This window comes from Diadema setosum, chromosome 10 (assembly GCF_964275005.1).
Source record: "Diadema setosum chromosome 10, eeDiaSeto1, whole genome shotgun sequence".
Lineage (NCBI taxonomy): Eukaryota > Metazoa > Echinodermata > Echinoidea > Diadematoida > Diadematidae > Diadema > Diadema setosum.
In genome coordinates, this window is record NC_092694.1 from 7201967 (window position 1) to 7262914 (window position 60948).

Below are 60948 nucleotides of genomic sequence, written 5' to 3' on the forward strand. Positions count from 1 at the left end.
TCGCAACCTGGGTGTAATGCTAGATTGTAATATGACTATGTCTCATCAAGTTTCTAGCATTTGTAGATCTGTAAGATACCAACTTCGTAATATCGGCTTCATTAGAAAATATTTGAACCGCTCTTCTACCGAAAAATTAGTCCATGCCTTGATATCTTGTAGGCTCGATTTTGGAAACTCTGTCTTATTTAACTTACCACAAACTCAGCTCTCCATGCTACAGAGGCTTCAAAATGCGGCAGCACGCATCATCACACTATCCAAGAAGCACACACACATCACCCCTATTTTGAGATCACTTCATTGGTTACCAGTCAAAGATTGCATTATTTTTAAGATTTTACTTTTGACTTTTCATTGCATTCAGGGCGCTGCTCCTCAGTATAACATTGACTTACTCCATAATTACATCCCTGCTAGATCTTTACGCTCATCCAACTCCGGTTCTCTGATAATTCCAAGATTCACTACAATATGGGGCACACGTGCCTTTGGCCATGCTGCTCCCACCTTATGGAATAACTTACCTTCAGCCGTAAGAAATTGTTCTTCATCAGACTCCTTTAAAAGCAGTCTAAAAACTCACTTGTTTAAAGCCTCAATTTGACTACTTATTACATGTACTTGATATTTGTATGTCCTTTATCTCCTTCACTTTCTCTTCCTTCCGCGCCTAGAGCACTCTGCAGAGTGGATTTGGCGCTATATAAATCATATCAATTATTATTATCATTATTATTATCATTCTTTCGGCTTCAAACTCATTAAACAAGAGAGGAAAATGGTATTTCAAAGTATTACTTTGAAATGCCATTTTAATACTAATGCCGCTTTGATACTGATTGATATTTTATCTTAATAAAAATGCCCATCAATATTAGAGCGAGTGGGATTTGTACAGATCTGGCACTGTCGTTGTAGTGGTGATTGCCAGAATTGCCGCTGAGGAAGTAGTAAATTGTATCATGGGACTGCGTCATTTGCTATCTTCCATGTGATTGTGCTATTTTTCAATTCCAACAATATAACAGAATGATAGGATCTCTTGATTTTATGTCGATTTTTCTTGAAATCTGAATTAGATAACAGTTTTTGAGATTCACTTATTCCAAAATGAAAACAAAACCAAGAATATAATCATATATATATATATATATATATAATTATATATATAAAATCAGCTAGCTATCGATGTACGAGCTACCGGTAAGCCCATGAATCACTGTACTTTTATTGAGCTGTTACTATGAGAATACGTAAGAATAACTGCACTAGCTAATTCAACGTGATATGTTGCAAAATATGTTCGATTATTTGTCAATGAATCAATTTGAAGTGATTAGTGTTTATAGTAAACAACAGATAAACAACTTTGTTTTGAGGTCATATAAAACTGCAAATTATGAATCGAAAACCAAAATAATGATCATTCTGCATTGTGTTTGATTTCTAATTCCGTCTGTCGAAGAGAGTAATTTCTTTAATTTCCGCATTGCTGTTATATTGGCAAAATCATAATAAAGTAAACAACTTCAGCAGTTACAAATACAAATAAGTGGATTTATCAACCAAGTTATTTTGTTTTGTTTTTTTCTCTCTTTGATGCTCCCTCATCATAGCAAGCCATGACAAACTTAAGGGTAGAGATTTAGTATGAGAATTTATCGAAATGAAACTTTGGCACTACGCGAATTTGTGATTTTACAAAATTTGTCGTATTTTGATCGAGAAGGAAATAGTCAAGCAATAAGCATAACCAATCTGCCCAAACAGTCATCAAACCTCTTATCATTGCCTTTTTATATTCGGACTAGGATCCCTTATACACATACACATACACACAAAACACAACTCAACATTCTACACATGCAGTTACTGTAATATGATTAGGGCGGTACTAACAATATACGCTATATGTGTGGCGCTCCGACAAAATGAGTCATAAGTCGCACGGGGAGTTTTCCCGTAATGAGCCGAAAATGAAGGAGAAGCACTGCTCGGGTCGAAATTTTTTTATGACGGATTTTGATTCCTTGATGTTTTATCTGTTTGTACAGAAAATTTCAGCGTGTAAAAATGAGTACAAGTGTCCCAAATCACAGTTTTTCTGAGACAATTTTTTTCGGTTACATTTTTTTCGAACGCTCGCCTTTGCGTTGCGTTTCGCACCTATTGTTCTTGCCCGATCGAGACTCCGCCTCCGTTGCTAGGGTGTATGCTAATGAGGCATTGCTCTTGACCCTATTAAAGACAAAACAAAGCATGGTGCGCGCGGCGGCGTCGGCGGCCAAGCGGCGAGGGCTTTAGAATTACGCAATAATAGTGAGGTGACCAAGGCTATCGATTGCATGACCAGCGAGTTTCGTTTGATACATGCACTCCATTTCATGAAGTGGTGACTGATGTGAAGCGCAAATCGCGCTGACAAAAAAAAAAAAATAATAATTCCAACGAACGATCACGCAAAGTGTATGATACTTTATCTATGAGCTAATACAATGATCACATATCGAACTTGAAACCTCTTTATGCGTGTGTGTACGTTTACAACGGTCATTAATAGGCCTCATTAATTAATTCATTCAAATGATCATAACTTTCTTTCCCTGGTATGTGACTTGCTGTTTAAAGTTCACCTCTGGAGATGTAGTAAGGCCTAAGTTGTCAATCATTCTCGTTTTTATAAAGTCGACAATGCGTGTGATAATTCGCCAAATGTATGTAATGCGTACTATTATTTCCCTGGTTAATAAAACTTATTGCCCTATTTCTTATGATGGTTTGGGCCGTGACGGCATGGAGAGAAATCGGAAGACAAACATTATTAATGCCCAAATAGCTCGTGTTCCCTTAGGAGGATGTTTTGACTCTTGTCATCTGTGTATTTTTTAGAAGTATACATAGGACCTATTTGAGAAAGGGACAGCAAGCTGTGTCGCTACTCAAAAGTGTGCTTCTTCATTTTGTTTTGCTTTTTATCAGAATGTTTGTAATGATAGCTGTTTGTCGTGTATTGCGTGTAGCTGACATGTGAGAGGTCAAGTCTGCAAAGAATTTTGCTAACAGCTTTGCGAAGTAGCAGCGCTAATTGCCCATTGAATTTCGTATTCTGAGGAATTTCGAATGAAAGAAATTGGACGACACTGTTCACGCTTTGTATCCGAGTAAACCCCGCATCAACGAAGCCTTAAACAATGAAAGGTAAACTTCCTGCTATCAAGGGGTGGATAATCACGCAACCAGTATTCTTTCTTCGCCATTGATAGCAGAATCAGTGACGGAATGGAGCAACAATGTTAGAGGATCGGCATTATGTCTGCTAATTTGTTAAAGATTTTTTCAGTCCCCTTTTGTGTTCAGAGCCACGGTCAGGGACGCTAACTTACTCTATCTCCTACAAGCTATCGTTACTTACTATCTTAAAACGTGAATTTTATGAAAGGTTAAAAGTGATCACGGAATCAGTTCTTCTGCGTGACACATACAGGCTTTTATAAAAGGATACCAAGCTTGCCTGTATAGAAAGGGCGGGGATACACACTTATCGCAATCATCCGGATTTGAGAGTGATACACTCTACTACTTTTCTTCATCTTTCCCCCGACAAAGACCATGGTAATTCAAAACAAACAAACAAACAAACAAACAGTTGCATTATATCAGAACGCACAGAATTTTTGTTTCATGTATGTATAGGTCATCTCTTGATGTATAGTAGGCATTTGTTGTCGTTTTTACAGCGTTTCCTAATAAATGCCTATAGCGAAAACCCAATACAACTTTTTATCAAGGAGGGAAGGGAACTTAAATCTAAATATAACATAATTTACAGAAATCACACATGTAAATAAGGCAATCATATACATCCGAACGGCCGATTGCCATCTCTTACTTTGATTATCAAACATGATCTTCTGCATTTACGTGCTTTTTTCTAATTTCTTGAACTTTGCCCCATTTACTCTTTTTTTTTTAAAGATTGCTCGAAACATTTAAAAATCGTAACACAGTCTGCTATCCCACAACATAATATTCCATTTGATTTGTCACTTATTGTTGGTCAGGTGACGCCAAATGTTGGAATCTCGAGCGATGATACACGGCATTTTGTTTGTTGGTTTTCGTCTCATCGCTCAAAAGAATTTTGACTACGATTACAGAGGTATCATCTGCAAGACATAACTGATGGTTTACAGAAGAGATCATCAATTCAGTAAGGATTAGTCAAGTCATGAATTCACTTTACTCATCATGTCTAATCGTACTACGACATTGTTTGGGTAACCGCTCCTTTTTATTCTCATAGTTCAAACTGATTCTTGACATAATCAAAAACAAATAATTCTTTATGTAATTTCTCAAAATACTCAAATGATGGCCTAAGTCAAAACATTCTACAAAGATTGCATACGGCAATCTTTACTAGCCTAAACAAGTTTTATAGAGGTATCAGTTCCCCCTATGACGATGACTTCGATTGCGTTTTGAACTTGTATCGAACTACTTTCAAAACAGCTGTATACCTTTATAGTTCGATTGATAAACCAGTCTTTTGAATTCATGACCAACATTCGTAATCGTAACCATACAGTGACATAATACTGCATGTCAATAAAAGTTGGAAAATGTAAATGCTATAATAGTACCGCAAAATAAATGAGTAACGATTACCTTCATACATTCTAATTCCTAAGTGATGTCGCTACGAAAATGACACATGGTTTGACGACTGCTTCAAGCAAATAAAAGTAAAAAAGAATGGGATATACTTCTAATGATAGTACCAAGCCGTACGATGCATTTCACTGTATTTGGTAACGTTTGGTTACGTTTCTGTGCGCTTTACGTACGGAAAATGAAAGGCAGGTTGATGCTATTAACATGCTAAAACACAACGCATTCAAAATGTTTTTTGAATACACCGTGTACAATATAATGTTTTAGTATACACTTTTTGAAACTTTGAATTTGCGAGTCCTTTATAAAGTTATAAGCAGGGTTATCATAATAACAAGCAAAAATTAAAGTATCTAGGGATTCGGATTTGCGCAGAAGACTAACAGTGCTATATATGGCGATCGTTCGCAACAGAGACAATCCTCTTGTATGCAATGTAATCTGTTTCCATGAATTGAAAGAGAAACGAAAGGAAGTCAACTTTTTAACCTCATTTAGCTTTCTCACCAATTGAACTTGATTTGACCTGCCATGCATGATATCGCAGTGTGTTCTATTAATTCTATCAGGGGTATATCGGCGTGCTTGTTTTTTATGCAGAATATCACAAGTAAGTTTAATTCATTGAAGTTCATAATGTTCGTACATATGGCGTGTTCGTTGTTTTGTATTTTCATTTTTATAATATATCATGACTGTGTCCATTATCTGATTCTGACCACGAAAATATGGCGACTGTTTAAATGCGGAGCATGTACTGGAAAAATGTAATGTCTCCTGCCAGTATAGACAAACTAATTTCTAGTCTCTCTCCGCTTGAAATGGAAATGAAAAAAAACAAAAACGAAGTTCGACTTTCAGTAGATTTCAACCGTTTTGTATAGTGCCTGATTCATGTAATGGACACAATTCTTTTGCACATAAGCAATCACACAACTTTCGGGAATAGATGTATGTCTTAATGATTATATCTCGTGGAAGAAAACTCGTCTCCTTGCCTGAAATTTAGCTTCTTCTTGTTCAAGCTTGCGTGAAAGAAATAGTTAAACATCAATCGCAATCATTAAGAGAGGCACATCCTTAAAAATAAGCACAAGAGTACTGAGATCGGGTCTTTTATCACTATTGACAACGCATGACATTGAAATGCTTTTTTTTTCCTTGGGGGAGGGGGGGGGGGTAATACAATTATTGATTATTCTGAAGGTTCGTTAATCACACAATGTAATATGGTTCGCTATTAGCTTAGGTTCGTTAACAAGAAAATTAAGTGCGGTTCCTTTCCGGTTGTTCCTTTACCCGAAAGTAATCAAGCAAGCATTTTTTTTTCTAATAAGGTTTGTGAATACAAAACGAAGTGAAGAAGGCCTAAGTATTCATTCTGAATATTTGTCGGTATTATCATCTATACTCCACTTCTTAAATGCAGAACGATTGTAACTGCAAATGTGATGTAAAAAACAAATCTGCTTAAACTACAAGTTAATGTTTTTTTATATGCTATGGTATTACAAAAGTGACTGAGAATAAGAAGTATATTTATGATACAATCACTGTAAACCCAACGTGAAGCTGTCAAGCCTACATCAACCTTTGCTTCAGATACGTATAATATGTCCAGCATTGGCAAGCGTGATAAGCGATTACTGGGCACGCAACGCCTATAAAGGAAATGTGCCTAATATGGCGGGAATTCAGAATGTTACGGCTGTATACAGATGCAGCAGAACAGATGCGAAAGCAGTCTTTGATGCTCTGCAACATTACGACCATGTGCGTAATTTGAGGGTTTTTAGTACATGCAAAGAACACGATCTCAAAAAGACGACTATCGTTAATTCATTGACTTTTTCTACCGATGCTGTCTTTTGAACCCCCGCCTACAATAGGTTCTTAGGTTCTATTTAGGTATTGGTACTTGCTAAACGCATCCTCTTTAGTTTCCATTGACAACAACATGGGAAGAGAATGGAAGCGATAACGCCCTCGCTAAAAGACGCTTCTCGTAAGACGCATTGCGTGCCAGCCTATAATAGGTTCTCAGGTTCTATTTAGGTATTGGTACTTGCTAAACGCATCCTCTTTAGTTTCCATTGACAACAACATGGGAGGAGAATGGAAGCGATGAACGCCCTCGCTAAAAAAAAACACTTCTCGTAAGACGCATTGCGTGCTTTTTTTTCTTTCTATTGTTTCCTATTGTTTGTGAGTTAAAAACTTGCGGCAAACCACAACGCAGCCGACACACAACGCGTACCGACTCATTCATGCGGCGGCAGCGGCACGGACACAAACGCGCCGAAGTTTACATTCGGGCTGCCGTATTGGTCAGAATCGTTAAAGACAGACCTGTCCTGCGATTGGTTAATTATCTCACATACCGAAGCTATCGCCTTATACGGTAGTGCGTGCGATGGAGCGTAAACGCCGTCGCTAAGCAGGACTGTTGTATTGTTTCGTCCCGTGAAAGAAACAGGTTGTGAACTTGAACATAGCCTGAACTTTGAGAGCGATTTTCTCGGTTATTTAGAAAATGGACTGACATCATAAACGTGGTTAATATTCGTTTTTATGATCTATAGGGATGTCGAAATGAGTTGTATTGCATATCAGTGTAAAGCTTAGAGTCTGTAGAATTCAGATATAGGCATAACTACGATTTCATTTTTTGCGACTTTTGACTCATTCCGACGGAGCGCATCACATATATCTTATTACAATCAAGTGAATTTGTATTGCCGTGTATTGTGTTATTGTATATTCATGTTCATATCTTTGGTGAAAATAACAAACAGTATTAATACACTCTTTAAAGAAAATAGGCCAACAGGTGTACGAGTGAGTGAGATACTGGTATGAAGGATTACTGACATTCAATTCATGCGCATTATTAATACGTCACTGCAAGGTTAACGACTCATGTTTTTTTCTTGATTAGGGGACACATAATGGCTCATGATTGTATACATTTAACAAAATTACATTGACAACTCTTCCACAGTTAAGAAACGTATAATTACAACTTATAATACCTTTGAACATGCCATTGTTCAAATGCACTTATTCCAGCGATGTAATTTCGTAAGTGATCTATGTTTACTCTAATAAATGAGATTATACTTTAAAAAGATCACGGGGGGGGGGGGGTTAGGTTCGTGGTTATACGCAAAACGATAGTGTCTAGCAGTGGCGTAAGTACGGGGGGGGGGTGCACGTGCCCCCCATCCGCTGGTAAAAAAAAAAAAAAAAAAAAAAAAAAAAAACCAAAACACCCCCCCCCAAAAAAAAAAAACAAAACAAAACAAAACAAAAACAAAAAAAACTTACCAAAATGGTAATTCAAGAGTTAGTAAACTGCTTTTGAAATCTACATGAAAGGGTGATCAAGAAATTAGATATTTTTCTAAGATTTCTTTTAACCATACTAGTGTGAAACATTGTTCAAAAAGCCCGGAGCCGACAAAAGATTGTGATTCAGCGTGATTACTGGTTGGCATTCTGAATATAAGCAGGATGTTCGCAGTGTACTCAGTAGGCCCACATCCGAACGGCAAAAATAGTCGCTCCAATGTTGCGCAATGTGATGTAGAATGTACACCTTTGTACCTTACGCTTCGTTATATCAAATCTAGATCATTCATTTTGCAGTGTTGCTTTACATACTAGTCTATATCAAAATACCCTGCATTGCTCATAATAAGACTTGACCTGAGCTATTTCCTAACTTTTCCATGTATACAAAACACACACACACACACACAAACGCAAACAATTAGGGGATGCTCTATAGTGCAGATTTTGGACATCCTTCCCCCTTTTGGTCACTTCGACGCCCCCTCGCTGGTCATACCTCCCCCAATCGTGAACATAAACCGACACCCTTGACTACCAGTGGCGGATCGGGGGGGGGGGGGGGGCGCACCGGACGTCTCCCCCCCCCTTAATTTTCAAAGCGAAAAAATATAGCTTCAAACGGCAGTTTTTGGACTGAAAAAGGTCAAAATTTTCAAGCTCGCTCGCATTTAATCGCTATGCCATTCTCCTGATGTTGCTGTCAGTAATTGCCAGCAGTTGCGCCCGGTGCGCCCCCTTTAATTTCCAAAGCGAAAAAATATAGCTACAAACGGCAGTTTTTGGACTGTAAAATGTCAAAATTTTCAAGCTCGCTCACTTCCCTCGCTCGCATCTAATCGTTATGCCATTCTGCTGATGTTGCTGCCAGTAATTGCCAGCAGTTGCGCCTGGCGCGCCCCCTTAATTTCCAGAGCGAAAAAATATAGCTACAAACGGCAGTTTGGGGGACTGTAAAATGTCAAAATTTTCCAGCTCGCTCGTATTTGATATGCCATTCTCCTGATGTTGCTGCCAGTAATTGCCAGTAGTTGTGCCCGATGCGCCCCCTTTAATTTCCAAAGCGAAAAAATATAGATACAAACGGCAGTTTGGGGACTGTAAAACGTCACAATTTTCAAGCTCGCTCGGTCCGCTCGCCCGTATTTAATCGTTATTCCATTCTCCTGATGTTGCTGCCAGTAATTGCCAGCAGTTGCGCCCGGTGAGCCCCCCCCCCCCCCTTAATTTCCAAAGCGAATATAGCTACAAACGACAGGTTTTGGACTGTAAAATGTCAAATTTTTCCAGCTCGCTCGCTCCGCTCGCTCGTATTTTTTGTTATGCAGTTCTCCTGATGTTGCTGCCAGTAATTTGTCGTTTCACACTGTCATTCCATAATCCATGTAAGGAAAACTTATAATGTTGCTCAATGACTTCGCTGTGGAATATATCACATTCCGTTATGTATTCTAGTCCCCATTAAGTTTGCAGACTGACAACGCACGCACACAGGTGCACACACGCATACACACGCACGCTCGCACAAGCATACACCCCTTCAAAATTACTTTTCCATGAGGTGCCCCCCCCCCCCCCTCCCAATGTCTTGACCCACTGTACGCCACTGGTGTCTAGTATTGAGAAATGGCGTATTCTTGTACAGTCACTATACATCAGTATACATCATGATTATGTACTTCATCTGATGCTCTGTTTTGATTTCATATTCATTTATGTTTATGAACATTAACTTTCATTTTTTTGTGTGTTTTAATAGCGACAAGTTTGTGAGCAATGTTATAAAAGAAAGGGACCTTTGTAACACTGATATACACTCTCTTCAAGAAGAAAAAGGAAATATATCGACCACACAAATTAGCGTAGACCATAATCCATGCGTGTGTATATATATATATATATATATATACATACATATATAAAGAGAGAGAGAGAGAGAGACAGACAGAGAAAGAGAGAGATAGATAGATACAAATTTGTGAATTGATACCCTTGCTTTTATATGAATACTGCAAAATAAAGGAATCATAACTTCATTCATTTGAAAGAATCCGCGCTAAGCTGATGAGAATTTCTCTAATAGATTTTATCTTCAGAAAAAAAAAAATAAAAAGGCAGACCGTCCTCATGTGCAAATGATGCTCACTTCACTACAGATGTTTGCAAATTGAAAACCATTGTTACTAGAAAAAAAATGAATGAATGTGACCTGAAATCTTCTATCGATCCGTCTTTTTTTGAAAATATCTCGCTGACATGCCTCATACGTATTTCTCAGTGTTATTTTGAATATCGGCTTCCAGCTTTCATTCTTGTGGCATCATCTACAATCGATAACTTGCCCTCCTCTCCAGCCCACGTGATTTTTTCTCTCTCTCTTTTTCTTTCACCATCGTTAAATGGTTTCAATATTTTCAAGACGTCACAAGCAAATGGGATTCGATTGTAGACATATTAATTCTGTGGGTTTTTTTTTACCGTCTTGCATTTGATTATTTTCCATCAAGATCATTCCCCTCTGCTATTATGAACAACTTTATGACAAAAAAAAAATAAAATAAACATGCATCATGGAGTTCCATGAAGTAGGAATCAGACAACAGAGAAGTTTCGAAAAGACTCTATCATTCGACTCTATCATTCGACCAAGTATCAATCTATAGATATATGAATAGATGATATATTTAGATAGATTGATAGATAGATAGAAAGATAAGGAGATAGATAAATAGTATGTTACTAGGCTATTCTTCTCTCCCAATCAAACGACGGCAAGGCCCATAGAATCATATTACGAAAAAGGAGTAGCATAAATACATACAAAGAAACCTTAATAAACAGTGAAAGATGGTAATATCAAAGGGGGAGTAACGTATACAAAAATATGAATAAAGTCACATCTGATCATATTGCTTAAGGACTGGGCAAATCGAAAAAATGAAGTAACGTTATTCAATTTAGATGAATTGCAAAATATTACATATTAAAGATACTTGGTGATATTTGTCACCCGTCTATTCCCGTTCATTCAGTGCCCTTTTCTCATTCTTTCCCACACATAAGTGATCACACTCACCTGCCGCAACATACTGATTAATATAAACGTACGGAAGACCATCAAAATACTTTTGACTGACTGAGAGAGGTAAAACTCTTTAAAAATACGATATACCCACTGAATTGCTCTGTGTGCAGATAATTGCAGAATAAGGTATATAGTAGAATTAATTTACAGTGAAAGTGTTGCATAACCAATGGCTGTTGCTGTGTGCGCTGCTTGTAGTTCGTTTGGAGTCAAGTTTAAGTTTCAAGTTGCAATTTATTTCATACTTCTCATATATCAACATTATATCAAGAATAAAAGCACAATATTTAGCACCTTGTCAGTAATCAACAACATCAATTAGCTGTCTGTGACAGCTAATTGGATTTTTCTTGTAATCTCGATATATTATCCTTGAGGGTAACTGAACGTTCAGTTTCATTACCAGGTGTGTCTACCGCTTGAGTTGAGTTCTTTTATAAAGTGATGATAATATAGAATTAGTTGAGGTGAGAACTCTGCATTTAACTTTTTTGCAAGATACTTAAAAATCACTTTTTGAAATGTTCTAACATATAAAATTCTATGAGGATTAAAAAGTTTATTTGATGGAATTCGGGTTTGAAATGACTGGGATTATCCAAAAAGAAAGTAAAACAAAGAGATCTTATAAAAGATGAGTCCAATCTTTTCTTAGGATCGCTTTGTTTTGGATATCTCAGCTCAGCCATTTGAAAATCGATTTTCTTCAAATTAACTTTTAGGTCCCCTTAGAATTATATATATATTTTTTTAACGTTTAATAAGATTATTCCCATCATCTTACAAAATCATCAACAGATGTTAAAAACCTGAAGGCTCATCTCAACCGAAACGGTACTATCCCTTTAATCGTTTTATGGCTATTGGCTATTGCAGTTATCATGTCTTTGTAGAAGACTTGTCAATACATGCTTATAATTGTCTACAGAACTTAAAGTTTTTCTAAACTTCAAGCGACAGATAACTCCCATCTCTCTTATGCCACCCCTCACAATAAAGAGCCATCATTGGCTGCCTCATTACGCATGCGCAGGTTCATCACGAACCATTTGCCAATTTTCGTTGATAATCTAGCAGTCAGGCAACTTTAGCGTCACTTGTGCAGACATTTTTCTGCGAGAGCTGCAACAGACTGTTATTACAGGGAATAAAAGCAGTTCAACACAAGTCGCGTATAAAGTAAGTGTCATTTTTTTTTTAATGTAAAGTGTAATCTCAATATAATGAATAAAATGGTATATTTTTTTAAGTCAATATCTCCAACGTATTATGAGTAATGAGTTAGATGGTTTTGGAATATGAGGGTTTATTATATGAAGAGTTTGTTTGCAAAAACCGATAAGTCCATTTTTGAAGATTTTGAAGTACGGTCTCTGTCTTAAGATACAAAATAATATCTTTTAAATGATATATTGGTCACTACATATAAAGGTACATTTTTGAAGTTATGGTCAGAAGAAGCAAAAATTTTCTTATTACTCTCTTTATTTTTCTTGACCTTTAATCGCAAATATCTCCATTTGGCAAATATGGACTTATCGGTTTTTGCTAACAAACTCTTCATATGTTGATAAGTATTAACTCTTAAAAGTCAAACAAAAATGTTGTTATTGGAATCCTACCGCACATACATATATTGCAAAAGATTATCAAGTTTACTGATAATATCAGAGAGCTTTAATAGATGAAATTCCGGGGACAGTGTGCAATGACAGAAAACAAACAAGCCTACCGCTAGGATAATATTGTGCACTTTGCAAATGAGATTTCATCTGACATTCGATTAGCAGAAAGCACAACTTTCTTGTAGCTGTGTAATAGATGATAAAAAATATATGCATTATAGTTTTATCTACTTTTTCCCCATGGAAATATCTCACGGCTTGAGGTTTAATTGGTTAAATTACTTGAACACCTTATAAGGTCATCAATTCTAAGAAGTAAACTCCCATGTTATAAGGCGAAGCCTCCTGCTTGTGGTAACTTGAACTACTACAGTATGTCCCCCAAAATTACAACCGGATTTCCGCATTGATAACTTTCAATATGATTAATCTATCTGAATGCTATACCAGGGTCTAAAAATGTAACATCTAACCTATATGTTGCAGAAAACCCCATTCCGTTTGGTTAAGTGGTCACAGAGAAAAGTGGATTGTTGTAGAGCATGTCATGGGTTAGTTTCTTCCAAGTTAAGCACTTGGATGCTCTTGGAACTGCATATCAGTGTGTGAACACATTGGACAGAACTTGGAGGGAAGGGATCCTGACATGCTCTGCAAAGATCCTCATTTCTCTTTGACCAGTAAAGCAGATCGGATGGGGTTTTCTGTAAGATGTGGGTAATAAGTTAAAGTTTCACACCCTGAAATTGTATTTGGATTGATTTACTGTTTTCAAAGTTATCGTTGCGGAGGGTCCGTTGTATTTTTTTTTTTTTTTTGGGGGGGGGGGGAGGGGGCATACGGTATAACAATCTGATAACAAAGACATCGCTTATAAATTCCTTTCTTGATATCGTTTTACTTTTGTTTGCCAGGATATAAACAAACTATGACATTGCCTGTCATTGCTACAAGCATTCAACTGGTAATGCTGCTTTCATATTTGGAAAGAGGTGGAAGCAGTCCGATTTCATACAACGCCTCACCTGCAACCGATGACGAATCAGACCGCGTGTTGTGGGAAACGTTTAAAACCGAGCCATATGCTGTTACAATGTTTGAAGTAGAAGTTACAACTCGGATCCCTGGATGGTACTGGCAAACCACAGTTTGGTCCTGGTGGCTGATCCTTCAGATGTTCACCGCCATGCTGGGTATTGTGGGCAATTCCCTGGTGATCATCATCCTTTTCAACAGAAGGGAGCTAAGTCGCTCCACAGATACTTTGATTGGTGCGCTGGCTGCTGCGGATCTCTTCGCGTCCTTGTTCATGATACCACTCCCTATGCCACTCACGGTACCTTCGTCAGTTCTGGGACAGGTTTACTGTAAAGTTGTGTTCCCTTCTATGTTTCTGTGGGTGTCATTTAATACATCTATCTTTACTCTAACGGCCATCGCTGTGGAAAGGTACATAGCTGTGGCTTATCCAATCCATTTTAAGCATTTTGTCACCCGGAAGAAGGTAATTGTTGTAATTGTAGCAAACTGGATCCTAGGGTTTATGGTCACGTCTTTCGAATTCAAAGTCGCAAAAGTTGATAAGTCCTTGAATCACTGCGCTCCAGCTTTCCCTTCCAAAGGCGTCCAAATGATGATCGGAACGTTTTTATTCTTAATGTTATTCGTAATACCCGCCTTGTTGTCACTTACTATGCAGGCAATGACAGCGCATGCCTTGCACCGCCAGTCCCTGGTGTTCGGTAAACGGGTGGACAACGGAGAAGGCCGATCTAACCCGTCTGCTAAACATTTAGTAGCCAGGAGACGGGTGTTACAAATGTTATTCATCGTGGTTCTCGTATTCATTTTGTGCTGGGCTCCATCTCAGTGTGCCTTCTTCGTCTTTAACCTCGGATTGGTCCCTGACTCGTACTTGTTTAGTCCGTTAAACAAGGCACTAATCGTCCTCTCTTTCGGAAATTCCTGCGCAAACCCGATCATCTACACCGTTCGTTACCCAGAGTTCCGCGCGGCGATAGGAGAGCTGTTTTCTTCAAAGAAAGGGAAAGCTAGGGCGCCATTATTCAGTGAAAAGACAGAGGGGAAATTTGTATCATCTGCTGAGATCATTGATCCTTAGTCGACGCTGTGCGTAATCTATGTTGGTAGAGAAAGTTACAAAAATCCTGCAAGATGAAATCAAACTCCTGTTTCCCCCACCCCCCCCCCCTCAAAAAAAAAAAAAAAAAAAAAACAAGATAAATTTATATAATTAAAGGAGCTCTGGAATCCAAATGCATGTTGATTTGTGTTGATTTATGATACCCTCAACAGCACTTTTGCAGTGAAACAAACATCTAGAAACATTCCATATATTTTTAACGATTTTTTTCTTCTATTTTTCTGCAGATTACTTGGGAACGCCCACAAAAAATCCTTCCAAAACAATATTCTGGCGATGACCTCATCTGTCAATCATTGCTAAAGTGCTGAAATGTTTAACAAAAGACCTTGGAATGCCCCTTCCTCTGGACTCAGCATAACTTGCATGTTTCTGTGATATTAATGTGACTAACAAAAGACATGGCGAGGGAACATGCAAGGTATGCTGAGTCGAAGGGAAGGTGCATTCCAAACTTAATATTAATAGCCAGAATACCAATATGCCGATAATTAAGTCACATAGCAGCAATTGATGTAAGTTTCTGGTTCATGCAGGTAACTTTCACTTATTAAAAGCGCAGAATCCTTTTTTTTTTTTTTTTTTTTGCCCCTGTACTCAAATTCCGGTTAAGGTTTCAAGTCCGACCCTGGACATTTCATCAGCTCGTCTGATTGGTGGCGGGAAACGCTCTGTCGACGTTTTGTTTGGAGTCAGTCGTCGAGCAATGTGCTATGGACTCTCCCATCTCGCCAGTTCTTGCCTATTCATACATGGAAGTCTTGTGAAGATGTAGCTTTGAGTTTATTCTCCGGCAATTTATATGGATGACACCTGGATCAAGATTAAGAATGTAGAACTAGACGCTTTCTGCGCACAGATCAAGAATGATGTGACTCACAGGTGCTGAATGTATCAAGTTCACTGTCGACAAGTTTAGGACAATAAAGTAGCGTTCCTAGATTGTGATCAGACAGTGTAAATTGGCACAAAAATAAACAACCTTTCTATCCAGCCAACGTTATCTATATCAACATACGAGTCTTGTAAGAGTACACATGGCTACCGTTACAATGGTTACTAGAAATGTCGCTATGGAGACTGGGGTGCCTCCGCCATAATGCATGGTTCTCCCGTATGTCTATGGTACGTCTTGAAAATGTGTGATGACAGTTTCATATAACTGGCAAAATATTGATATGACAGGTTTGTCACAACTGTGTTGAATGTTCACTTTCTTAACTAGGTTTAATTAGATGAATGGCTATGTTGTCTATAAAGAGTGCAGGTATTTGGAGATTTTAGAATTTTTACTGACTTTTTGACACTTTATGAGTTTATGCATTGAGTAATTTTCAAGGTATGGAGAAAAAGTGTAAAGTCAGTATTAAATAGTGAAATTTTATAGCATTTTCGCCTTTGACCCTTGACCTTTGACCCTGTTACCCTAAAATTCCGAAGAGAATCACGGTCAGATATAACATGCATAAATATGTACTTAGTTTCATGATGATACTTTGAGCCGCTTTCAAGAAGAAGTGACTTTCAAGAAGAAGAGGAAGAAGTTAAATTAAGCACTTTTACTTAAAGAAGAAATTTATAGGAAATAATATCATATAAATTGACTGTTTTCCATCATTTAATGTTATTTTGATTAATTTCTAACATAAACCATGCAATAAAGTTGTCTCTGCTTTGAATATAAGAATCTTTATTTTTACCAAATTTGAGCACTGGAAAAAGTTCGATGCGGCTACGAAAAGTGCCAAATCTGTGACGTCACCACGTGTGTATGCAACCCAGTGGGATGTACGTATCTATAGGCAACTGTGCGCACTTTTCAGGAAATTTTTATAATTTCAATTCCAATCAACGTAGGTAGTCGGAGAGCTAGAGGGCGCCTCTCCGACTACCTACGTTGTACGTTGTAGTATACGAGAGTGAATGCCATTCATAATAACACGCAGATGAGGAGTGAAGCAATAAGGACGTTTACAGACCTGATTTCAGCCACAGATTTCGGTGAGTTTTTGACGTAATTAAACAAAAAATCGCATACCGATTATTGAATGATTATCATAGATTACGATAATTCCTTGTATTTTAGTTTTTCATGATTAATAAAGATATTCATGAAGGAGTCGCACAACCACACTGAAAAATGACAACGTCTGCGAAGGAATACAGGTGCAGCCGCGTCGCTTCGCGACAGCGGCTGCGTGTAGTTACAGCGATCCCCATAGTATAACACGTAGGTTGCTTGTAAACAAGGGGGTCCTCGGCGCAGTTGACCAATCGTGCACACGTATTTCGATCACTTGTCTTGGTAAGCAACAAGGCTGTTTACGCGATGTTTCAGACGAATTTATCAATGAAAGTGAGTAGCATGACATCGTGCCATGACCATACTTGGAATAAGCAGAGGTAGGGCTTTCTGTAGGTACCAAATGCGTCAGGGTTCAACGCAGAATATCTAAGACACGATCGCCAAAAGAACAGTCATTTTCGCCGTAAGCGAAGGCGATTTGGTCTTTAGACGTAAGATTTTCGCCAACATTTGAGATTGACATCCCACTTTTCTCTTCAAAATTCCACATTTTGTAGGTTGTATTTTGAAATGTTGTTGATATCAGTCAGAAACTAGAAAATTTCCCCTACAACGTGATACCAAAATGTCAATTTGGTCCCTGAGGTAGGTCATTTTTTTACCTTTTTCGGGCTGTAGCGCGAAATCACATTTGCCGAGAAGTTTCGGGTTTTGCCAGAGCGGGTCTCATATAGACGTACGGCAAATCAGCTCGTACACATTAGGTGACGTCACTCAAATCCGATGTTTCTTGTAGCGAACGGAGCTACGTGGTCATGGAAATTTGGGTGTTTTTCAATCTCAAAAACAGTTTGGGGGTAAAGTTACATCGTCTAAAAGATATCCAGTTTTGTTAACTAGCTTCTTAGCTTTCCGTAGATATCAAACTTGTCATATTTCTAGATTCTCTATAAATTTCTGCTTTAAACTTTGACCTTTTGACCCGGGACTTTTGGCAAGAAACTTCCCAGAGAGTCTCTATTGGGTAATACATGTATATATTAAGTTATAACAAAAATCATGCAGACATAGGATGGATATTGGGGAAATAGTGAAATTTTGAGGAGTTGACCTTGACCTTTGACCCATGACCTCCCAATTCCCTGGTTAATCACTTCCAACTCCGTAGGGGCCTACATGCATATGTACTGAGTTCCATGAATGCACCTTAAACCATTTGCAAGAAACCTCGGCATTTCAAAGTGTCCTCGGCATCATGTTTTTGCTGTATGGGGGAAACCTTTTTTAATTGTACCTTCCGGTCATCCAACAGTTTCGACAATTATTGTTCCAGGGCACTGCGATTTGGTTGATGGGGTGGGGATTCTGAAGCTCTGCTCTGTCAATGGGTTTCTTCGTATCGTAATGGTTGGTAAACTGTTGTAACAAGGAATACGACAAATTTACCTAACCAATGCCGGATAATTGGTCGAGGTTGTATATGTTATGTGGTGTATGCAGCACACGAAACTTGAAAAGTTGTGCCAGTGCATCTTGCGATAATAAACGTCTCGAGCAATCGGCAAAGCTACCCATTCATTTCGACAGTTAAAAGGAATTGATCCCCGCATTAAACATAAGCCCATATGAACATGGAGCAGTTCTGGCCTATGGTATAATGATAAATGATAAATGATAATGAAAAATAAAAGAAAAATAAGTAGATAGGAGACTAGTGGAAAACACTCAACTCGGCGGAATGTAGGTTCGCAATTTAGATAAGGAAGTTCTTATTTGTAAAACGAGTTCTTATTTGTAAAACGGTTACAATAGTTTTATATCCGTGGACATACGTTTACGATAGTGAATGACCATAAGTCTCTTCTCGGACTGTTTAGAGAGACCCGTGCCATCCATCGAAGTTTTGGCAGCTGTATACTCGCAATTGTGATATTTTTAGTTTATATTCCACCACACAAACTTCATTACATGTCTGTTCAGAATTATACCTGTGGATCTTTTTTGTTTGCTCTTTAATCCATGATTTGTAGTTTATGTTATAGGTTATTATGTCTACGGTGCAATATCTAATATTCAATTTGTGCAAATTAAGTCTGTGAATTGCATATGCTTTATCAATGTTCCATAGGGCAACATTATCTTGATAATTGTGTTAGAGGTGATTATGTCATATGTCAAAATAATTGCTTAGGAATACATTGGGATTTTACAAACTTTTTTGACCTTTACCTTGACCTTGGATCCCGACTTTCCGACTTTTTCACTAGCTGCAATTAAAGGAAAAGCTCCCCATCCCCGTCGTATCTTTGTTGCCATCACATTGCTATTAAAATGATAATGGGAAAAATTTCCTCTCCTTATGGTGGTGGCATAAATTTTCGTCAATAAGTTGAACACATGTAAAATAAACGTATCACCCGATCTTAAACGAAAAGACTTATTGCGTTATACATTTAAACTTACACGTATATCTGCCCACACTGATCACTTGCAGAAAACGTGTCATATTTTCCGTGCACTTTAATTTTCTAAACAAATAAGATTATATTATGTGACCGTGCACCTCAAAACGAACAAAAAGTCGCACACACTGATTTTGCGTGAGGACTGAAAATAAGTGAAATGGGTCAACCTAGCCGAACTTGATTTTTTCATATTTTCTGAAAGAGCGGGTCTTCTTTTACATTATGCTAAAATTTGGTATCATAAAAAGGGCAGGAAAGTGTGTGTTTTTTTTTAGCAGTTTATCTCGAACATTTTTGGTAGAATAGTGTGATTAGGTGTGTCTTAAGAATCCCTTTTTCATTTCTGAAAAACCTTGTCCACACTCTAATAACTTTTTAAAGGATAGTGCTACTGCTTTGAAAGTTGGCATTAATTATGGACAGAATGTGTTAATGAGGCATGCTTAATTTCAATTTAATCTGATAATCCCTTCATTGTTGTTACTCTGGTGGTTCACTTCCTGTTTTTGTCCCATTCATCGCACAGCCAGCACGGTTTGGTAAAGATTAAGCGCTTGAATAGACACTGTATTTCAGAGCCTCTTTTCTCAGTTCACACTTTTCCTGAGTTTGTGCTTTCTTTCCAATATTTAGATAGGTTAGGAGAGTCCATTTGATTTGAGTTATACATCATTTTAAAGCTTAAAGTCTGCTCTTTCAGAATATGGTCTTAACTAAAAATTTATGTCTGGCGACTTTTTGTTTGTTTTGAGGTGCAGGGTCACATATATGCTGATACATGAAGACTTACTTCAAAATGATCTTGAGAGTTTAAGGTTCGTACATGTAATTGTTGGTAAAGCAATACAGCATTACAATGCAACAGTGAGAATTGGTATATTCTTCTTTAAACGGAAGCAGGATTAACACATGCGCATAAAAAAAAGGTTCATTCATCATATATGATGATAATGTACCAAATTATATGTATATGTATATGTATATGTATATACATGTACATATACATGTACATATATAATCTATGTACATATAATGTAATAGGGAAAATAGATTCTACTGGCGATAAAACATGTAGAAATGTTTCTAAAGAATCATTACATTGAAACACTAAATGAACATCCACATTTCGTCATAAAGCAACAATTTTATTTATCGAAAAGGGAGGAAAAGCCCGATGTTTCTGACAAACAAAAAAAAAATGTCAGAAAATGGCAAAAAAAAATCGAATCAGAAAATTACATTTACATGTAATTTATATATATATATATATATATATATATATATATATATATATCATGTCTGGCGATTTTTTGTTTGTTTTGAGGTGCAGTGTCACATATATACGTAAACTTTGCAGAAAATGAACCAAATGAATACAGAAGTTTAAGTACTTCCTTGCTTGTTTGAGATCACGAAGGGCAGTAATGACGTTGTGCATCGTCATTCTTCCTAAGGTGAAAAAAATGCCGCACTGACAACAAAACTGAAACAATTTCCCAGTATTAAAGCCAGCCATGAACTGCCAGCGAAGAATTTGCAATGACATTAACCGCTCAAAGCAAGAATGAAAGGAAGAGAACGTCCTCGTGCAACTAATGTTCTCCTCACTATCAAAAGACGATGGAAAATCCCCTAATATTGTTCTTGGAAAAATGCTTGGCTATGAGTTGAAATCTTTTATTGATCCTCTGATTGTGCAGACGAACGCAAATCTTAGTGAAAAAAAAAAATCTGTTCAAAAAGACCTTACTTCATTGTAAGATTTGACCACTTAATGCCTCTGCCGTTTTCTCCCTCCCATGTCTTAAAAGCTTTTTCTCGGTGTGCTCTTTTACAAATCGATTAAAGGACCTTTTTCATCTTATATTTTTTCCTTCTTCCCCTAATTTTAGGTTGTTTTTTGCTCCTTCGTCTCCAATCGATTTCTTGTCAATTTAATTATACAGACGTGATCTTCTCTCTCCCTTCTGCACCCATTGAATGATTTGGATATCTTCAAGAAATCACAAAAGGTATTTGATATATTTATATATCGCAAGTACTAATCTAAATTTTGAGCCGATATTAAAGACTATTTTAGTGGTATAGTTCACAAACAACAAAAAGGAAATCAATCAGAATGTGTTATTATAGTGCAAAGTTGTTACAACACACAAAGACACAGCACACACTGTCACTCACATACACACACACACACATACACACACACGTTTATTCAGACATAAGATATACATATACACATAATGTTAAATAATTCGTGTTGGTACAATGATATCAAAAAGAGAACAGAACTCAAGAAATGCATCATGCTGTCAATACCACAGTTTACTTAAAGAAGACACAAATGTTCAGGCTCTCTGCCCTTTGTCATGTTTGTCACCCGAGTCTTAACAAAGGGCAGGGATCCCGAAAATTTGTCTTCTTTAAATAAAGACACTGTTGGTATTGAGACTATGATACATTTCTTGAGTTCTTGAGTTCTATTCGATTATATATATATATATATATATATATATATATATATATATATATATATATATATGTATATATATATATATATATATATATATATATATATGAAGGGTTTGTTTGCAAACACCGATAAGTTCATTTTTGAAGATCATAAAGTACAAAATAATACCTTTTAAATGATATATTGGTCACTACATATAAAGGTATATTTCTGAAGTTATGGTCAAAAGAAGCAGAAATTTTTTTATTATTCTCTTTATTTTTCTTGACCTTTAATCGCAAATACCTCCATTTGGCAAATATGGACTTATCGGTTTTTGCAAACAAACTCTTCATATATATATATATATATATATATGTATATATATATATATATATATATATATATATATAAAAGTGTGTGTGTGTGTGTGTGTGTGTGTGTGTTTACATAAGGGTACGATTATGTAGACCTACATTCCGCTTTCAGAAAAGATGAAGAGGCTGTGAAGAGAAATTCATGAAGATGTCCCGTGCCAAATTTTGAAGATGAATCAAAACAGGAAACAAAATGAAACTTTGCCGTAAAATTGTATATCAGCCTGCAGCCCTAGGCCTTGAATTCTCTCCCTCTGTCTGTCTGTCTGTCTTTCTGTCTGCCTGTCTCTCTATTGAAAGAGAGAAATCATTAATTTCAACGGGATGTCACCGATCCCTGATGAACCGTCATTGGCTACATTTACCACGCATGCGCAGGTAAATTAAGAGCCAATTGACAACCTCTGAGTTAGGTAGCTTTACAAATACAGTACCCTCGCATACTTAAGTGCAAATCCAAGTGCGTTGAGAAACTGTTACGCAAACTGGCTGTATACTGAAAGCAGAAGAACACAAGTGGTGTGGAAGTGAGTACATGTTGCATCAATTTATTTGCCCTCTCAATTATATAATTCATAATTTTTATACTTTATATAACTCGGCAGGTCACACGTAAACGGAGTGTAAAATAAAATGAATAAGATGTTTACAACATTGACAGATTGATACTGTAGATATTACATCTACCCTAAAGATCGCTTGAGATAGGACGTCGAGCGTATGTAGGCGTGCACTAAAATACCATTAATGAATACTACGTCAGTTATTGTTCATATCAACACTTTTCAGAGATCAAACTTCAGGGAATAGTATCCGATGACGAAAAGCAACCCTACCCTTCAATAAATGACGTTGAAAAAAAAAATCACCTTGCAGTGTCAGTTAAAAGCACTTGTAAAAATAGCTCTTTGGCGCAATCATTATACCCTTCCCGTAGGTGTTATTAACGTGGAGGATACAAAGGCGTTCATTAACGGTATGTCATGATTAATTCAATGGAATATCTCCTACCAGGAGCTTAAAGGGATGGTACAGTATTGGTGGAGATGACAATTGGGATTTTACCTTTTTGCGAGATACCAAGAAAACACTTATGATGTAGTACAGAGCATACCATTTTAAGAGGAATTCAAAGTTTATTTGATGAAAATTGGGTTTGGAATGACTGAAACATCCGAAAAACAAAGTAAAACAAAGCGATCGTAATAAAGTGTGGGTCCCACACTTTATTAGAATCGCTCTTTTTTGGATATCTCAGCCATTTCAAAACCAATTTTCATCAAATAAACCTTGAATTCCATGTAGAATCTTATTACATGCTCTTTCATATTTCATAAGAAGTTTCTCATTTTCTCACCAAAAAATGTTAGGAACCTGAAATTAGGACTCAACCATAACTATATGATCCCTTTAATGTGTTTGATAGGCACTACATTGAGTTATCTAGTTTGACGCTTAAAGAGCTTTGTTTCCCGGAGGTACCTATTCCCTTGTCAGGTGCACAAATTTCATCCACAATTCCTTAATATTGTAACTGTAACTTGCATCACTAAATGGATCAGTAAACACGTTTGATTAAAATTTGTCACACAACGGTAGCATTTCAAATTCCATGCTTGTTTGTTTTTTTCAGGGCATAAACAGACTACATAATGGCACCGTTTGCTTTTATCACATTTACGAGCATTCAACTGGTAATGTTGTTTTCATATATCGAAAGAGGTGGCAGCAGTCCGGCTTTGTCCATTGACTCACATACAACAGGCATGGAAACAGATAGTACGTTGCGGAAAACCATACAAACCGTGCTATATGATGGTACAAGGTTTGAAGAAGAAGCAACAACGCAGATACCTGGAGAAGACCACGGAAACAGGAACTTCAGGACGAGGCCGTCAGAAGTAAAATTGTCAACTTCAAGAGCGGTATTTCCTGATGATGCGATGCCTTTCAATGAGAAATTTGGGTCTAATGTCAGTCCTAAAGCCCTGTCCACTCGATGGTCCTGGCAAGATATAGTTTGGTCATGGTGGTTGATCCTTCAGATGTTCACCGCCATGCTGGGAATTGTGGGCAATTCCTTGGTTATCATCGTCCTTTTCATCCGAAGAGAGCTCAGTCGCTCCACAGATACTTTGATTGGTGCGCTACTGCTGCAGATCTTCTTGCATCCATCTTCATGATACCACTCTCGCTGCCTACCACGGTCCCTTCAGCAGTGCTTGGACAGATGTACTGCAAAATAGTTTACACCTCCATGTTTCTCTGGGTATCATTTGATGCGTCAATATTTACCTTGACGATCATAGCTGTGGAAAGGTACATCGCCGTGGCTTATCCTTTCCATTTTAAACAGTTGGTAACTCGGAAGAGGGTCGTCGTCGTAATCGTAGCGAATTGGATTGTCGGGTTCATGATCACTTCTTTCGAATTCAAAGTTGCAAGCGTCGAAAACTCCACGAATCAATGCTCTTCAGCATTCCCTTCAAAAGCTGTCCAGATGCTAATCGGAATAATTTTGTTCCTCATGCTCTTCGTCATTCCCGCCTTGTTGTCACTTACTATGCAGGCAATGACGGCGCATACCCTTTACCGCCAGTCTCGGGTGTTCCGTAAAGAGGGCAATCAGGAGGGTGCATCGAATCCATCGGCTAGACATTTAGCAGCCAGGAAACGCGTCTTACAGATGCTGTTCATTGTGGTTCTCGTCTTCATTGTGTGCTGGGCTCCATCACAGTGCTTATACTTTATATTTAACCTTGGATTGCTCCCACACTCGTACTTGTATAGCCCATTAAACAATGCATTAGTTGTCCTCTCCTTCGGAAACTCCTGCGCAAACCCGATCATCTACACCGTCCGTTATCCAGAGTTCCGCACGGCGATAGGAGACTTGCTTTTATTAAAGAGAGGGAGGGCTAAGACACCATTATTCAGCGACCGGACAGAGAGAAAAACTGTAAATTCTGTTGGGAGCGTTGGTGCTTAGTCGTCATTGGATCTTAATGCATAATGTAGTCTTGAAAAAACAAAAATCTTTGCTAAATGTTGATCCCCGGCCTTTGAAAAAACAACAGAAACAATCTTTACGGAATGAACTTTGATGCGTCTCACACAATTCAGTCACCGTAAGTTGGTTTATGATTATTTGATTTAATACTCCCTACACGGCAGACACTGCGATCGTCACAATGCACCATGACAAAACATAATGTGCGATTTTGAAAACTGTAAGTGATTTAAGAGCTAATACGGAGGTTAGAAATGCAAATCCATAGAAAATCTGTAGCATCTATTTTCCACTCAGCCTTTACGAGAAGCGTCGTAAAGTAAATGCACAAAACAAAACACATTTTGGGAATTACCTTTAATCTTTTTTTTTCACTTTATGGTGACTTTTTTTTTTCATTTTTCAAGTCGAATTTGAGTACTGTACATCATTAAAATGGGGTTATATTATTATAATTTTTCGTTCATTGCAAAGTAGCTGTGGGATAGTCCTGTTTGCTTACTTTGCATGGTACTAATTTACAGCGATAAGTAATGTTGTTTGGAAAGTAGGCCTAGTTGGTGTGTTTTTTTCACTGAAGAGGAAGTACAATTGACATGGACGTAAGACATTACATTCTGTAAAGTGGCGATTTAACGATGTATACACTCAAAGAGTGTATTACTACCCAGTGTCTCAAAACTCAAGATCCAAAAACCTACTCCAACTTTTACGTTCTGCAAATCTAGAGCTAAATAAAAAAAAAAAATGGTTGAGTACTAGTAATAGTATTAAAGTTCATGCAGCTTTATTTAATAACCGTGGTGGCTTATGCGCATGCACGCAAAATAATGTGTCGGATTTGACAGCTGCGGTCACTTGCATACTGTATTTTATTACTACACTGTATTAGTCCAGGCTAGAAGGCACCCAACCTTGTTTTTTGATATATACAATGTTTTTTGATGGTTTCTTGTCAATTCGAGGGTGCTGATTCCAAATCCGATTGATGCCACTCGCGTAACCTTGAGCATTTTCGGCAAAATGCAAAGATCCAAAATGGCCGCCAGATGTGCTAATTCGGCCGTGGTAAACACAATAATGTGCATTATATGACCTATTATTCCACCAAACTTTGTACATTTCTGTTCCTAGAGTTACTCCATCTGCATTTGCAAGCGAATTTTCATTTCATATAGGTTCATTTAGCATTTAAAGCTCATTTTTTTATTCAAAATGGCCGCCATTCCTATGCTTATGTACTATATGAATGGCAAAACATATGCATGGACACAAAGAACAAAATTTACTATATTTCCAGTCCCGTACCTACGTTATCATAAAGTGTTGCATGTGTAATATATTGGGTGTCACTTACAATATATAGGGTGCCTACATATATGAACATTTAATATTGATAAACCTTACGATATTGAACACAATTTCTTACATATTTCATTTTGTCTCAACAAAAGTCTCAACAATATAAGTTCACTAAACGTCTCGAAAGGAATCAATATACCATATTCTACACGCACGTTGAATATAAAAATGTAATACTAACACAATAAAATTAAGGAGCCTAGATACATGGTATTTATCAAATAATGTTGAAAATGGAGGGGAAGCTACAAAGCAAAGCTTGTAATATGCATTCCCCTAAAACCATGTTAACAAAGTACAGAAAAATCCTATACAGTAAGTGCAGAGATACATGGTTGCAGACGAAAACTCATCGGACATTAATGACACAACTAAAAACCCTTTACATTGTACATTTTTTCCAGCAAGGAGTTGGGGGGGGGGGGGGGGAGGGTGCAGTCCTGAAGCGAGTTCGCAATAGATCATAACCTCCATCACTTTGATATAATTTAATTTAGAAGTGCCGCCTTGATATTATCGAGCAAACGTGATTTTCTTCTTGAATTAAAACAGCAACAAAAACTGTTGAAAGCATAAACGAAACTGTCCTAATGCAATACCGTACAAACTGTTCATTAAACATCAACCAAGGAGCAATGTGAGATACCTCTTTTAATTCTCTCACAGTTCCCAGGTGTTGATAATATACACTTTGACATCATGATCTCATTCAGTCTTGTCTTAAAACTAAAACTGTCATTTTCATTGTCTTTAAAGAACCCTTTAATTGTATGTTTAGCAGCAGGCGACATCAGCCCCAAATTTGCAGAATTCTCAGGCTAAAGATGCATATTAGTAACCACGTCTGGTGATGTTCAGTACTTCCTCAGGGGTCAGAGGGCGATTATTTGCCATAGAAACAGGATGAAGACATGAAGACTTGCTTGATCACCACCCGTTGAAGCCCTATGGCTTTGTTTCCAGGCCAGAGACAGTGTTGTCGGTAACTTGGGTGGTATAAGAGATGACATCAGACCAGCATCTGCACCAACCTGTTTTGGGGTCATAGCTTTCAAGTTACAGTAGGGAAATCTAGGCTTGTGGGATTTCACGCGCATTGATGGCAGGTTGTTCAAGGGGGCATTTCATGAAGTGTTTTGTCAGATCTTTTCTTTTTGACAAACTGTTATAAGCTATTGAATTCCTTCCATCTGATTGGCTGAGAGCAAATTTGTCAGACAAATTTGTCAGACAAATATGTCAGACAAAAAGCTTCATGAAAGCCCCCCCCCCCCCCCCATGCTATCGTGTTTGGAAAGTCAGGGTATGCGTTGACGGCACTGGTGACACTTGCCATCCTTTCCTTCCAGTGTGAGGGAGAGTGATCGAGTGTCAGTGAAGGAGGGTGGACTTCCTTAGCCTATGCTTGGAAGGCTTGCCACAGACGGCTACCTTGAACATAGCGTTGGCAAGATGGTTACTAAGATGGAAGGCATGGGTCTCATGATAATCTAATAAAGGTTGGGGCAAAGTCTCCAGAGGATGAAGTACTTCCCTATTGTCTTGAGATGGGTCAGTACTCGGCTCATGTCATCCAAGGACTTTCTATGAGACGTAAAGGCAAGATCATCTGCAAACTTCCTACGTGAAGTGAATGTAATGTCACCACATATATGTTAAAAAGACCTCTAGCAGGAGTTAGTTTACAGCCACCATCAAGGAGGCCATCATTCAGAGTCCTAACACAGCTGGTCTGGTTACTGAGAGCAATCCTGAATCTGCAAATGCTGAAGATTAAAGACAAGCAGTGTGAAGTTGTTATAACACTGCTTTCAGAATGAGGCAGCACTGTACAGATCTCAGTCTCCCTCGACATCATAGGCCTATGCTCAGACACATTCACTCCGAAAAAAAAAAAAAAAAAACCCGGTGGTAAAATTCCTCTACCATATATAATTCATCTGGGTTAACATTAAAAACTTTGGGGCATTGTTTTCATTTCAGAGATTTGACAACAGGAAGTGAGGTGGTCCCTTTTTTCCACGTTTCCCTGCCTCATGTTCTTTCTCGCATGAGGGGCCTGAAAAGTTTGTATAATATCGCTTTTAGATAATGTAGAAGAGGACAGTTAATTCCTGATAAACGATCTTGATGTTGGCGTCAAGTCAAGTTTTGTTGGATTTTTGCAAATACCTAGGGAAAAATTCAGATTGAGGTAGCAAATTTGGATGTTTGCATTTATAAAATGGGTTCAAGAATGTAGCCAATTGGAAACGCTGAAATGAGTCACGTGTGCGTGCATTAATTTCTCACTAGCATGCACGGCCTGACGTCACAATGTTTACACTAGCAGTGCGTACTCAATCTGTTGTTACAAGCGCGTCGCGCGCTACTATACGCGCTGTCAATCCTGTAAAAACTTCTAGTTCGATCGGGCTGCCGGCCGGCCTTTCTTGTGCATAACATGTGTGGCGTACCTTATACGTACAGTACTTATATGTGCGGGATTTCCGAGTGCGACGTGCGTAAATGTTTGGGACGAACATCTTCGCACATCTTGATTCTTGAGCGAGTGCTACATGTAGCTGACTGATATTGACCCACAAAGATACGTGAAAAATGCTGTTAGTTTTCGATTCATTTTATAAAACAAATGATGCGCAGGATTATTTCGTGGCGTTAGTGGAGATGCACTCTAACCTGTGCATCATTTGTATACAAAAAATAAAACAGCCTTTGTTAGTAACAACCTTCTGATTTATAATCAGCACACAAATTGGTAAACAGTGTACCTGAGTGACAGAAAAAAAAAGAAAATTTGTTTATTTCACACGCTCTGCCGTTCATGTTGTGCAAGGGTATATGAGAGGCATCCATTTTGAAGTTTTGTATTAAGAAGAATATAATAAGCCTAAAACAATAAACTTTCTGTTTGTTTGCTTGTTTGTTAGCTTGTTTTGCTAGTGGCACTCATCAGATTTGCATTACACATGCAAAACTTGATAAAAGCGTAGGTATGTGACTGAAAATTCGTCTTCTATTTCTATGCATATTTTTTGCCATTCATATAGTACATGAGTATAGGAGTGGCGGCCATTTTGAATTGAAAATAAGCTTAAAATACTAAATGTACCTCTTCAAATGAAAAATTTCTTGCATGTGCAAGTAGAATTACTCAAGGAACAAAAATATGAAAAACTTTGATGGAATAATTTGTCATAAAATTGACATAACTGGGATTATCATGCCCAAATTAGCATATCTGGCGGCCATTTTGGATTTTTGCGTTTTGCCGAAAATGCTCAAGGTTACACGAGTGGCATCAATCGGATTGGAATCAGCACCCTCGAATTGACAAGAAACCATAAAAAAACATTGTATATATCAAAAAAAAAAAAAAAAAAAAAAAAACAAGGTTAGGTGCACTTTGTATGGAGCCTAGCCTGGACTATATGTTATGCAAAATGCAGTCATAGCTTGTATAGCCGCACAAAAAAAATATCCTTCTGCTACATTCTTTTATTCTTTCTACATCGAAAAGGTAGTTTTATTGATATTCGTAGGTAACAATTTAATTTGTGAAAGTAATTCCAAAGTAATCTGAAGCAATCGGAATAAGCTGAAACATGCCGTGCCGTATACACGTTTTGTTTGGATTCATTTCTGGAAATTTCATGCAACAACAAAATAGATACAGTGCACTTCCGTTACAACGAACACGGTTATAACAAAATTTCGTTATAACGAAGTAAATCTTCTGGTCCCAAAATTATCACCATTAAAGTCTATGGTACAACATTCGCTTTAATATAACGAACACGATTATAGCGAAATTTCCGTTATAACGAAGTCTTTTCCGAGCGCCACAGACAAAGAAAAAGACAAGAAATGTGCTCTGTTATAACGAAATGGGAATTGCTTTCGAAAATACGTAGCGAAACAAGCATTTATAGCGTCTCTGCATGGGTGAACGCTTCACACCACTGTGTGTTCGCTCCTTGTTTCACGTACAGTTTCTGAGGGAAACTTGTGTTTATTATTGTAATACAGTTATCCCATCACATTTCACATAGCTTTCCAGTGTTTGATGAGTATTTAGCAAACAGAATATGATATATATAATACGTGGTTTCCTTGTTTTCGTTATATATTGTATTTGTTCGGTTATAACGAAATTTCGGTATAACGAAAGAAAATTGCCGGTCCAGAGCATTTCGTTATAACGGGAATGCACTGTATCCCCAAACAAAGCAAAAAAAAAAAAAAAAAAAAACACCCAAAACAAAACAAAACAAAGTAAAACAAAAACAATTGGCGAGGGTGGTTTTTACAATTTTTATCTAAAACTTCTGTTTCATGTTACTGATCCGCTGGTATGGTATTTTTCTACCGAATAAAGAAAGTGAAAAAAAAATAGCAAATCGTACTTTCATACGTGAATAAAATGACACTTCTAACAGAGGACAGCATGTCAAAGTTGTTTTCAGAAGGGCCAATTTGTAACGAGCTTATGTACCTTTCTATATGTCGTGACACACACCCAAAAAAGGATATGAGCGTTATTTCAATAGTATAAGTATCACTTGTATAAATAACCATGCTTTCAGAACTCAGTGATTGATTTGGGTAATACGAAACATTTACCTGATCACATAACATATTTGTGCTAAGGAATATCAAAATGACTGATAAGAATGCGGACTATAGACAGACTTCATACGAATGAGGTGGTTTGTGCACTGTGCGTCTGGATAGTGATTATTTTTCAAATTGTATAATTTATCTTCTCTTGTTGTACTACAGGATATCTTAGTATACACTTAGATAAGCACTCATCTCACTACGCGCACAAGTTCAACGACCTCGTCGATTGCCACGGAACCCATCAGTTGGTGACAACACCCACACATGATCATGATTATGTTCTCGATGTCATCTTGGTCCAGCAATCTTAAAGATTGCTTTTTTCCCCTCTGTATCAGGGTAAAATACCCCCGACTAAATACTGGTTTAATAGTGATATAGACAGAGTAGAGATTAGGGTTAAAGTTAGGTTAAGGGTTAAAGTTTGGGTTAGGGTTAAAATTAGGTACAGGATTGGGATAATGGTTAGGGGAAGGGGAAGGGGAAGGAGAAGGGGTAATTGTCCAGGGGGTAACTGCCCTAGAAACGATGCTTCTTTTAAAAATCTAGCAATGTAAAAGACATCAACAGAACTTTATTCGCCAGCGATGTGTCTGGCACTAGCATTATATGTCCTTATATAGCAACAACGGAAGTTGATAATGCTGTGATCCGCTAGAACTCAGAAAGTTACTGGACATTCATGCACGTACTAGCGAAGTAAAACTCGGAAAGTCAAACCTCGTCAGTTAGTAAAGTCCCAGGTATGACTATGGGAACTGTGAAGCAAAGAAAAATGGAGGAAACTTGAATAGAAATGGCGCAACTGTGGAAAGCTGCAGACGCACCTAAAGTTGTTCTGCGATCAGAGATACTGAGTGAACTAAATGTATCTTGTATCCAGAGCTGAACGGGTCTGTCACACCATCAGACTCATGAAAGACTGTGACGATAATCACAAGTAACTGCCAAAGTCGCCAATCGACTTTTGAATCGCAAACAGTCATCTTCATTGCGTAAACCGTCGATGACAGAGTCATGGCCAAAAAGTTGAAGAAAAAAAGAAATCCTAGATAATTTCTATTACAATGTTATGTAACCAGAATCTAAAGCTGTCACCTCTTCCACACCGGAAACCGTCCAACATACAACTGCAGATGAAATCCTTCTCCTTCTCCATAAATTGCCTCCCAAATTCTGCCCATTGGATCCAGTTCCGACTATTCTCTTGAGGGACTTCGCACCCACGTTTGCCCCGATCAAATTGTTAACCCAATTGAGCGAGCCATTGTACCCTTACCGTCAAAGAAATTCAGGTGTAAATAATCTTTATTGAAAAAAAAAAACCCTTCAAAGAATCACTGAAAAGTTACCGTCCTGTATGCAATCGTCCGTGTTTGTTAAAGATTCTAGAGAGAGTTGTGTTTTTTAGACTTTCAGACTATTTGCTGCCCAGACTTGGTCTATTTGATCCTCTACAGTCGGCTTATCGCCCGCACCATGTGTGGAGACCCTATTGATGAATGTTTCTAGACAAATTTTAAGGGAAGTGGACTACCGATCGGTCACAGCAATGGTTTTGTTAGATCCGTCTTTGGTATTTGAAACTGTAGATCACAGACTACTCTCGTAAAGTCTTGGTATTCAGGGACAGGTTCTTCAGTGGTTTAAATCATACCTATCCCATCTTTCACAGTCTTCTTTTTCGTTTAAAATAGTCTCACATCTTCATCAATACTGATTCCTGGATGAAGTCTAGCTCGTGGCTCCTAAACCACAGCATTCATGAATTTATTCTTTTGGGCTCTAAATCTCACTTGAACAAGTTGGATATCGATTCTATTTCCATTGCAGGAACCTATATCCCTCTTTCAATAGTTATATGTTACATACTTACATAGTTATATGCCTGATCATATCACCAACATTTCTAAATCAGTCCGCTATCAATTATGCACCATTGCCTTTATTCATAAGTACTTGACTCGCTCTGCAACAGAGAAACTTGATCGCTCACCTATTTCTTCATGCCTTGATTTCGGTACTGGTCAGCTTTTTATGTAGGGCGTACCAAACTTACAATTGCCCAATTACAAAAACTAAAAACGCCGCTGCACACATCGTTTCTTTGTCAAGCAAACGCAGTCAAATTACCCATATCATAAAGAGTCTTCATTGGTTGTCTGTATATGCAGGAGCGCACATTTGTATTAGGTTTAAGATACCTCTCGAGCCCATCATGTCATTAAGGGAACATGTCCTCATTACAATGCATGTTTGTTTGGTCATCATGTACCAACCTATATATTGTACACCGTACGAACTCTTCGATCCTCAATTTCTGTTGTTTTTATTTTCTTTTCTTATTTACTATTTATTTATTCATTTATTTTTTATTTATTTTTTTACATATTTCGCTTTCTAGGAAATCTTGGCGGGGGGGGGGGGGGGGGAGGACGAGCTTTCACTTACGCTTGACCAACGCTGTGGAATTCACTACCACGTGAGATGAAAGACTTAAACTCCATAACGTCTTTCAGGAGGAACCTTAAATCCCCCTTGTTGGACAGTGCGTTTAGAAGACAGACATTCATGTCTTCTCCTTTTTTTCCTTGTTCTTTTTATGATACAAGTATTTCCAGTGGTTTTGCTTCGGTGTAAAGCGCCTTAAGCATTTAATCACAATGAAAAATGGCGCTACGAAAATTGTTTGTAATGTACGTACATTGTATGTACATGCAGGCATACAAGTACATTGTATTAGCACGAATACATCAATATTATGCGCACACTCAGAAAATGCATAATTCCGTCGGGTATCAAGGCTTTGTTTTCTCATGCAGTTCTTAATATTGTATGTATTATGTACTTGTACCACCACTCTTTCTGAAAAGATATGTTTCGGTGGCCCGGGCTACCAAAGAAGAAGAAGAAGGAAAAAAAAGTTGTGTCGAGCCTTGTATTGATATATGTATGTAGGCCGACGTACGTGTATATCTATGTGTGTGTGTGTGTGTGTGTGGGTGTGGGTGTGTAAGTGTTTGTGTGTATTGATGTATGTAGCATTTCCTCCTATACAGTGAACTCTCATTTTAATGAACACGGTTATAATGAAATTCTGGTTACAACGAAATAAAATTCATGCCGCGACATTATCCGCTCTACGTACAGTGTATGTTTTTTATTGTTTATTTGTTCGGTTACAACGAAATTTCGATACACTGTATAACGAAAGAAAAGTGCCGGTCATGAGGTCTTCGTTATAACGGCAGTCCACTGCATGAGTAATTGTCAATTACAGAGTATTTTCGTTTACTTATTCACTGGTTTAAGGTACCCCCCCCCCTTTTTTTGGGGGGGGGGGGGTTGACTTCTTTCCATATCACCACGTGAGAAAAGCTGTGTCTCTTTAATCTGATTAGTATATTTTCAACTGAAATCAAATCACGCTGCAAAATTTACAGGGGTTTAGAATACATTGTATTCTCTGCTGCAAGTAAGTACACTGTATCTTTTCAGAGGAGAGTCAGACTGACATGACTCCTGATTTAACGTTAAGGTAAACATCCCCCTTTCTCCTATCCAAGATATTTTCACACCTTACAAAACAAAGTAATGCATATACACAAACTGCTATAATCTTAATGTGATGATTTATTACACTTTCATGCTGAAACCACAGAAGAAAATAAGACTTTAAACTGCATTGTATACTGACTCAAAACATAAACGACAAACATGCTAAAGCAAAGATCATTTGGAAATCATCTATTCAATTGATTGGTTTGAATAGCCATTCCTTTTACAGTAAGCATCAGACCCGTAAAATTCACATTACACTCTGATTGCCTTGACACATGCACTATATAAATCGTATTAATATTGGAAAGATAATAAGTGAGCGGATATGGCAGGTTACGGATTGCCTCAGTAGCTACGATGCTGACAAGTGCATTGTAACAAGCCCTACAGCTCTCATCATAGAAAGCGCTTTCATGGTCTTTGCTGCAACTGCAACTCAAAAATCCCAGTCTCCTCTGACATGGTACAAAGTAGAATAATATGGGTGACAGGCACACATAATGACTACGGCACGACAAAGTACTGGCAAGTTTAAAGCCCTTTCAGGATTACGTCAATTCACTGCTCAATGTTTCTTGCAGACTGAGAAGGTTGCCTACAAAACAGAAACATTCTGGCTTGATGTCCACATAAAGTGGAGGACCTTGCGTGCATGCTACGGACTCCCACATGTTCCCCCTTTGGTAGGTACAAAAATGTCTGCTGTAAGTTAGAAGCCGACAAAAGATCAATCATATTGTGAAGTTTCATCAGAAGAATAAGTACGAATGAGAGATGAACCACACAAGTAGATTTCATAGGAGAAAATATTAAGTCGTTTTACTTGTACTTGCTTTGGTGCGATCAGTATGCTGTTATTAATTTTGGAACATTGACAGTGGGGTAAGCATTTTTTAATGCAAACGTAAGCATTACAAGAGAACTGACTTCACTTACCTTTAATAACCACACTGGTTAATCACAGAAAAATAGAAAAAAAAAAGCAAAATGCAAACAAAGAGGATTCCTTGAATGTAAAATGCCAAGATTGGAGAGTGATCCATTAAAGTTAATCTGATAAAAAAAGCAACATCTTAGAATTTCAACATTAAAAATTTGACTGAAATCGGATGAAAAATAACAAGTTACGATATTTTGAAGTTTTGCTAATTTCTGCAAAACAGTTCATGTACAGTGGATATGAATATGCAAATGACTGAGCTAACCATGTCACAACCTTACAATCTTCCACTGATCATGCACAAAAAAAAAAAAAAATGACGAAAATTCAGTGTTTCTGTCATTAAAGTCTGATACATGATGTTATTTCAGGTTGAATAACTTCAGAATAGTGATCAGTTAGATACACCAGGATTTAAGCCTCGGGCATAATTGCGTTTGAATGAAAAACTTGACATTTTAAAATTTTATGTACAAACTATTTGGCAAGTTGTGAGGGGATGACATGCTCACTTTGCCATTTGCATATTCATATTGAAGAGCTGTTTCCTGAAAAATTAGCGAAACATCAAAATGTTATAACTTCCTTATTTTTCACCCACTTTCGATCAAAATTTTACCGTTGAACTCGTAATATTCTACTCTTTATTATCAGACTGATAAATGTTTGGACTTAATATTCTCCTTTAATATAAGAGTAACAAAGTGAATCTTGCTTGCCAACAGTTTATCGTTATATCCCTGCTCTCAGGGTTAAACTCTGAAAATTTTTAGTGAACAAGACATGATTTCAAAAGTGTAAATGATACGTTCTTAGATCACCACATAATTATGACCATTCAAAGACATTCACTTCGTAATTCTTTTTTTTTTTTAAGATGACTAAAAGATATGTTACGGTTATAAAGGATTATACTGAACTTATTAGTACTGTACATGGTAAAACTGGATTTCTTTCCACATTCCCTGAGCATGAAGGCAATACAGATCATTATTTTTCTTAAACTATGCAATGTAGCACATGTTAGTAGTGTATCTTTAATAAATCAGTCCAACACAGTATTTTCTGTAAACTACACTCGTAATACTACTTCCGTATTTGTCGTCTCATTGATGAATTTGGCAGGTCAACTAAGTATTAGCATATCTTTGTGTACATAGACAAGGGCTATCAATGAAAGTTTGATCAAGTTCAAGTATTATTATCTTTTTATTTTTTTTTTCAAAAATACTGCTTTCCAATTATTCATCCTGAATAATGCTGAATGCCCACAATCAAAGTGCAGCAAGTGAAATTGGTCACCTTTGTCCTAGCCAATGTGTGTTTGCAGTGATTTGATTATAAAATCATCAATGCATGCATAATTATGACTAACGTATAGCTTGCATACTATATTATAATATCATGCCAAATTGGAATTAAAACATGCGCTTCATCGCACTGGAACATCTAACTTGAGACCTCAGTGTGCAAATCACTGAAACCACCACACGCCCACAATGTAGTGATAATGATAATAATAATAATCTTAATAACAAATATGAATTTATACTGTGTATAATCCAATTCGTAGAGCAACCAAGGCACATATTGTATATATTATTATTATCCGGTGAATGGATACATTATTTCCCACCAACTGACAGTGACATTGCTCACTCCCCACTCCCTGGGGATCATTTCAGCCAGTCGCCATTTTAGAGGCGCGCACATGCTGATCAACCAACATAAACATTCTCATCCTACCGGGTATCCATTTATACTCCTGGGTGGAGAGCAGCAACGTGGATAAGGTGCCTTGCCGAAGGGCAAAATGTGTTGGGCTTCGCATGGGCTCGAACCCTCAAGTCCATACCACGCTCATGTAGTTCAGGGACGAGCACCTTTATCCACTTGGCCACGACACCACCACAATGGATTGCGAGAGGATAAATAGAAGTGACAGATCGGACCTCATGTTCAACTTGACCTTACCACATAGAAAGACAGGTTGAGGTATATTTTGCCACTAACCCTCTCTGAGCCACAAATCTTAACATCCTATTGAAAGTGTATGCAATCATTATGTGACCCACTACAACAAAAGGATCCAAAATTCTGGGGAGGTCGATTTTCTGAAAATGGCATGACATTATTCCCTTACTCTTCCGCTTTAATGTTTGAACACGACTCATAAAAGTACTCGGTTGCAGAGTGTGATGGAGAACCGTGATTTGCCTTGGTGAAACCAGGGTGGGATGGAATGAAAGGTGTCCATCCGGGACACGAGAGTTGGAGTTGGCAAACATGGCGTGAACAGCTGTAGTCATTTGGTGCTGATCCAAGAATGTTTTGTCGGTGTATGACAGAAGTTATGTCGGTGCTGACGGGTGTTCTGTTGGTGCATGACATGTGGGGAACATGTCTGGGAAATGAACATACAAACAAGCCGTCTTTTGGTAGTATTTCGGTGTTTGGTACATCGGGGTCTAGGAACACTACCCCCTGGAAAAGCACCCTCCGGATAACTACCACTGGGGTAATAACCCCCCAGGACAATTACCCCCTAGGGCAACTACCCGCCGGACAACTACCCCCACCCCCCCTAGGACAATTACCCCCTAGGGTAATTACCCCCTAGGACAACTACCACCCGGACAACTACCCCCCTAGGGTAATCACCCCTCTGGGCGATTCACCCTTAGGACAACTACCCCACGGATAACTACCCCCAGGATGACTACCCCTGGATAACTACCCCTAGGATAACTACCCCCCAAATAACTACCCCCCGGATATCTACCTCCTGGATAACTAACCCCCGGATTACTACCCCCTGGATAATTACCCCCCGGATAGCTACCCCCTGGATAACTACACTCCGGATAACTACCCCCTGGATAACTACCCCTCGGATAACTACCCCTGGATGATATACCCCCCGGATAACTACCCCCTGGATGACTATCCCGCGCAGTGGCGTAACTACGGGGGGGCATGGGGGGGCACGTGCCCCCCCCCCCCAATCCGCTTGTAAAAAAAAAAAAAAAAAGAAGAAAAAAAGAAGAAAAAAAGAAAAAAAAAAGAAGAAAAAAAGAAAAAAAAAAAACCTACCAAAATGGTAATTCAAGGGTTAGTAAACTGCTTTTGAAATCGACATGAAAGGATGATCAAGAAAAAAGATATTTTTCTAAGATTTCTTTTAACCATATAATTAAAGAGGTATTATAGTGAAACATTGTTCAAAAAGCCCGGAGACGACAAAAGATTGTGATTCAGTGTGATTCCTGGTTGGCATTTTGAATACAAGCAGGATGTGCGCAGTGTACTCAGAACATCGGAATGGCAAAAAGAGTCGCTGCAATGTTGCGCAATGTGATGTTTGATAGGTTGTACACATTTGCTATCAAAGCTTGATCATTGATTTTGCAGTGTTGCTTTTCATACTAGTCTATATTAAAATGCCTTGCATTGCCAATAATAAGACTTGACCTTGGCTATTTCCTAACTTTTCCATCTATATGAAACACACACACTCACAAACACAAAAAAAATTAGGGGATGCTCTATACAAAGTGCAGATTTTGGACATCCTTCTCCCGCTTGGTCACTTCGACGCCCCCTCGCTGGTCATACCTCCCCCAATCATAAACATGAACCGACACCCTTGACTACCAGTGGCGGATCCAGGGGGCGCACCGGGCGCCCCCTCCCTCCAAAGCGAAAAAATATATAATGTAGCTACAAACGACAGTTTTTGGACTGTGTTAATGTCAAAATTTTCAAGCTCGCTCGCTTCGCTCGCTCGCATTTAATCGTTATGCAATTCTCCTGATGCTGCTGTCAGTAATTGCCAGCAGTTGCGCCCGGTGCGTCCCCTCCCCTTAATTTCCAAAGCGAAAAAATATTGCTACAAACGGAAGTTTGGGGACTGTAAGATGTCAAAATTTTCAAGCTCGCTCGCTCGCATTTAATCGTTATGCAATTCTCCTGATGTTGCTGTAAGTAATTGCCAGCAGTTGCGCCCGGTGCGCCCCCTCCCCTTAATTTCCAAAGCGAAAAAATATAGCTACAAACGGCAGTTTGGGGACTGTAAGATGTCAAAATTTTCAAGCTCGCTCGCTCGCATTTAATCGTTATGCAATTCTCCTGATGTTGCTGTCAGTAATTGCCAGCAGTTGTGCCCGATGCGCCCAGGCCCTCTCCTTAATTTCCAAAGCGAAAAAATATAGCTAAAAACGGCAGTTTTGGGACTGTAAAATGTCAAAATTTTCAAGATCGCTCGCTTCCCTCGCTCGCATTTAATCGTTATGCAATTCTCCTGATGTTGCTGTCAGTAATTGCCAGCAGTTGCGCCCGGTGCGCCCCCTCTCCTTAATTTCCAAATCGAAAAAATTTAGCTACAAACGGCAGTTTTGGGACTGTAAAATGTCAAAATTTTCAAGCTCGCTCGCTTCGCTCGCTCGCATTTAATCGCTTTGCAATTCTCCTGATGTTGCTGTCAGTAACTGCCAGCAGTTGCGCCCGGTGCGCCCCCTCCCCTTAATTTCCAAAGCGAAAAAATATAGCTAAAAACGGCAGTTTTGGGACTATAAAATGTCAAAATTTTCAAGCTCGCTCGCTTCGCTCGCTCGCATTTAATCGTTATGCAATTCTCCTGATGTTGCTGTCAGTAATTGCCAGCAGTTCGTCGTGCGCATGGCAGATTGTCGTTAGCGCGCTTCCGTGCGCATGGCAGATTGTTGTTATAGCACTTCCGTGCGCATGGCAGAATGTTGTTAACCCTACGCGCACTCCCACACTCTAACGACAATCTGCCATGCGCACTCCCACGCTGTAACGACAATCTGCCAGGCGCAGGGAAGCGCGCTAACGACAATCTGCCATGCGCACGACGAGTTGTGCCCGGTGCGCCCAGGCCCTCTCCTTAATTTCCAAAGCGAAAAAATATAGCTACAAACGGCAGTTTTGGGACTGTAAAATGTCAAAATTTTCAAGATCGCTCGCTTCCCTCGCTCGCATTTACTCGTCATGCAATTCTCTTGATGTTGCTGTCAGTAATTGCCAGCAGTTGCGCCCGGTGCGCCCCCTCTCCTTAATTTCCAAATCGAAAAAATTTAGCTACAAACGGCAGTTTTGGGACTGTAAAATGTCAAAATTTTCAAGCTCGCTCGCTTCGCTCGCTCGCATTTAATCGTTATGCAATTCTCCTGATGTTGCTGTCAGTAATTGCCAGCAGTTGTGCCCGGTGCGCCCAGGCCCTCTCCTTAATTTCCAAAGCGAAAAAATATGGCTACAAACGGCAGTTTTGGGACTGTAAAATGTCAAAATTTTCAAGATCGCTCGCTTCCCTCGCTCGCATTTAATCGCTATGCAATTCTCCTGATGTTGCTGTCAGTAACTGCCAGCAGTTGCGCCCGGTGCGCCCCCTCCCCTTAATTTCCAAAGCGAAAAAATATAGCTAAAAACGGCAGTTTTGGGACTATAAAATGTCAAAATTTTCAAGCTCGCTCGCTTCGCTCGCTCGCATTTAATCGTTATGCCATTCTCGTGATGTTACTGCCAGCAACTGCCAGCAATTGCGCCCGGTGCAACCCCCTTAATTTCCAAAGCAAATGTATATATATATATATATATATATATATACATACATATATTATTATATATAGCTACAAACGGCAGTTTGGGGACTGTAAAATGTCAAAATTTTCAAGCTCGCTCGCTCCGCTCGCTCGCATTTAATTGTTACGTTATGCAATTCTGATGTTGCTGCCATGAGGTGCCCCCCCAATGTCTTGACCCACGGTACGCCACTGATCCCGCGGATGACTACCCCCAGATAGCACTATCAAATAATACATTGTTACAAAAAAAAAAAAAAACCAACAACTCCAGTGAATTCAAATACAGATACAACTTAAACAATCACTGAATATTACCGATGCCCCACCGTGACCTGATGGTGTTAGCTCATCCAGCAAAACTGGTGATTGGATTTATGTTATTTCAGAAAAACAAATGTATTATCATGGTACCATGGCAACACATAGAACTAATTATCCTTACCAAAATCTCAATGCAGAAACCTGACCAATGGAGTGGGCAAAACACTGGTAATATATATATATATTTTTTTTTTTTCTAAAAATACTGTTTCCGTGACAACACATTGTCTAACACCGACAAATGACGATGGTTGCTCTACGATCGGGATAACTACTACCCTCATTAGTACCCCTGGTATAACAACTACTACCCGAAAGTTAATACTACCCTTGGGAATTACTACTGCAATCTTCAAATTTCCCAGTGCGATACCCTCCAGAGCAATCCCAGGGCTAGCTCCGAACAACTTACCTCCACGGCTATTCCCCACAGGGCAACTATTTCCCCCCTCCCCCGACAACACCCCCCCCCCCCATAAATACCATCAGGACAATTTCCCCAAGACAATTACCCACCAGATAAACCGGGTGATTACTCCCTATAGAGCTCTCCCACTAATCGTGATAGCCTACAACTACCTCCGAACATCAAACTTCTTACCACATATCAGATACTTATCACATTCGACTTATCACATACCAGACAAAGAATGCAATCGTTCCGGACATTATAGATTGCAGTTATAATCCTCAGTGTTAGGGGAACAGATACATTTTAAGTTTGGATTTAAATATATTTTTTTTTTTTTTTTGGTATATAGATGACAGTTGCCTCATCTGAATAGGTAGCAGATTCCACAATTCTGGTCCAATAAAGGAGAAAGCACGATCACCCCATCCATGTTTTCCTCTGGATATTTGGAGTAACAACACATCTGATGGTGAACGTAGACTTCGTGTCGGATTGTATTTGGGAATAGAATAGGTATACGGGGAAAACGGTTTAAACCGATTGATGTACTATTAACAAGATCATAAAAATGAATTTATTTATTTATTTTTTTTTTTTTTACTACAGGAAGCCGATGTAAGAACGGATGATTGGTGATAAAGTTATGGAATAAAACTTAGTATAGTAAAAGATAATAACCGGGAGGCAGAATTTTGCAACCGTTTAAGTTTTGTGACATTTTTTTTGGAAGATTACTCAATAGCAAATTCGAAAAACCCAACCGAGAAGAAGCCAAAGCATGATTAAACATATCAGCCATGGGCGTAAATCCCGGGGGGGATGGGGGGATATATCCCCCCCCCCCCGAAATGGAGGAGGGGGGGGGGATGGCCTGTACAATCATTCCCCCCCCCCCCTGAAATTTGAGGAAAAAATGGAGAAAGCAGAAATGTGATTGTATCAATTTTGGCATATTGCATGACGTTCGTAAGCCCGCCTTCAGACAGGTAACAGAGCTGAACAGTGTTCTATCTTGTAGGATAATACATGTACATCATTTTCTCAAGCGCTCGCTCGCTTCGCTCGCTCGCTCGCAAAGAAAGTAATATCGACATAAGGTATATATGGTCCAGACGTCCAGACTTTCTTTATGGAAAATTGTCCAAATACCGTGAGAACTATATGCACCTGATCGTTGAATTGCAATGATAAACATGCAAAAGCTCCGCTACTGGGCCCCTTTCGATAGACTTTGTACACTTTTGAGAGTGACCTATTTCATTATAAATTATCTTATCAAAGATTGTGCAGCAGATCTTTCACCTACCAAAAGCTCCGTCATATGCAGAGGCGTCGATGGGGGGGGGGGGGGGATAGTTCCCCCATAAAAGTATTGGGAACAAACATATTATATTGCTCCTCCTCGTAACTCCCGAGATGTGGAAATGTTCTTATTTTGTTGATAGAAAACTGTCTAAATATTTCACCCAAAGATGGTTGAATTTCAATTCTGAAAATACAACCCCCCCCCCTCTCCGTGTAAGAGGGGGAAAGCCCTAACCCCTTCCATACCCTCCCCGTTCAGTCCTTTTTCCTTAATGCACTTTAGATTGAGACAGATTTTAAAAGTGAGCTTAAATGTTTCATCTAGAGTGTGCACCAGGTCTGTTACTTCGGTTTAAAAAGATGTAAAAGTTCCGTGGGTGGGAGGAGATATCTAGATACCTTTAATTGACGGAGGGTTACCCCCCCCCCCCTCCAAAAAAAGGGGGGAGGGGAGGGGGAGGGGGAGGGGAGGGAGAGGGGGAGGGGAGGGGGTAATGGCCGGGCGGCCAAGTACCATCTAGGCCAAATGAAATTTTTGGGCACTGTTTTCATGTCAGTCTTATAAAAATCACTGGTCTCAGACAATACAGTGAGTCCACAACATGAACAGTCTGTGACCAGCGATCTTGTAAACCACTATCAATAGGGCTATATTAGGCCTATATTTGTGAAGATTGTCAGTAATGACAACTTTCATGAAACGGTGTCCAGTGTTTCATGAAAGTCGACAGCCCTGACAAGTTGTCAGTCTCTGACAACTTCGATAAAATTCTTAGTTTTGATTGGCTGAGAAGCTCTCCCTGACTGTTATGGGGATTGTCAGAAACTGACAACTAATAGGCCTAAATACGGGGCTGGCAACTTTCATGAAACGGTGATCAGCTTCCCGCTTCCAGGGGCGGATCCAGGAATTCTGTAAAAGGGGGGGGGGGGGATAACGAATATTTCTGGTGCCACTTCCGGGTTTCATTTCATTTTCCCTTTTTATTTCCTTTGTTTTTTAACGAAAATAAAGAGGGGGTGCCCCCTGGATCCCTCCCTCATCCGGTCCTATTGTCAGAGGTAAAGAAGTCAGGGGTAAAAATGTCATAAACTTACATATTTGATAGAAACAAAAATCAAGTATTTTACCAAAAGGCTGGGCGTACATGAGATCCATAATTTCTTGTCTTAAAAGAAAAACAAAATCGCCCTCGTGCGGGAGGGTTATAACCCCCCCCCCACACACACACACATTTCCGTTAATTTCTTTGTCAGCTTGTCTTATACTTTCTTGACAAAAACTGCTTGATATAGAAACAAAAAATAAATATTTCACCAAAAGGATGCACCCGGGGCCCATTTCATTAAAAAAAAGAAAGTTGATATGATAACAACTCTTGTGGAATGGCAATTGCCATAGTAACAACAAGAATCCAGCTTCCTGATTGGCTGTTGCCATTGGAAGTTGCCATTGGAAGTTGCCATTCCAGCAAGAGTTGCCATCCTAACTTCTTTTATGAAATGGGGCCCAGATTGGTCATTTTCGCTCTTCAAAAATTGATATTAAAAATGCAGTCAATCTTTTCGATGTTACCTTGAATATGAAGGGTAGGGCACCTGCTTGAAAATGCATTATCTATTTTATAAGGAGGGACTGAGATGACATCCGCATCATTGCTCCGACCGACGATGTCAGAGCTAACACACTCCACCACCTTCATCGGAAATTACTATTTTAGACACTTCCCATGTTTCAGGTGCACAACAAGCAACGGTAGGGGGATGCAGCACTCCCCTCGCACTGCGGGAGTGTAGAGCCACTTGGCACTTTATTTCTAAGGATTTTTTTTTTTTTTATTAGGCAATGATCTTGAATAAGATTTCATGGGTACAGGACAGCTTTGTAGTTGTTCTTCAGTTTGGTTCCAACATAAGCAAGGATTAATTAGGAGATATTTCCAAAATAGAAAACATGGTTATGTTATTTTCTGTTCAAAAGAAATGACAAAAAACGAAATGATACATAATAATCAATATAGTTATATTCATATAGAAATACATATAGAAATATGGTAGATGATTTGCACATGCAGGCCTGAACGAACAATGATGAATATCGGGAAAATGATTGCGAAAGTTTAAAGTAATTCTGTGCTTCTTTGCACTAACAAAAGGACAGCAACCTTTTGACTTGATATCGTTGGAAGAAAATAGGGTTAAGAATGCGTTGGAAACTAACAACAACGACAAAATAAATGTATCCGTTCCATAAGTACAATTACACTATGAAACAGACACACAAAAAAACAAAATATGGAAAAAAAAGAAAAAAAAAACATCTTGATGTCGATATACTAGTGAAAGCTCTCAAACATCGCTATCCAAGGTATGCAAGGCTGTGGGCTATAAAATGCCCTATCGATCGTACGATCTTGTAGGAGAAACTAAAAAGTAACTACGTTGATATTAAAAACATCTGTGCACCAAGATTTCGCCTCTGTCGTGAGCGAGGTTTGACCCCAATATCCCTCTTATCTTTATATCCCTCTTGTCTCACTAAAGCTTTTCTCAGTGTGTACTTTCACAAATCGATTTAATGGATTCATTTCGTTGGTGTTTTTTTTTTTTTTGCATTTCTTTCCTCCTCCTTACCCTTTCTCTTTGTTGCCTATCTACAATCGATAAACTGTCTTCATATTTTTCATTTTGCCAAGGACATGGTCTCCCCTCTCCCTTCTACCGCCGTTAAATGAAATCGATAATATTTTCAAGAAATCCCAATAAAGAAGGATTCAACAGTGTGTACTGATAAAATTGATACTGAAACTCCCTTAGATTGCATTAGCGTACTATTCCTGAGACCATTCAACCCCTCTTTTGTTGTGCACGATGCATCTGCGCTGCACAAGATGAAGAAGAAGAAGGAGAAGAAGAAGAAGAAGAAGAAGAAGAAGAGGAAGAAGGAAAAAAAGGACGCATGAATAGACAACACAGAGATTTTGTAATGGAGTATTGAAACTTTGAACTCTGTCATTTGTCCGGGTATCAACGTATAGTTATCTCTCCTTCTTTTTTTTTTTTTTTTTTTTTTTTTTTAGTGCGGGGGGGGGGGATGATTTACCCTATATGCTTTGAAAATACTTTCATATCAAGACTTTATGACACATCAACGTGTTACAAAACAGCAAATACTATCATGAAATATGACTGAATGACTGAATAAATGAAATGAAATGAAATAAAGAATGTATTATTCTAACCTTTTAACAAGTATTAAAATTATGAGACTTTTAATACACACAAATTTTAGCTTGACCAAAGGGTATCACCATGTACGACAACAATAATGTATTTTAATGGAGACAGGTTGACAATGACTTTGTCCGTGGCTTTTCTTTTCCATCCCTTGTCCTTTGCAAAAAATAGTAGAGCAAGTATTATCGCTTTGAGTTCCCGTACTGCAGTAGTTCAAATCCACATAATAAACTGTTCTCAACTTCTTATAAAACTGCAGGTTATTGTGGGTACCATTTATTGTTTGAATACATACAAACTTGTGTATCACGTATATCAAAAAACGGAAACAAATATGGTATACTTTTTGTTACAAGACAATGTCCATCGGATAGCTGTATAATAGGGTATAAAAAGGAAATCCGTGTGTGAGAGCCGCGTCACACCCACGCACATAAAAGGATCCAGCTTCATTCATTCATCGCAAAAAAAAAATAAAAATAAAAACAGGGTATAGATAACCAAGTAAAGTGGTCCGACCCAATCACCTACAACTGGAGCTCATGGCAGAAAAGCAATTGCAGATGAATATGGGCTATCTAGACATCTTCTCAAATAGAAAATCAATCAATCAAACAAACAAACAAACAAACAAACAAGCAAACAAGCAAACAAATCGGATTAAACAACGTGATGCAAGAATCCGTTCATAAAATAAAATGCCCCTTTTGCCATGTTACGTAAAATTGCCATACACGTATTGCATCTCAGCTTGCATCTCTTCTCTCTCTCTCTCTCAAAAAAAAAAAAAAAAAAGAGCGAGAGAAAAGAGAGAGAGGGCACTAATTTCAACGGAATGACTCCGCTCACTGATGAGCCGTCATTGGTTAGATTCATTACACATGCGCAGGTTTATGGAATACCAGTTTATAACCTCACTGGTTGACAGCTTTAGCTTCACTTTTGCATATATTTCTGAAAAATTAAATAGGGTGAAGAACCAAAAGGCTGCTTACGCGGGACGATAAAAAAGCAGTTCAACACAAGTTGTGTAAAAGTAAGTATCATATTTTTGTCTTTCCGAATGCATGTGTGCACATATCTGTAATACATCAACATAGGATGTTGTCAGACCAGACTTCAATCTAAACTTAGAACAGCTAGAACAGAAAATATCTACGACTTGTTAGGAATCAGCTTTATTCTACGATCGCGATAGCTCAATGAGTACTATAATTATGTATGCGGTCATTTCATTTCATTTACAGAAATATGATTCCTGTGAAGCTGCTACCAGTAATATTACAGAAAAAAAAAAACCCAGAAGGTCATCTAACTTTTGATATGGTGAAATAGCATACCCTCCTCGTGCATGCATAGCCGAAACTTCACGCACGAATTTATGCGTTGAAGTTATTTCATCAGCATGATTAGTTCTTTTGGGTAATATCTTAAAGAAGGAGCATTTCAATTCAATTCAATTTTATGGGGTGTTGTACCATTGGCTTTCTGGGCTCCAGTACTTTCTTGGTTGGACTCTCTATTGTAACGTTATTATTTCCGAGAAGCACATACTCCCTTCTTTGGAGCGTGAGGTTCCGACTCGTATAGTAAACTCCATCACTAAATAAATTTCCCAAGCTTGTAATTTTGTAAGTATAATGCATTTCCACTTCCATGTTTCTTTGTTTTCCAGGGCATAAACAGACGATGACCTTGTCTGTCTTTACTAGATTGACCAGCATTCGATTGGTAGGCCTAATTCTGCTTTCATATTTGGAAAAAGGATGTAGCAATTCTATATTCTCCTCCACATCTGCGACCGATAGAAAAACAGAGAGCATATTGTGGAAAACCATCCATAGCGACGCATATTACGATGTTACAAAGTTTGAAGAAGAAGTTGCAACGCAGGTGACTGCAGGAGACTTCGGGAGCAGAGACGGCTGGACCTCGCCCACAGAGGTAATCTCCTCATCTTCACGAGTGGTATTTCAGGACTCTGTGGATCCTTCCAGTGACGCATTTGGGTCTTATATCAGTCCTAGTGTCAAGACGTCGCTTGGATGGTCCTGGAAAGCCACAATTTGGTCGTGGTGGTTGATCCTTCAGATGTTCACCGCCACGCTGGGTATTGTGGGCAATTCCCTGGTGATCATCGTCCTTTTCACCAGAAGAGAGCTCAGTCGCTCCACAGATACTTTGATTGGTGCTCTGGCTGCGGCGGATCTCCTCGCGTCTGTGTTCATGATACCACTCCCGCTGCCAGTCACGGTCCCTTCGTCCGTTCTCGGACAGCTGTACTGCAAAGTAGTGTATACCTCCATGTTTCTGTGGGTGTCATTCGATGCGTCAATTTTCACTCTAACGGCCATAGCTGTGGAAAGGTACATCGCTGTGGCTTATCCTTTCCATTTTAAGCATTTAGTGACTCGCAAGAGGGTCATCATTGTTATTGTTGCGAATTGGATCTTGGGGTTCATGGTCACATCTTTTTTATTCAATGTCGCAAAAGTTGATAAATCTTCGAACAACTGCGCTTCCGTGTTTCCTTCTAAAGATGTCCAAATGCTCATTGGAACGATTTTGTTCTTAATGCTCTTCGTTATACCCGCCTTGCTGTCTCTTACCATGCAGGCAATGACGGCCCACGCCCTTTACCGCCAGTCTTGGGTGTTCCGTAAAGAGGGCAATCAGGAGGGGCTATCGAACCCATCGGCTAGACATCTAGCAGCCAGGAAACGCGTCCTACAGATGCTGTTCATTGTGGTTCTCGTCTTCATCGTGTGCTGGGCGCCATCGCAATGTGTCTATTTCGTCTTTAACCTCGGATTACTCCCAGACTCGTACTGGTATAGTCCATTAAACAACGCATTAGTCGTCCTTTCCTTTGGAAACTCCTGCGCAAACCCGATCATCTACACCGTTCGTTACCCAGAGTTCCGCACGGCAATCGGAGAGCTGTTTTCCGCAAAGATAGGGAAATCTAGGGCACCGTTATTCAGTGAGCGGACAGAGGGGAAACCTGTAAAATCTGTAGAGAGTCTATGTTCGAACTTGATGTAATGTAATATTTATGACATTGGTAAATTTGTTCATTTTATGTAAAATTAAATGAAATCTTTTTCAAATAAACATTAGTATATAAAATGATATAATGCTCGTCATTTTAGCGTTGACTTGCCAGCAGACGGACATCAAATATATGTTTTGGCCACAGCTTTTTTATCGATGATATGTTTTGGTGGAAATATTAGGCTAAAAAAAAAAAATTATTGTGTACATTGATTTTTTTGTTCCTAGTCCTAAATTGCGAGGAACAACTCCCGGCTCTTTGCACTGCTTTGCTTGACACGTTCTGCACAAAGTTATTTTTTCTCTTTCTATGACAAAAGGCATCATTTTTTGATATGCATCCGTAGGGACCGCTAACTTTTACGAAAATGATTTGCTGAAACATGCTGAAGTTTGGATTAGAATTCAATATGTCGTGTACAGTTTTCGTTTGATATGGAATATGCTATTCACATAATAATACAATATAATTATAGGATCTTCATATACCTAAAAAACAAGAATTTCCTCTTGGGTCTTCGGAAAAATGTTTTGTGCGTAGTATTTAGGATTAGTTTACACATGTAAGTCATGAACTGTCGTTCAGTAAACTAGCTATTATAAACACGATAAACATGCTTGTAACCTGGCTCACTTAAAAGATGTTTATTTGCACTAATCTGTGGACATGCTTTCTCAACTTTCGCACAAGTTAATTTTATCCACAGCTTGCCCAGATTCTTCTTTTTTAAACGATATAATAATGTCTACTCTATTCTCTCCAACATCAAGTTGTTAACTTGAGGGTTCAAGAAAAAATAATAACTTACTGTTCAAGATATGAACTTATGATATCCTAAGGTGTTTGTGCTGTGGACTGATACTGTAAATTGCAAGGATGTCGTAACAATTTGTAACCCTGTCATCCTTTTTTTGCGAGTTGCATAGCTGATGCCATCTTGAGTACTTTTAATGGGTGTGTAATCGTTTCACTGAACACTATTAACTGTACGCCCTGGCACCGACTTCAGAATGGCGTGGCAGCGGTGGATATCGCGACAATCGTTTTTTTTTTTCTCCGCCTTGCAAATTGAAATGGGATTCCCGTTGCTCCATGAGTTTATTCTGCAAAGAAAACAAACAAACAAACTAAAAATGTGTTCACGATATTTTACCTTAAAATTTGATCTTACATAAATGCACACACACACACATAAAAACATGAACGTTCTTGAGAGACAAATATCATACTTGCACAGGATTCTGCGCATTCCATCGGTGGGTTTGTTGTAATGTGGTGGACATGGTCGACATGAAACTGATGTTTCTTTCACTGCATTCCAAAGCGAAGTTTGGACGGCCTTACAATAATTTGTTCTTCATATGTAATTTTACCAATCGATTCAAGGGATTCATTCTACCCCCCCCCCCTCCCCATCCCTTTTCAGCTTGCTCCTTCATTTCCAATCGATGTCATGTGTTCGTAAATTTTCTCCTGCGATGGGAAGTAATTTTCTCTATTGGACTTCAACTGTCATTTTAATAAATTCCATATGAAAAAAAAAACCACCACAATTGAATGAGTTTGAAAGGAACCATATCACTTTTCCTTCTTTTGCTTTTGCATCGCATCACTCACGACCATTTCCCCCTCTAATGCTGTGTACCACAACTCTGTTCTGTTTGAAAGCAGAAAGATGATAATGCACGGGAACAGAAGTGAGAATAAAAGGGCACTCAAATCGATTATGGATAGCTGATCTATTATTCGGTTGAGTATAACTTTATGAATGGTTAGAGCAAGGATCAAACACCATTGAAATATATCAGGCAAAATAGGAAAAATAAAATATATCAAGTTTTATAATAGAAATACAAATAATACAAATTTCATGTGTTGCATTTGAAACACAAATAAATTATAATAAGTGATATTATAAATAAAATCTTGCGTATGCATAAAAATTAAAATATTCATGTGTCATTAACGTGCTCTTGGAATTTTAGAATATATACACAAAATTTCAAAATGTAGTAATAAAATATAAAGTACATGATTTATTTTGCACTTTTTTAGCTTTTGTGCTTGAACAAGGGATATTGCAATATGGAATATATCGGCATGAAGTTGAGGTTGCTTACTCTAGAGTATAATGTAACAGAAAATGTAATGTATTCTTATTGTTGTTATGTTCCCTAGCTTTGATAAGATGATGATTGTACATGTGCCTTTCTCTAATGTTCCACGGCTAAGAATAATTGCCATTGCCACATATGGCTGCTTTTAGAAATTTTATAGATGTTTCATAAATGTATACCGACTTTACATATTAAGAGAACACACTTAGAAATAAAAATAAACATGTTTGACAAATGTTATAAAACCACTTTGAATTATCATTACATCTGACCTAGTCTCCCTAAGGCTTGTCTCCGTTTCTTTTTCTTTCTCTCTCTCTCTCTCCCTCTCTCTCCTATCTCTCTTAAAAGAGAGAAAAAACACTAATTCCACCGGAATACTGCTGCTCAAGGATGAATCGTCATTGGCTACCTTTAGTACGCATGCGCAGGGGCACCGAAAGCCATTTCATAACCTCAGAGTCAGGCAGCTTTATAACATAATCTGCGCAAATAGAGAGTGAATGTTGTTTACACGGCACGGTAGATTCGTCTTATCCAGCATTATAGCAAATGTACACAAGTCGTGTTCCAGTGAGTATTGTCTCTGACGTTCATAATTACTAGCTCAAACTTAAAACGCTTGCAAAATGCCTTATGATTACTGACCGCCACTTAATATGCCACGTTATAGGCCCCGGTCGTGTCCTACGTGCTTTGGTTTATGATATTTTTAAGGTCATCATTCAAGAGAGGTATTTACTCAGAGATCTACAGTCACGGAAGTAGAAGATACTTTAATGTTCACTAAAATTATGTTATTATCAGTTCATTAGGGGAATATCTTCTAACAAGAGCTTTATTGAGTTAAGCCAGTTGGACCAATGCGTTATAGGCCCCGGTCGTGTCGTACGTGCTTTGGTTTATGATATTTCTAAGGTCATCATTTAAGAGAGGTATTTGAAGAGTTTGTTTGCAAAAACCGATAAATCCATATTTGCCAAATGGAATTATTTGCGATTAAAGGTCAAGAAAAACAAAGAGAATAATAAGAAAATTGTTGCTTCTTTTGACCATAACTTAGATATACCTTTATATGTAGTGACCAATAGGCCTATATCATTTAAAAGGTATTATTTTGTATTTTATGACAGAGATCGTACTTCAAAATCTTCAAAAATGGACTTATCGGTTTTTGCAAACAAACCCTTCATTTACTCCCTAGCCATACGTAGGAGCTTCCTACTTTCAAACGAACATTGTGGTGAATTGTATCCCTATTAAAGTGGATCCGTTAAAAAGTAGTGCAATTCGTTTGCCTGCGATATAAAATATCCCTACATCAATGTGTGTTTGTTTTTGCAGGACATAAACAACAATGGCAATGCCTGCCTTTACCACATTAACAAGCGTTCAACTGGTAATGCTGCTTTCATACTTAGAAAGAGGGGAGAGCAGTCCCACTTTATTCACTGCTTCGTCTGCAACAGATACCGAAGCAGATAATTTATTGTGGAGAACCATTCAAACCACGCCACATGCTGAGACGATGTTCGAAGAAGAAGTTAAAACGCAAATTCCTGGAGCATACTTCGGGAGCAGAGACCGGTTGACCACGCCTTTAGAAGAAATATCGTCATCTTCGAGTGCAATTTTCCAGGACTCTCTGGCGCTTTCAAGTGATGGATATGAGTCTGATATCAGTACGAAAGTCCCATTGTTGTCTGGCTGGTCATGGAAAGCCATAACGTGGTCCTGGTGGTCGATCCTTCAGATGTTCACCGCCATGCTGGGTATTGCAGGCAATTCCCTGGTGATCATCGTCCTTTTCACCAGAAGAGAACTCAGTCGCTCCACAGATACTTTGATTGGTGCACTGGCTGCAGCGGATCTCCTCGCGTCTGTGTTCATGATACCACTCCCGCTGCCGGTCACGGTCCCTTCGTCCGTTCTCGGACAGCTGTACTGCAAAGTAGTGTACACCTCCATGTTTCTGTGGGTGTCATTCGATGCGTCAATTTTCACTCTAACGGCTATAGCTGTGGAAAGGTACATCGCTGTTGCTTATCCTTTCCATTTTAAGCATTTATTAACTCGAAAGAGGGTCATCACTGTAATTGTAGCGAATTGGATCTTAGGGTTCATGGTCGAATCTTTTTTATTCAATGTCGCAAAAGTTGTTAAATCTTCGAACAACTGCGCTTCCGTGTTTTCTTCTAAAGATGTCCAAATGCTCATCGGAACGATTCTGTTCCTAATGCTCTTCGTTATACCCGCCTTGCTGTCACTTACCATGCAAGCAATGACGGCCCACGCCCTGCATCGCCAGTCCCTGGTGTTCCGTAAAGAGGGCAATCAGGAGGGTGGATCGAATCCATCGGCTAGACATCTGGCAGCCAGGAAACGCGTCTTACAGATGCTGTTCATCGTAGTTCTCGTTTTTATTGTATGCTGGGCACCATCGCAGTGTGTCTATTTCGTCTTTAACCTCGGATTACTTCCAGACTCGTACTGGTATAGTCCATTAAACAACGCACTAGTCGTCCTTTCGTTTGGAAACTCCTGTGCCAATCCGATCATCTACACCGTTCGTTACCCAGAGTTCCGCACGGCAATCGGAGAGCTGTTTTCTGCAAAGAAAGGGAAATCTAGAGCACCGTTATTCAGTGAGCGGACAGAGGGGAAACCTGTAAAATCTGTAGAGAGCGTTGATGCCTAGTCTATGTGCGAACTTAATGTTATATGATATTTATGGCATTGGGTAAATTTATTCACTTTATGTAAAATTAAATGAAATATTTTTCAAATGTGACCGTGCATCACAAAACGAACAAAAAGTCGCACGCAGTGAATTTGTGTGAGGACTGAAAATAGGTGAAATCGGTCAACCTAGCCAATCTTGAATTTTTTATATTTTCTGAAAGAGCAAGTCTTCTTCTACATTATGCTAAAGATTGGGTTCATAAAACAAACAGGAAACTGTGTTTTTAGCAGTTGTTCTCAAACACTTTATTGTAGAACAGTGTGATTAGATGCTTCTAATATATAGAGTCCACTTTTCATTTCTTAAAAATCCTGTACACACTCTTCACTTTAAACTCATAACTTTTGAAAGGATAAAGCTACGGCTTTGAAAATTGTTATTAATCATACACAAAGTGTGTTAACAAAACATGCATAATTCAAGCGTAATCTGATTATCCCTTCCTTGTTATCGCTCTGGTGGTTAACACCATGTTTTTGTTTTTCTTTTTGTCCCTTTTATGGAACAGCTAGCGTGGCTTGGAAAAGATTAAGCGCTTGAATAGACTCTTTACTTCAGAGCATCTTTTCTCAGTTCACACTTTTCCAGAGTGTGTGCTTTCTTTCGAACATTTAGATAGGTCAAGAGAGTCCATTTGAATTGAGTTATACATCATTCTGAAGCTTAGATACTGCTCTGTAAAGTTAGAATCTGCCCTTAACTAAAAATCCATGTCTGGCGAGTTTTTGTTTGTTTTGTGGTGCAGGGTCACAAATAAACATTAGTATATAAATTTAGAATGATAAAATGCTCATCATTATAGCGTTGACTTAACAGCGGACGTACAAAGATATATGTTGGCCACAGCTTTGTGATCGATAATATGTTTTGGTGGAAATATTAGGGTAAACAAAAAGAAAAGTGTTATCTTCTGCATTTTTTTTCCTTGTCCTAAATTGCGAGGAACAACTCCCGGCTCTTTGCTTGACAACGTTCTGTACCAAGTTACTTTTCTACTTCTATGACAAAAGGCATTTTTTTTTTTTGGACATGCATCCATAGGGACCGCTACCTGTTATGAAAATGACTTACTGAAACTATGCTGAAGTTTGGATTAGAATTAAACATGCCGTGTACAGTTTTCGTATGATACTCAATACGCTATTCACATACACAATATTCATTTATAACATCTTGATATACTTAAAAAATAAGAATTTCCTCTTGTGTGTTCGGGAAAAAGTACTTTGTGTACGGTATTTAGGATCGGTTTTTACATGTTAGTCATGAACTGTCCAAACTAGCTATACACGATAAAAATGCTTGTAACCTAGCTCACTTAAAAGATGTTTATTTGCACTAATCTGTGTACATGCTTTTTCAACTTCCGCACTAATTTATTTTTACCAACGGCTTTCCCGGATTCTTTTTTAAACGATTTAATAATGTATTCTCTATTCTCTTGAACATCAAGTTGTTAACTTGAGGATTCAAGGAAAAAAAAAAAACTTAACTTACTGTTTAAGATATAAACTTATGAGATCATAAGGTGTTTGTGCTGTGGACTGATATTGTAAATTACAAGGATGTCGTAACAATTTATAACCAATATCATCCCTTTTTTTTTTGCGATTTGCATAGCTGATGCCATCTTGACTACTTTTAATGGGTGTGGTAATCGTTTCACTTAACACTATTAACTGTACGCCCTGGCACCGACTTCAAAATGGCGTGGTAACGGTGGATATCGCGACAACATTTTTTATTTCTTTTTCTTTCTTTTTTTTTTTGCCCACCATATCACCGCCTTGTAAATTTTAGGGCCTCACTGATCAAATTGAAATGGGATTCCCGTTGCTCCATGAGTTTATTCTTCAAAGAAAACAAACAAACTAAATTTATTTACGATATTATACCATAAAATTTGATCTTACATGAACCAAACGAATCGATAAATGCACACACACAAAAAAAAAACAACAACACATGAATGTTCTTGAGAGACAAATATCATCGCTTTTACGATTTACTTGCCAAGGATTCTGCGCATTCCATCGGTGGGTCTATTGGAATTTGGTGGACATAGTTGACATGAAACTGATGTTTCTTTCACTACAGATTATTCCAATGTCTATGACGAGGGGCTTATAACCTTTCATAGATCTTGTAATCTTGTAGAACAAGGAAGAACGTAAATATTTGGAATGAAATACAGAAAAAAGGTGTATTTCACCAAGATTTAATTTTTATCGCATTCCAAATTGAGGTTTGGCAGGCCTTACATTCTCTCGTCTTTCTCCTATATGTCTGATAAAAGGGGTTATTTGTTCTTCATGTGTACTTTTACCAATCGATTTAAGGGTTTCATTCTACTCCCCCTCCCATTTCCCTTTCCGTCTTGCTCCTTCATTTACAATCGATTACATGTGTTCGTAAATTTTCTCCTGCGATGGGAAGTAATCTTCTCTATTGGACTTCAACCGTCATTTTAATAAATTCAATATGAAAAAAACCCCACCACAATTGAATGGATTTGAAAGGAACCATATCACTTTTCCTTCTTTTGCTTTTGCATCGCATCCCTCACGACCATTTCCCCCTCTAATGCTGTTTACCATAACTCTATTCTGTTTGAAAAGCAGAAAGATGATAATGCAAGGGAACAGAAGTGAGAATAAAGGGGCTTTCAAATCGATTATGGATAGATGATTTATCATTCGGTTGAGTATAGCGTTATGAATGGTTAGAGCAAGGATCAAACACCATTGAAATATATCAGGCAAAATAGGAAAATTGAAATATATCAAGTTTAATAATACAAATACAAATAATACAAATTCTATTTGTAGCATTAGGAATACAAATAAATCATAAGTGATATATGTACATGTATATATATATATACATATATATATTATATATATATATATATATATATATATATATATGTATATACATAGCATATACATATGATACGTATACATAAAGATTGATATATTTATGTCGTGTCATTAATGTGCCCTTGGAATTTTAGAATATATTGATTATAGACAATATGTCAAAATGCACTATTAAAATATATATAACGTACATGAATTATTTTGCACTTATTTGAGCTTTTTTTTTTTTGCTTGAACAAGGGGTATCACCATATGGAAGATATCGGAATGAAGTTGAGGTTGCTTACTCTGGTACAGGCCTATAATGTAATCGAAAATGTAATAATCTTATTGTTGGCAATGTTCCTATAGTACTAGCTTTGATAAGATGATGATTGTAAATATACTTTAATAACAGAATTTTCTTCTAATGTTCCATCCGCATGCCTATGAATAATTGTAGTTGTCAAATATTGCTGCTTTTACGGGTTTTTGTTTTGTATAGATGTTTCATAAATGTACGTATACTCACTTTACATGAGAGAACACACTTACAAATTTAAAAAGAAAATATTATGTGATTGAGAAATGTTGTAAAAAAAAAAACACTTTAAAGTATCATTACATCTGCGCTAGTTTCCCTAGGGCTTGTCTCTGTTTCGTTTTCCTTCTCTCTCTCTCTGCTATTTCTCTTGAAAGAGATAAATAAACACTGATTCCACCGGAATACTGCTGCTCAATAATGAATCGTCATTGGCTACCTTTATACGCATGCGCAGGGGCACCGAAAGCCATTTTATAACCTCAGAGTCAGGCAGCTTTATAATATAATCTGCGCAAAATCAAGTACGCTTAGAGGGTGAGACGTTGTTTACACGGCACGGTAGATTGGTCTTATCCATAGCATTATAGCAGATGTACACAAGTCGTGTTTCAGTGAGTATTGTCTCCGACGTTGATAATTACTAGCTCAATCTTAAAATTAGTGACCGTCACTGAATGTTTACTGCCAATATCAGAGAGCTTTTATACACCAAAGCATGGGATAATAGTGACGGGATAAAGGAAACCTACCATTTTGAATGGGACGTTAAAATGTGGGAGAATACATAATTATCAGTTTAAGAGTGCCAGTAGAATTATGTTTGAAAAGGAATCTTCAGTCATCTAACTTAAGATAAGGCCAAATCAAATCCGATTCAAAGATCTGCATTAGAAGGTACTTTAATGTTAAAGGGACGTCATCATTAGTTCATAAGGGGAATATCTTCTAAAAAGAGCTTTATTCAATTAAACCAGTAGGCCCCGGTTGTGCCGTATGTGCTTTGGTTCAGACTACCTTTAAGGTCACAAGAGAGAGGTATTTACTCCCTAGCCATACGCAGAAGCACCCTACTCTCAAGAGAACGTTGTGGTGAATTGCATCCCTATAAACGGATGAAAGTGGATCCGTTAGAAAGTAAAATTCGTTTGCCTGCGATATGAAATATCCCTACTTCAATGTGTGTTTGTTTTTGCAGGACATAAACAGCAATGACAATTCCTGCCTTTACCACATTGACAACCGTTCAACTGGTAATGCTGCTTTCATACTTAGAAAAAGGGGAGAGCAGTCCCACTTTATTCACCGCTACGTCTGCAACAGATACCGAAGCAGATAATATTATTATACTGTGGAAAACCATTCAAACCACGCCATATGATAAGACAATGTTTGAAGAAGAAGTTACAACGCAAATTCCTGGAGGGTACTCCGGGAGCAGAGACCCGTGCACCACGCCTTTAGAAGTAATATCGGCATCTTCGAGAGCAATTTTCAAGGACTCTGTGGTGCCTTCGAATGATGGGTATGAGTGTGATATCAGTCCGAAAGCCCCGTTGTCGTCTGGCTGGTCATGGCAAGCCATAACGTGGTCGTGGTGGCTGATCCTGCAGATGTTCACCGCCATGCTGGGTATTGTAGGCAATTCCCTGGTGATCATCGTCCTTTTCACCCGAAGACAGCTCAGTCGGTCCACAGATACCCTGATTGGTGCACTAGCTGCGGCTGATCTTCTAGCGTCCGTCTTCATGATACCACATCCAGTGCCACTTACTGTTCCTTCGTCAGTTCTTGGACAGGTGTACTGCAAAGTAGTGTACACCTCAACGTTTCTCTGGGTATCATTCAATGCGTCTATTTTCACCTTAACGGCCATCGCTGTGGAAAGGTACATTGCTGTGGCTTATCCTTTCCATTTTAAGCATTTCATAACTCGGAAGAGGGTCGTCATCGTTATTACAGTGAGTTGGATCATGGGGTTCATTGCCACGATTTTCGAATTTAAAACCACAAATGTTGATAGCTCCTCGAATCATTGCTCTTCGATGTTCCTTTCCAAAGACACCAAAATGCTGATGGGAACGATTCTGTTCTTAATGGTTTTCGTTATACCTGCCGTGCTGTCTCTTACCATGCAGGCAATGACGGCCCACGCCCTGCATCGCCAGTCTCTGGTGTTCCGTAAAGAAGGCAATCAGGAGGGTGGTTCGAACCCGTCGGCTAGACATCTAGCAGCCAGGAAACGCGTCTTACAGATGCTATTCATCGTGGTTCTCGTCTTCATTGCTTGCTGGGGACCATCGCAGTGTTTCTACTTTGTATTTAACCTAGGATTGCTCCCAGATTCTTACTGGTATAGCCCTTTAAACAACGCGTTAGTTCTCCTCTCTTTCGGAAACTCCTGCGCAAATCCGATTATCTACACCATTCGTTACCCAGAGTTCCGCGCGGCAATCGGAGAGCTGTTTTCTGCAAAGAAAGGGAAATCTAGGGCACCATTATTCAGTGAGCGGACAGAGGGAAACCTGTAAAACCTTTTGAGGGCATTGGTGCCTAATTGTCACTGGAGTCTTATTTGTCAACGTTATACTGAATGATGTTTTTGTTATGTATAATTCAATTTTACGAAATTGGACCTTATTCACAAAAACAAGTCTCTGCATGCTCTTTTACTGACTTTTCTTTACTTTCTACACAGCCCAAATCGTCAAGCAAGAAATTCAAGACACGAATGTTTTTATTGTTTTTTTTTAACTCTAAATTGTTAAAAAGATGCTTGACTTGAATATATAATAAGAACTGTATGACGGAAACATAGTTAAAAGAACAAACATTAAAAAAACTTACCCAACATAAATGTGATGAAATTATATCTCTCTAACAATAATCCTCGTTTCATTGGAAATTCGTACTTTCTGTATGGCTATAAAATGTAAGTTCTATATAGCATCTCCACATTCGCTAATCACATTTTAAGAGGACCTGCGAAAAGAGACGATGTACATTTCTGGAATTATCGTCCTTGTTTTCCCTTTGCGCCTATGGCATTTACCACTGTTTAAAATCTCTGTCCTCTTTCAAGTCATTGAAAATAGTTGCTTGTAGTATACTTGGTGAAAATTGCAATTACTTGGAATTTGTTTACTGGGTACCATGGTGCAATAGTAACTGATATTTTGTTAGGTATCGATATTAATCTGGTAATTATATTAGATAACCTCGAACACCTGCAACGGCAACAAATTTCTGTTTTGTTG

At 38.4% G+C, this 60948-nt stretch overlaps 4 protein-coding genes and 1 pseudogene across 4 annotated transcripts; all 5 read left to right on the plus strand.

Annotated features, from left to right (window-relative positions):
- Positions 1 to 13831: 13831 nt before the first annotated feature.
- LOC140234466 (cholecystokinin receptor type A-like) lies at positions 13832 to 14860 on the plus strand. The gene has a single exon (XM_072314511.1). It carries the CDS (start codon positions 13832 to 13834, stop codon positions 14858 to 14860), a length of 1029 nt encoding a protein of 342 aa, XP_072170612.1.
- A 9128-nt stretch (positions 14861 to 23988) lies between these two features.
- On the plus strand, positions 23989 to 25211 carry LOC140234467 (allatostatin-A receptor-like; annotated as a pseudogene).
- A 12793-nt stretch (positions 25212 to 38004) lies between these two features.
- Positions 38005 to 49641, plus strand: LOC140234468 (allatostatin-A receptor-like). Its single transcript, XM_072314512.1, has 2 exons — positions 38005 to 38009; positions 48405 to 49641. Exons 1-2 carry the CDS (start codon positions 38005 to 38007, stop codon positions 49639 to 49641), a joined length of 1242 nt encoding a protein of 413 aa, XP_072170613.1.
- Positions 49642 to 53296: 3655 nt separating this feature from the next.
- LOC140234470 (allatostatin-A receptor-like) lies at positions 53297 to 54466 on the plus strand. Its single transcript, XM_072314513.1, has one exon. The coding sequence runs from the start codon at positions 53297 to 53299 to the stop codon at positions 54464 to 54466; it is 1170 nt and encodes a 389-aa protein (XP_072170614.1).
- A 4613-nt stretch (positions 54467 to 59079) lies between these two features.
- Positions 59080 to 60222, plus strand: LOC140234471 (uncharacterized). Its single transcript, XM_072314514.1, has 2 exons — positions 59080 to 59502; positions 59830 to 60222. Exons 1-2 carry the CDS (start codon positions 59080 to 59082, stop codon positions 60220 to 60222), a joined length of 816 nt encoding a protein of 271 aa, XP_072170615.1.
- Positions 60223 to 60948: the final 726 nt, after the last annotated feature.

Coding starts and splice junctions, on each gene's coding strand:
- LOC140234466 (XM_072314511.1), top strand. CDS start 13,832: ATGTTTGAAGTAGAAGTTACAACTCGGATCCCTGGATGGTACTGGCAA.
- LOC140234471 (XM_072314514.1), top strand. CDS start 59,080: ATGTTTGAAGAAGAAGTTACAACGCAAATTCCTGGAGGGTACTCCGGG. Junction 59,503..59,829: donor TTGGACAGGTGTACTGCAAA/GTAGTGTACACC, acceptor CTTACCATGCAG/GCAATGACGGCCCACGCCCT.
- LOC140234470 (XM_072314513.1), top strand. CDS start 53,297: ATGTTCGAAGAAGAAGTTAAAACGCAAATTCCTGGAGCATACTTCGGG.